Source organism: Odocoileus virginianus, chromosome 23 (genome assembly GCF_023699985.2).
Source record: "Odocoileus virginianus isolate 20LAN1187 ecotype Illinois chromosome 23, Ovbor_1.2, whole genome shotgun sequence".
Taxonomy (NCBI): domain Eukaryota; kingdom Metazoa; phylum Chordata; class Mammalia; order Artiodactyla; family Cervidae; genus Odocoileus; species Odocoileus virginianus.
The window spans coordinates 32,909,412-32,981,500 of record NC_069696.1 but is presented as its reverse complement, the minus strand read 5'-3'; positions in this window follow the sequence as shown (position 1 = coordinate 32,981,500).

The following is a 72,089-nucleotide window of genomic DNA, read 5'->3' as shown; positions in this document are numbered from 1 at the left end:
CAGATGTGTATCTGATGCAGGGGCATTGCGGCAGAGGAAAGAGTAAGTGCAAAGGCCCTGAGGCAGACACATACTTCGTGTGACTGAGGCAATTCCAAGAGGAACTCATGGCTTATATGAAATGAGTAAGTGTAGGATATAGGAGATATAGGCAAAAATGTAGAAAAGAATCTGACAAACATGGGGACTTGGCTCTTGTTTTGAACGAGATGACAAACATTGGTGTCATTCAAAATATTTAACAGCAAAAACAGCACAAATACTAAATACTAAACCGTCAGCATGGATGTCTACTCACAGCATAGCAGCAGCATCCTAGAAGCCTCCCTAAAGTGCTAAGCATTACCCTCCCCAAGCCACTGCATTCTGGAGACACCTCCTGGTCAATTTCAGGGGGATTTCAGAGGAAAGGGGTCAGGGGGAGGGGCCATCTACCAAAACGAAAAGAACTGGTAGCCCAGTTCCAGTGTGAGCCAGTTGGAGATCATCGCTAACAAGAAAGGACAGCTGAGTGCTAGGATTGGATTCACTTTTTAAAGGATTGCTCTGGCAGAAGTGTTGAGAACTGAACCTAGAGAGGCAGGGATGAATATAGGGAGACCCACTAGGTGGCTGTTGTGGTAATCTGGTGAGAGATGACAGTGGCTTGGACAGTGGTGTTAGTTGGAGATGTAGTGCAAGGTAGCAGGTTGAGAATATATTTTTAAAGCAGAATCAAGAGGATTTGCTGATGTAATGAATCTGAAGTGAGAGAGAGTGTCAAACATGACATGAGGAACTAGAAGACTAGGGTTGCTGTCAACTGAGATGGGAAAAACTGAAAAAGGAGCAGGGTTGTAGAAGATCAGAATTTTTATTTTCGACACAGTCAGCTTGAGATGAGTCAAGTGCATTGAGCTCCCATTATGCACCAGCAACACAGCTCTGTGAGCTAAGTCCTCTGATAAAATCCTCATTTTTCTGTTGAGATGACTTTGTGGGACAGAGATTCGAGGTAACCTACTCACAGTCACCAGGGCTTGCCTGATGGCTCAGATGGCAAACAATCCACCAGCAATGCAGGAGACCTGGGTGTGATCCCCGGACCAGGAAGATCCCCTGGAAAAGGGAATGGCAGCCCACTCCAGGATTCTTGCCTGGGAAATCCCATGGACAGAGGCGCCTGGTGGGATGACAGTCCCTGGGGTTGCAAAGAGTCCGACACAACCGAGCGACTAACATGGTCACACAGCAGATAAACAGCACATCAAGGATTCCAGCAAGGCTTTTCCATTCCGAGTTCAATGCTTTTCCCAGGACTTCACAGCTAAGAATCAAATAGTGCTACAAAGTGAATCACTAAGAATTTGCCTCTCTCTGACCCACTCACTGAAAGGCAAGATTTAAATAAAAAAAAAAAAACTTTCAACGTCTAAGACTCAGGGAATTTGCTGTAAAAGGGGAGAAGAGTTTAATTTTAAATTCAATTGAAAAACCAAAAGGTTTTTCTGCCTTAAAAAATAAAACAAAACCGAGGTGAGCCGAAGGCCAGCATGCTGATTGCATCAGAGAGACAAAGATGAAAAGAGGAGAGAGGAAAACGGGCATGAGCCCTAAGTCAGCACGTTAAAGGGGCTGGCCTGCGAGGCTCGTATTATCAGACGTTAGTCAAAGAGGGACATTCTTTTGCTGGCCTAGAAGAAATCTGAAATAACACATTAATTTTAGGTCCTTTGATATTTTTTTTCCTGGAGATGTTGTTTTGATACATCAGACAACAGCCAAAGAGAAAGCCTCAGAACACAGACATAATAAAAACAGTTGATGATCCATAGTCCCTAAGCATACGTTCCACTGTCTTAGTTTTGCCCAGTTCAAATCAGCAGCCCGCTAAGAAGCTACAAGACATCCTGGAGGATTTAAAGAGCAAGCCTACCGATTTCAAAGCTCTAGTGGCAGGACTTCCACCTTCAGCTAACGGCTTTGAAAGGAAAATGTGTAAGTGCTAACCGCTTAGTTGTGCCCAACTGTTTGCACCCCATGGATTGTAGCCCACCAGGCTCCTCTGTCCGTGGAATTCTCCAGGCAAGAATACTGGAGAGGATAGCCATTCCCTTCTCCAGGGGATCTTCCCAACAGAGGGATCTCACCCAGGTCTCCTGCATTGCAGGCAGATTCTTTACCATCTGAGCTTCCAGGGAAGCCCAGTCTTTGGGACCTGTTAAAACTCAGATGCTTCTGAGTAGGGTAATGTTTTACAATTAACCCAGAGATCCGTTAGCATGATAGCACTTACCAACAAATAGCCAAATGGGCCAGCATGGGAAGCTCTTTCACTGTTTGGCAGAAGGTTGGCTTCCAGTAGTTTAGAAATGAGGGTACCGTTGTTTGGGTAAATAAATGAAGAAGGATAATGAATTGCATTCACCCTACAACTAGCATTTGTTGTCCAAAAATAGTAACATAACTAAAAACTGAGACCTGATGGGGAGAGTTGGGTGATTGTATAAGTTAGAGAAATTCCTCATCATTTCTAATGCAGAGCCAAAGATATTACATGCAATTGATAAAACAGTCAATAAAACAGCAATCACTAGAAGTAAAACCAGGAATCATTTGCTGGTTTGGGGGACTGGGGGATGGGAATGAGAGGTTAAGAAAGTGAGGAAAATACCTTGTATTTTATACTTTTCTGTACTGCTTGCCTTTAAAAAATGCATGTACATATGTTTTATTTAAAATTTTAAATCAAATAAATATGCTAAAATTTGGTTTCTATGAACAAGTTTCTGGGGATTAATGGTGAATAAGATGGGGCTTCCTCGGTGGCTCAGACAATTAAGAATTTGTCTACAATGCGGGAGACCCAGGTTTGATCCCTGGGTTGGTAAGATCCTCTGGGGAAGGGAATGGCGACCCACTCCAGCATGCTTGCCTGGAGAATTCCATGGATAGAGGATCCTAGCAGACTACAGTCCATGGGATCGCAAAGAGTCAGACATGACTGAGCAACTAACACTTTCACTTTCAAGATAGGCATATTCCCAGCTGTCATGGCAGCTTTGGATTGAACACCCTGAAACAGAGGAAGAGTGAAAAATCTGAGAAACAGTATAGAGAAATTGCAATAGAACTTTATTTTCCCTTTTTCAGGGGAATCTCGATATCTTTCCTTCTAGTGTCTCATTCCTCTGCCTTGGATGAAATTCAAATGAAGAAAGAATGTAATTTTCTCAATTGTAGACTTTTTATAACTATACAAGGCAAGTCCTGGCTCCACCATATTCCCTACACATTCCTCCCATATTGCTTCTCTCTTTCCTAAAAGGGACAACTTTGGAGTTCCTTTCCTTAGTAGGAATTGAACCACCCACAGAAGTTGTGTAGGATAAGTGGGAAATAGACACAGAAGAGGAAGTCATTTTCCTTTGATCCTAGAACTCTCACCCTGCTGTATACTTGTGTACCAGACTCCCCAACTGGATCATAAGGAAGAGGTTTCCAAAAATAAATTGCCAGAAGCAATGAATTAATACATTTAAATACGCTAAGGGTGAATCATTCATAGAACTTCAGACTTCAAACATAGAATCATTAAATCTATTAGTGCTTCTTTGAGTTCTGTCCTCTGAAAGCTGGGGGGGGGGGGGGGGCAAAGGACTACCTTTGTTTTAATAACTCTGGTAACTCTTTCTTCATATAATTGGTTTCCGTGTATCAAGACTTTCTTGGGCTATGGTGAAGGATTCTTGATTTGATTAATTTCCTAGAAAAAACTTCTCAATGAAGTGGCCCACAGTCACAACAAACCCAGGATAATCATCTTAATTTTACAATTGAGCTTTTTGCTGATGATAACACTAGCTTACATTTGTGCTCAAGCATTCATGCTCTGTATTCAACAAAATTTAATTAGAGCCTATCATATGCCAAAATTATAGTAGGTATAAGGATACTAGGACAAAATAAGGAATCTTTCCTTCTGAGTATATATTCTAGTTTAAATCAAAAGTGCAGTGAAAGCTTTAGTAAAATTGTAATAGGAATAATACTATGCATCTTTCCTGATATGTAAGTCCAACCACATTCTCTTTCATCAACCTTTATGGATTAGACAGAGGAGAAGGATTAGATGCCAATTAGAAAAGGATATGCTAGAGGAAAAGAAAGCAAAAAGCCTTCATCAGCTAGTATGGAAGATTTGGAGATGAAGAAATGATGATGTATGTAGGTGAAGCGATCAGACTCACATAATTGCATTTTACCACCATCTCCCACCTTGAAAAAGGAGCTTGGTTGGGGTAGAACACATAGAAATATCAATACAAGCATGAAGACACGAGGGATGAAGGTATCCTGGGGACACTGTGCTTCCAGGAGAAGCCAACTCTCAGCTGGAGGAAGGACCCTGATATGCTGCCAACATTTATACTGTAATTCTTTTTCCTGGCATTCCCCAAGTCCCCACAGCCATTTATCACGGTAACTGTACACTAAGGAAGGAAAAATGGCCAGTTGGGGGGATGGAAATTATTGAGCACTGACTCTGAACTGACACTAATTCCTGTGACCTAAAGATACAGACTCAGCATTTAGGGTTAATGGAGGTCAAGTTGTTACCCGGTCAAACTTGTGTCCACTCACCAAAATGCAATGAAGTCTATCTAGTGACACTGGGTTGTTGTGAAGGAAAGTGCATTTCTTGCAGGCAGCCAGACATCTCATGCTCAAAAAACCAAACTTCTTGATCGGCTTCAGGGAAGCATTTTTAAAGGCCAGATGATGGACAGGATTGCAGGGTGTGTAATCAGCTCAAACACAATTCTCTGATTGGTTGATGGCGAGATAACAGGTGGTGTCAACTGTTCCTATTGTTGATAATGGCAACAATCATCCGACTCTACTAGGTCTCAGGGCTACGTGCTCATGGCCTTAGAGCAGTTAACTTCTTCCATTTGGAGGTGATTTTAGCATCTGTAAAATGACTCGGGAAATGTACGTCAGATACTGTCGTCTAGGTACTACAGAGAGGAGCTAAAGCAGAGAACATGGAGGGAGGGGTGTGTCCCCAGAAGGCCCCATAGGGTCCTCAGTTCAGTTCAGTCACTCAGTCGTGTCCGACTCTCTGCGACCCCGTGAATCGCAGCACGCCTGGCGTCCCTGTCCATCACCAACTCCCAGAGTTATACTCAGCCGCAGTGATCAGTGTGACTTTAACTCAGGTGTGTCTTACAAATGGGCCAGTGGTCCCCAAATGCTTCATGCTGCCACTGCTGTCACTTCAGTCATGTCCAACTCTTTGTGACCCAATGGACTGTAGCCCACCAGGCTCCACTGTCCAAGGGATTCTCCAGGCAAGAATACTGAAGTGGGTTGCCATGCCCTCTCCCAGGGGATTTTCCTGACCCAGCGATCCAATCCACCTCTTTTAAGTCTCCTGCATTGACAGGTGGGTTCTTCACTACTAGTGCCACCTGGGAAACCCCAAAATTCTCCATGGTTATTTTCAAATTTTCAGTAGGCATAGTTGGAACTTGCAGAACCCTCATATTGATTCTTTGATTGGCAAAGTGGGAGACTTTATGGTAAGAAAGCTCAGGTGGAAATCCCTAGAACTTGTCTTCTACCTACCAAACTATGAAACCAAAAGCAATACCACATACCTGGAAGAACTATAGAGATTAGTGCCATTCTCAAGGACTTGAATGATGCAAAGGTGGTGATTCTTAACACAACCTTATTCAGATAACCTAAGCCTGTGCATAAGACAGACAAATTCTGGAGAATGACTATATGATCAGAAACTTAATCAAGTGGTGACTCAAACTGTACTTTGCTGTTATAAATGTAGTTTCTTTCCTGGAGCTATGTTTGTTTGTTGTTTTGTTTGTTTTTAACTTGTTAGTAAAGATCATCAGACGCTTTTTGGTTTCAATTTGAAAAGTCACCAACGTACATTCAATGTTTTTTAATTGTTCAGAGCTACATTAATTCTCTTGACTCAGTCATAAGTTAGTCCATAGGACTGGTCACCTCTCCACTCCACAGAACAAATGTTTTCTGAATATACTGAAGAGAGCAAGCTGATTGGATGTGGTGATTAAGAAGTAACAATTACTCTGGAAACCTTGGAAAGAACTATGTATGCTAGAAGATGGGATATAAAACCCAGAAAATTTAAGGGCCTAGGACAAAGTAATTTGTATAAGATTTACTCTTCTGCCACCATAATCAGTTCAACAGCATTCAGACATTGTGACAACAGGCAGAACAAACAAGGGAAGACCCAGCATGGCTCTGGGTTTCTGCCTGGAAGCAGCTTGCAGCCTGCAGCACTGAACATCTCAGTCTAGTCTTGCTGCTTGAGCAGACAGAAATTTAAATTTGAGGAGGATGAAGCATCTGGAGTTTGCGATGCTAAGTGCCAGAGAGAAGGGAGCTATGCAGAGAGAGGGAAGAGCTCTAGAAACCTGACTAGAGTTCTTTTGTTAATTAATAAGCTATAAATGCATAGAGTGAATTTGTGAGACCAGGCAAAGAGGAGCTATTAGAGAGAGAGAGGATGAAACAACCCTGGTGCTCACAGAGTAGGAAGCCATTCATGCTCTGACTAAAGGAGAGAGACTTCACTGAATACAGGGAGCGTTCAGTAGAGACTCCGGAAGAGCCGCATGTTAATAGGAGGGTTAAACTAGCTCTTGACTCATGGCTATCTTGGCCCACCCAGGACATCTTCCTGATATTCAATCAGGAAGAAGGAGGAAAACATGATCTATTGCCAAGGGGGAAAAAAATCAAGTGGAAATGTTAGAGCTGATGGAATTAGCAGACAATGAATGACTTTAAAATAGCTATTGTAAATATGAGGACAGAAATTGAAAATCTATACTTTTGTAAAAAGGATCAGGAACTTCTAGAGATGAAAAACCTAAATGAAAACTTGACTGATTGATTTGTACTTCCCCAAAAGATACATGGAAGTTCTAAATCCCAGTAGCTAGGAATGTGACTTAATTTGGAAATAGGGTTATTGCACATGTAAATACTTAATGTGAGATCATACTGGAATAGAATGGGTCCTTAATCCAGTGTGACTAGTGTTTTTAAAAGAAGAGGCAAGAGACACACAGGGAGCAATTTCCCATGTGCCAGTGCAGGCAGAGATTGAAGGAATCCATTTATAAGACAAAGAATGCCAAGAACTGCCGGCAAATATCAGAAGCTAAAAAGACAACAAGAGATTCTTCCCTACAGATTTTAGCAGGAGCATAGCCCTGTTGACATCTTGATTTCTTGATTTCATTCCTCCAGAACCCTGAGACAATACATGTCTATGGTTTTAAGCCATCCAGCTTGTGATACTTTGTTAGGTCAGCCATAAGAAAATAATCTAACTGGATAAGCAGATTGTAACTGTATAATTACAATCTTAACTATATCAGATTATCAGCCAGAGAATGGAAACTATCTACATGTAAACACAGTGGAGAAAAAAGACTGAAAAAATTAACAAAGCCTCAGTTTGTGAAACAGTATCAAGTGATTAAAAAGTCAATTTTATATCCTATGAAACCAGCTCTCCAAAAGGAAAGAAACAAAGTTCTTTGACAAAGTTGAGAGAATTTATCATCCGTGGACATGTATCATAAGAAAATTAAAAGATTTCATAAAGCTAAGGATAAAAAAATTCACATGGAAACAATTTACATAGAGGGGAAAAAAAGAAACAGAAATTGATAATATATAAGTAAAATAAAACACATATTTTCTCATTTTTTACTTCCTAGAGATTAATTGAAATCTTATTTCAATTAATTGAAGTAAAAAATATTAGCAATGTATTGGGGGATGATAACATACATCAATGTTGTGATAACATTACATACATAATATTTCAACAGTGGTCATGTATGGATGTGAGAGTTGGACTATAAATAAAGCTGAGCACCAAAGAATTGATGCTTTTGAACTATGGTGTTGGAGAAGACTCTTGAGAGTCCCTCGGACTGCAAGGATATCCAACCAGTCCATCCTAAAAGAGATCAGTCCTGGGTGTTCATTGGAAGGACTGACGCTGAAGCTGAAACTCCAATACTTTGACTGCATGATGCAAAGAGCTGACTCACTTGAAAAGACCCTGATGCTGGGAAAGATTGAGGGCAGGAGGAGAAGGGGACGACAGAGGATAAGATGGTTGGATGGCATCACTGACTCAATGGACATGGGTTTGGGTGAACTCCGGGAGTTGGTGATGGACAGGGAGGCCTGGCATGCTGCGGTTCATGGTGTCGCAGAGTCAGACACGACTGAGCGACTGAACGGAACTGAACATTAAAAAATGGGGGAACTGGAAGCATACTTTCTTAAGGTTCTTAATTATACATGAAGTGGTATAATATTCTTTAACGGTAGACTGTAATAAATTAAAGATGTATATTTTAAAGCCTTGAGCACACACAAAAAATATTACTAAAGCAAAGAGGAATAGCTGACACATCCGTAAAAGAGATAAAAAAGAATTCTAAAAAATTCATTTAATCCAAAGAAAGGTAGGAAAAGATGGGAGAGATAAAGCTAACAAAATAGAAAATAGCAAGACAAGAGATTTAAACTTAACTACAACCATATTTTTAATTATGATAAATTTAAATGCACTAAAGTACCGACTGAAAGTTCATAGTTTTTAAACTAAAAAGAAAAATCCAGCCATATGCTGTCCATAGGAAACTCGCTTGAAATATAAAGACATAAATGAATTTAAATCAAAAGGATGTTAAATGATATGCCATGAAAACACTAATCATAAAAAAGCTGTAGTGATTATACCTGATAAAATTAGATAAGAAATATTACCAGAAATAAAGAAGGATATTTCATGATGATAAATGAGTCAATTCATAAAGAAAACTCAATAGTCCTAATATGTGTGTAACTGGTTTCAGAACTTTAAAATATATGAAGCAAAAACTGCCATCAGCAATAGACAAATCAACAATTTAGCTGGATTCTTCAATACACCTCGCTCAGCAACTGATTGAACAGGTGGACAGAAAAATCAGTGAAGACAGAAAACTTGAACACTGTCCATCAAATTTGACTTAATTAACATGTAAATAACACTACATGGAACAGAGTACATACTCAAAACAAATGGATGTGGAATAATGACCAAAATAGACTATATTCTGGGTCACTAATTGAGGCTCACTATAATTAAAATTATTAAAATCATATGTGAATTTTGACTGCAGTGAAATAAATTAGAAATCAATAATAGGAAGAATAGTCATGTATCTACCAGAGAAATTGAACTTGAAGTAAAAAATCTTTCAACAAAGAAAATTCCAAGCCCAGTTGGTTTCAGTGGTGAATTCTATCAAATATTTAAGGGTGAAATAATAATCCTACACAAACTCTTTTAGAAAATAGAGGAGAGATCATCTTCCTACATGTTGTATGAAGCCAGAATTCTCTGATACCCAAACCAAAGTCTTTAAAAGAAAAAAAAATTCCAGTCCAATATCGCTTATGAACATAAAGTTTCTTTTTTTTTTTGAGTTTGAGCATCAAGAACTTCTACCTCATTTGAACATAAAGTTTCTTAACCATTGTTAATGAATATAATCCAGCAACATTACAAGAAGGACTATACATCATGACCAACTGGAATATATCTCAGGAATACATGGTTAGTTTAACTTTTAAAAATCACCATATTAACCGAAAAAAAAGGAGATATAAAAGAGCATTTGAAAAATGTCAACATCCATTTATGATAATAACTCTCAGCAAGTTAGGAGTAGAAGTCAAGTTCTTCCATATGATAAAAGGCATCTACAAAAACCTACTGCTAGGATCATAACAATGGGAAGAGAAAAAATGCTTTCCCCCATTAGAAACTAGCAAGGATGTATAGTCTCACCATTTATATTCAGCACTGTGTTGGAAGCCCTTATCAGGCAATAAGACAAGAAAAATGAGTAAAAGTCATAAATGTGGAAAGGAAGCTTTAAAAAAGTCTTCATTTGAATGACTATATATGTAAAAATTGTAAGAAAAAAATTTAAATGTTGCAAATTATTTTAACAAAGTTTCAGTATACAAGGTCAATATATCAAAACCATTTATATTTCTATATTCTGGTAGTAAAAAATTAAATGCACAAAATAATATTACTTTAATACTCAGGACATTAAATACTAAGGAAATATTTAACAACATGTATTGTACCCTGAAAACCACAGAACAATGTTGAGAGAAATTAAAGAAGACCTAAAGAATTGGAGAGATACATTAATGAATTCAGAGACTCAGTATTGTTAAGCAATCATTCTCCCCAAGTAAAGTTTTCAGATATCGCATCAGTTTAGTTCAGTTCAGTCACTCAGTCATGTCTGACTCCTTGTGATACCATGAATCGCAGCATGCCAGGCCTCCCTGTCTGTCCATCACCAACTCCCAGAGTTTACTCAAACTCATGTCCATTGAGTCAGTGATGCCATCCAATCACCTCATCCTCTGCTGTCCCCTTCTCCTCCCACCTTCAATCTTTCCCAACATCAGGGTCTTTTCAAATAAGTCAGTTCTTCATATCAGGTGGCCAAAGTACTGGAGGGACCCACATATACATGGTCAATTGATGTTTGACAAACTTATCAAAGTAATTTACAAGGAAAAGATAGTTTCTTCACCTCTTGCTTTCACCATGTATGTGTGTGTTAGTTGCTCAATTGTGTTCAAGTCTTTGTGACCCTATGGAATTCTCCAGGCCAGAATACTGGAGTGGGTATCCGTCCCCTTCTCCAGGGGATCCTCCCAACCCAGGGATCAAACCCAGGTCTCCCGAATTGCAGGCGGATTCTTTACCAGCTGAGTCATTCACCATATATGAAATTAACTCAAAAATAGATCACAGACCAATTATAGAGGCTAAAGCTAAGTTCTCAAAGAAATCGTAAAAAATCTTTGCAACCTTAGAATAGGCAAAGATTTCTTAGATACAGTTCACAAAATACTAATCATATTTAAATCACAGAAAAATTATACTTCATCAAATATAAAAACATGTCTTTGAAAGACACTATCAAGAACTTGAAAAGCAAAGCCACACACCAAAATAAAATCCTTGCAGTACAAAGTACTTAGTTTCAAAATATACAGAAACTTCTCACAACCCAAAATAAGACAATCTAATTTTTCAAACAAGGAAACAATTTGGGGGAAAAAATGCATTGCATAAGAAGTTACATAAATGGCCAGTAAGTACATTAAAAGATACCTGATATCCCTAGTTACTATGGAAATAAAGATGAAAACAATGAGATGCTATCTTATGTTTACTGAGACTAATATTACAAAGACTGACAATAGCAAATTTTGGCTAGGAAATAGAGCAACTGGAACTCTCATATTTTGCTGATGAAAATGTAAATTTGTATAATCACTTTGAAAAGATGTTTGGCAATTTCTTCAAAATTAAACACACTTTTCATAGTACCCAGTCATTCCAACCAAATATTTACTTACAAAAAATGTGCATAAAAATTCATAGAAGCTCTATCATAATATTAAAAAACTTGAAACCCAAATGTTCATCAAATGTTGAATGAATAAACTGACTGTGGTATGTTTGTATGATGGAATATTACTTAAAAATAAAAAGAACCATCTTGACACAAGCAACAATAAGGAAGAATCAAAAAACAAACAGACAACACCTCATGGATGAATAAAAGAAGTCAGTTATAAAATAGGGCCTACGGTTTGATTGCATATATGTGAAATTCTAAAACAGGGAAAACTAACTGATAGTGACAAAAAGAAGATTATAGTTGCCGAGCCCCAGGGGTGGGAAATTATCAACTACAAAGGAAATTTTAAGGTAGTAGAAATGTTCCATATATATCTTGATTGTGACACTTGGTTACTCAAGTATATGCATGCATGCATGCATGCTAAGTTGTTTTAGTTATGTCTGACCCTGTGGACTGTACCTGCCAGGCTCCTCTGTCCATGTGATTCTCCAGCCAAGGATACAGGAGTGGATTCCCATGCCTTCCAGGGGATCTTCCTGACCCAAGGATCAAGCCTGCATCTCATGTCTCCTGCATTGGCAAGAAGGTTCTTTATCTCTAGTGCCACCTGGGAAATCCACTCAAGTATATACATTCATCAAAACTCACCAAACTGTACACCAACATGGTTATAATTTATTGTAGTCAGTTGCACTTCAATGAAGTTGTTTAAAAAAAAAAATCTGAGTCTACCATCTCAGCAAAAATTTTAGAGTTCCAAAGTGAACAAGTTGTTCTCTTCGGCTCTTTTGATCACTAAAAAAGAAGTCTACCCTGGCCAGTTCTTCAGGACTAGTTACTTATTCTTTTAACTCTCCAAGTCTCCCTTCTGGACCTTAATTTCCCCAGTTCTTCTCACATGAAGTATGATTCCTATAATAAATTCTTTATTTCATAGTGCTTATAGTTGCACTGTTATTCCAAATGGTTTCCTACACCAAAACAATGCCCGTGTTATACATGGTAAAATATACACAAAAGTCAATGAGCTAGTTATTTGTGCTTCCAGCAACTAAACATCAAAACTCACAAACATGAGACTTCCCTGGTGATCCAGTGGTTAAGATTCTGTGTTTTCAATGCAGAGGGCTTGGGTTCAATACCTGGTAAGAAAATAAGATCCAACATGCTGAGAGGTGATTCAAAAAGCTCACAGATGTGATCGAGGAAACCTTCAGTCACCCACTGTGTTGGTTTTCTACTCAGTTCAGTCACTCAATCATGTCTGACTCTTTGTGACCCTATGGATTGCAGCATACCAGGCCTCCCTGTCCATCGTCAACTCCTGGAGCTTCCTTAAACTCATGTCCATCAAGTTGGTGATGTCATCCAACTATCTCAACCTCTGTTGTCCCCTTCTTCTCCTACTTTCCATCTTTCCCAGCATTGGGGTCTTTTCAATGAGTCAGCTCTTCACATCAGGTGGCCAAAATTTTGGAGCTTCAACATCAGTCCTTCCAATGAATATTCAGGACTGATTTCCTTTACAATTGCCTGGTTTGATCTCCTTGCAGTCCAAGGGACTCTCAAGGATCTTCTCCAGCACCACAGTTCAAAAGCATCAATTCTTCGGCACTCAGTTTTCTTTATAGTCCAACTCTCACATCCATACATGACTACTGGGGGAAAAAAAATGTAGCTTTGATTTTATGGAACATTTTTGACAAAGTAATGTTTCTGTCTTTTAATATGCTTTCTAGGTTTGTCATAGCTTTTCTTCCAAGGAGCAGGCATCTTTTAATTTCATGGCTATAGTCACCATCTGCAGTGATTTTGGAGCCCCCCAAAATAAAACTTTCTCACTGTTTCCATTGTTTCCCCATGTATTTACCATGAAGTAATGGGACCAGATGCTATGATCTTTGTTTTTTGAATGTTGAGTCTTAAGCCAGCTTTTTCACTCTCCTCTTTCACGTTCATCAAGAGGTTCTTTAGTTCCTCTTTGTTTTCTGCCCTAAGAGTGGTAACATCTGCATATCTGAGGTTATTGATATTTTGGGGGGCAATCTGTATTCCAACTTGTGCTTCATCCAGCCCCGCATTTCCCATGATGTACTATGCATAGAAGTTAAATAAGCAAGGCGACAACATACAGCCTTGATGTACTCCTTTCCCGATTTGCAAACAGTCTGTTGTTCCATGTCTGGTTCTAAATGTTGCCTCTTGACCTGCATACAGGTTTCTCAGGATGCAGGTAAGGTGGTCTGGTATTCCCATCTCTTGAAGAATTTTCCACAGTTTGTTGTGATCCACATAGTCAAAGGTTTTGGCCTAGTCAATGAAGCAGAAGTAGATGGTTTTCTAGATTTCTCGTGCTTTTTCTGTGATCCAACAGATGTGGGCAATTTGATCTCTGGTTCCTTTGCCTTTTCTAAATCCAACTTGTACATCAGAAAGTGTCAGTTCATGTACTGCTGAAGCCTAGCTGGGAGAATTTTGAGCTTTACTTGGCTAGCCTGTGAAATGAGTGCAATTGTGCGGTAGTTTGAACATTCTTTGGCATTGCCTTATTTGGGGATTGGAATGAAAACTGACTTTTTACAGTCCTGTGGCTACTGCCAAGTTTTCCAAATTTGCTGGCATAAGTGTAGCACTTTGACAGTGTCATCTTTTAACATTTGAAACAGTTCAGCTGGAATTCTATCACCTCCACTAGCATTGTTTGCAGTGATGCTTCCTAAGTCCCACCTGACCTCGCACTCCAGGATATTTGGCTCTAGGTGAGTGATCACACCACTGTGGTTATCTGGGTCATTAAGATGTGTGTGTGTGTGTGTGTGTGTGTGTGTGTGTGTGTGTGTGTGTGTGTGTGTGTTCTGTGTATTTTTGCCACTTCTTTTAAATATTTTCTGCTTCTGTTTGGTCTATATGGTTTCTGTCCTTTATTTTGCCCATCTTTGCATGAAATGTTCCCTTTGTACCTCTAATATTCTTGAAGAGATATCTAATCTTTTCCTTTCTATTGTTTTCCTCTATTTCTTTGTATTGATAACTTAGGAAGACTTTCTTATCTCTCCTTGCTATTCCTTGGAAATCTGCCTTCAGATGGGTATACCTTTCCTTTTATCCTTTGCCTTTCACTTCTCTTCTTTTCTCAGCTATTTGTAAGGCCTCCTCAGACAACCATTTTGCCTTTTTGCATTTTTTTTTCTTGGGGATGGTTTTTATCACCACCTCCTATAAAATGTTATGACCCTTCATCCATAGTTCTTCAAGCTGTCTGTCTATCAGATCTAATCCCTTGAGTCTATTTGTCACAGCAGTTTTCTACTGCTGTGTACCAAATTGCCATAGACCAGTGACTTAAACTAGCATAATTTATTAACTCATAGCTTCTGCGGGGCAGGAGTCTGGCATGTTTTAGCTGGGTCTTCTGCTCAGAGTCTCATAAGGCTGAAATCAAAGTGTCTTCTGGGATCCTGATCTCTTCTGATGAATCAATAGGACAGATGAAAAAGCCTAGAAATGGGTCCTCTTTCAAGCTTACTGGTGGTTGGCAGAATTCATTTCCTTATAATTGTAGGACTGAGGTCCCCTCATCTTTACTGGCTATCAGCTGGGCACTGCTCGTGGATTCTAGAGGCCACCCTCACTTTCTTGTCACCCATTCCCCTCTACAACATGGCACTTTGCTTCTGCAAGGACACCAAGTAGGCATTTCTCTCGCTTTAAATCTCTCAAGTCAGTCTATTAAGGAGTCATCACTAATGTAAGGCTATCACAGAAATGACTATTCCATTACTTTTGCTTATAATATAATCTTGTCAAGGAAGTGACTGTCCCATGCTATTCACACCTCCTGCCCACACTCACTCCACTATCTCAGCAATTAGGGAATAACACAAAAGATATGTACCTTGAAAGATGGATAGAATTTGGGTAGACAAAGAGGAAAAGGGAAAGAACTTCAAGGACTAATGTATGGTTGTAGATATACCCTGTGGGACTGAGAGGATGAAGTTGACCTAGTTCAGCTATAAACTAAGTGAACCTGGGGTTTTATGCTCGAGAGCATGGGATCCAGAATAATTGGAGCCTAGAGTCAATTTTTACCACTCTACTGAGAAATGTGTGCTTCTGACACAACAAAAGGTACATTTTATGATGATGAGAAAAGTGAATAAAATTTTGAAATTATTGGTATACTCAGACATCATCTGATTCAGTCATAAGGTGGTAAGCATTCAGTTAACCATGGGAGCAGAAAGGAAAGAAGAAATCTGAAAGACTTCTGAGGAAATTCTATGATGTATTTGTCCCTTCTGTATGTAGTCCTTCCCAAAACCCATTTCTTTGATTTAATAACCTTGCTTACATTCATTTTTAGCTTTGTAGTCTAAGAATCAGTATCTGCTTATGCCATTGAATTGGAGAATCAGTGATAAAGATGCCTACTACTTATTGGGTGTCATTTAATTTTCACAACAACCCCATGAGGTACTGGGGTATTTTTACCCCCATTGAACTAATGAGAAACAGAAGGGTAGAGAGGCTGAATAACTCACACAGCCCATTGGTATCAAAGTTGTAAATTGAATTCAGGCCTTTCTCCCTGTTACACACCATGATATACTGCCTCCATAAACTATTAAGTTTGCTAAGTTTGTGTGTGCAAAGTAATTTCAAAACTGGTTTTACTTCTGGTCAGTACAGTTCAGTTCAGTATAGTCGCTCAGTCGTGTCTGACTCTTTGCAAACCCATGGAGTGCAGCACGCCAGGCTTCCCTGTCCATCACCAGCTCCTGCAGCTTGCTCAAACTCATGTCCATCGAGTCGGTGATGCCATCCAACCATCTTATCCTCTGTCGTCCCCTTCTCCTCCCACCTTCAATCTTTCCCAGAATCAGGGTCTTTTCCAGAGAGTCAGTTCTTTGCATCAGGTGGCCAAAATATTTGGAGCTTCAGCATCAGTCCTTCTAATGAATATTCAGGACTGATTTCCTTTAGGATTGACTGATTTGATCTCCTTGCAGTCCAGGGGACTCTCAAGAGTCTTCTCCAACACTGCAGTTCAAAAGCATCAATTCTTCAGCACTCAGTTTTCTTTATAGTCCACCTCTCATATCCATACATGACTACTGGAAAAACCACAGCTTTGACCAGACAGACCTCTGTCAGCAAAGTAATATCTCTGCTTTTTAATAAGCTCTCTAGGTTGGTCATAACTTTTCTTCCAAGAAGCAAATGTCTTTTAATTTCGTGGCTGCAGTTACCATCTGCAGTGGTATTGGATCCCCCCAAAATGAAGTCTCTCACTGTTTTCATTGTTTCCCCATCTATTTGCCATAAAGTGAAGGAACCAGATGCCTTGTTCTTCACTTTTTGAATATTTAATTTTAAGCCAGCTTTTTTACTCTCCTCTTTCACTCTTATCAAGAGGCTCTTTAGTTCTTCACTTCTGTCATAAGGGTGGTGTCATCTGCATATCTGAAGTTATTGATATTTCTCCTGGCAATCTAGCTTGTGCTTCATCCAGCCTGGAATTTAGCATGATGTATTCTGCATTAAGTTAAATAAGCAGGGTGAAAATATATAGTCTTGATGTACTCCTTTCCCAATTTGGAACCAGTCTGCCGTTCCATGTCTGGTTTTAACTGTTGCTTCTTGACCTGCATACAGGTTTCTCAGGAGGCAAGTAAGGGTGCCTGGTATTCCCATCTCTTGAAGAATTTTCCACAGTTCGTTGTGATCTACACAGTCAAAGGCTTTGGCATAATCAATATAGCAGAAGTAAATGTTTTTCTGGTATTCTTTTGCTTTTTCAATGATCCAACTTCTGATCTTACTTCTAATAGTTACAATTTAATATTTGTTTGTCTTGAGGGGTCTAATCCATAGGATGCCATCCAGAGGAGGATTAAAAGCATAAAGCTGTATCTACTTACTAAATTGAGATAGAGAAAGGAGATAATTATCCTCATGATTTAAACCTACAATATCTTAATTATGTTACAGAAGTTTATGAGATGCTGTCCACAAAATACCTGATTCATGGCAATCACACAAGAAATATCAGTTCTCCTTTCTCTTTTTTCCCCCTCTTTTTTTCTCTTCTACTAGTTACCCCACTTCAATGTTAGTACATTAAAATATAGGGCTCAGTTAGTTTCCTATTGTTTTAAAGAAAACTACAGGTCTTTTGTGGAGAAAGGTGAAGCAGCAAGTCCCCCAAACTCACAAGTCCCCAGGAGGCTGTGGGTTAGGAATCGCAAGGAGATTGTGCATTTTTTTTAGAAAAGAGTAGGGAATTTTAAAAGATGAGGTTTGGGGCAACAGAAAGCTCATGGCAAGAAAAGGAAGTGCATGGGTTCACCATCAATAACCTTTCATGGTGACCTTGAAGTATGAAACACTCTGTGGTTCAATTTACCCAGATAATTCCATCAGTTCTGCAGTGGGGTACCAGAAAGTTGTGGTTGCGCTACAGACTGAACTGACCTTTAGAAACTGACTTTTCTCCCTGCATGAACTTCACAGCGGCAGTTCAGCTGTCATCCCAGCTGAGGGAGACCCTTCTGTTCTCCTGCTAGCTAACATGTACAGACTCAGCCTTGGGGCCACACAAATCTAAGCATGTATCGGTTCATCTCCAAATACCCCAAACCTATGCTCCATCAATTAGAAAGCACTAGGCAAGTGAGCTATTAGAAAGTTCAGCATAATTAGTAGCTACCATAAATTTTCATATCCACTTTTAACATCTCTATTATTGCAGCTAAGACCTCTGGTTATTAGTTTTATTAAAAGAAAGGGGTGGGGCAGGGGGAATAAAGAAGAAAAAGACACAAATTTGCTTCCCAGGCAGGTTAATACAAGCTCTTCCTCAGCTCTCTATTCTTGATTTAAGGAACATTCTCAGAGAGAGAGAGAGAGCAAAGGAGTTTGGGGTTGTATGGAAAATTTGACTCAAACCAAAAACCCAGCCAACACCACAAAACGGATTGGAGTCAAATCAGATAAACAGAAAAAGAAAAGAATACAAAATATTTTTGAATGACAGTATCAAAAAGGTTAAAAACTTAACAAGAATCAGATTCAAAACATATAGACTGCAGGTTAGCTTTATCCTAACAAGGTGCTTTAAGTATTGATCCAATGATGTTTCCTTCTCAACGCCACTGAAATGTAATTAAATGTTCACAAACATATACACTCTTCTTGGGTTTGGTTTCTGTAACTACCAACAATAATGTTTGAGAAATCACCCAAACCTCCCAGTGTATTATTCATGTAACCTAGATATCTCATGAAAACAAAATCTACAAGACTCTAGTGCCAGTTAGCATGTGAAAATACCTGGCAAGAGTATGTTTTTACTTCTTTGATAAACTGTATTGTCCTTTTGGTATATTGGAAAAGGATTAGTAAGGCTTACCATTTGTTTATTTAAACAGCAGCTTCCTTAGAGAAACTGACCTTTGTATTTTATAAAACCAAGAAATCAATCTTGAATAGAATATGGGGGTCTTTGACAGACTAATGGAGGGTAACCTTCAAGGTCTATAGCCATGAAAAGATGTGGTTCAGATGAGGATTTGGGCTAGTGATACATTTTGATACTTTCTATTTTAAGTACCCCCAAATTTAGATACTTATACACAGTTTATCCAATTTTTCCTGAAAATCTTTAGTCTGCAAAATTGTGTTCTTCCAGGACTTTTTGCCTGTGTTTGCCCTGGAAATGATAATATTTATAATAATATATCTTGAAATGCAGAGGTGTGCCCAAAGGAAAAATAATAATAAAAAAAGTGAACCAGACACTTTCAAACCTCAAAAAATGTTTGGTTTAGTGAGTGCTTCGAGTGAAGGCTTAGAGGTAAGGGCAAGATACATTTTGAAAAGTCCAAACAAGTTTTTCTTATCCTTTGCCGAAGCAAGTTTGGTGTTTTTTCAAGCAAAACTTTTACTATATATTGAATGAGTAAAGAAAAGGGAAAGAGATAAAAGCAAGCAGAGTTTAGAATTTAACTTTTGGCAGAGGGGAACTTAGAATTTAGACATTCACACAGCAGCTCTTGTACTGTCTGAGGTTACATCACCTGTTTGATTTAAGATTAAGACCTAAATTACCAAATCGTATTGCCCTTTTCTGCCAAGTCCACATTTGAATCAGCTTTTCTGTATCAATCTGTGAGTAAATCACTCCCTTGACCACTAAAGTCTGGTCTGAGCTCCTGAAATCAACATCCTGATAACATTAATCCGGAAAACCTGTAATTGGTGCCTACACAGGGTTATCATTAGGTGATAAGCCTTCAACTTTCTTTTCTTCTGTCATCCACAATGAGGAAGTGCTTACTTCCAAGTTAATTAAAGGTCAGCAGATTTATAAGTAGGCTTGGCCTTGCCACTTTTTTCTTCATATGTTTCCTTTTCAGCTTCTTGTCCCTTAATAACCAGCTTAACACCTTTATATAATAAAAAGGTGAAATAGGCTCCACACAGAGCACCCATAATAGCTAGCAGCCTATCCCCTGTTATTAGCTATCATTTAATCCAGTAAAAGTGTCAGAGCATGTAGGCACAAAGGAAAAGCAGGATTTCTAGGGGCACATCAGTGAGAGGCACATGCTTGGAAAAACAAGGTATGAAGGGAGACACACTGCCTGGAAACAGCGGCATGATTTCTTTTGAAGCAGGTAGAAGGCTTCCTTGCGATACCATGAGATTATCTTAAGAGATGAACGTTTTGATGGTGGTATATTCAGTGATACCAGTCTAGACACACATGAAGGACAGACCAGGACATGGCTTACCCATAGTCTTCCATTGTTCAGGACCACTCTCAATTCACTGCAGCCAAGTAGAACCTATAGTCCAATTAATTTTTTGAAAGGAAGCTATTTTACATATATATACATATAAAATGAATAACTGTATGAAATATATAACCACACACTAGAAAAAAATAAATAAAAACAATAAATACCATTGCTTTGCTTATTAATTTAACAAAAGAAACAATGACAATATGAATTAAATTTTAAGGAGACCAATATGAATGCAAAAAATAGTTATTTGAAAGGTATAGACATATTCTAGTCACCTATAGATCTTTATTACATAATATTAGTTCAAACTGTAAGACATGGCCAATACTTGACCAGTTTTGACCTACCGAAAAGGCAATTTCATATGGTTCTAGCTATGTTTATAAACAGAATGGTGTAAGGATTTTCTTTGGACTTGAAAATCAGCTTAATCCTGTGGATTTTTCAGATTCAGTGCATTTAAAAGCCAAACTCAAAGTTATTTGTGTTTCTTCTTTTCCTAGAGAATGTCTATCTCTTGCCCATTTTCATGGATATCAAGTGTTTCATAGATATCTGGCCCCACAGGCCAAGCTGTGGGAAAACTTAACTCTCAACTGAGTATGAAATCAAGGATGCAATTTCTGGTTAAGCCAGTGAACTCTGCATAGTAAATACTCCTTGTTCTATGGCCGTATCCTGTGTATCTTGTCCCAAGCAATTAGCTAGCAGATGTTAGTCCTCTTTTAAAGCAAGACTGAGGAGAAAAAAGTGCTCAGCTCTGAAAAAGCAATCACTAGTATCCTTCTGATGTCAGGACAATTTTATTTGTTCAGTATCATCTTCTTACCAGGCAACAGAGAGAAGAGTATGAGCCTCAAAGACCTCATGCAAGCTCTTTTGGCCTCAGCATCCTTAAAGACAGGTCAAGGCACATGAACAAGGAGCTCCCTTTTTGCTCTAAATTCTGCTTTTCAGTCTTGCATTTAGAATTGTTAATACTCATGAAATTGTTAGGGTGACCTAATGAGTCAACATTAAGACTTGCTATAATCTGACTGAATTTGTCCCAAATCTTTAAAAGCATACAAATATGAACCAATGAACTTAAATTATAGTATACATCAATATTTGCTGTAGTAAACTTCCTATTATCACTACCTATATATACACGATTGCTCACCATGTAAGTAGGAGACAAACCAGTTAATGATTTCCAGGCCAGTGAACTTTTGCCCAACTTCAAATAAAGTTGTTATTCTCCTTTCAACAAAAGTTGAAGATGTATCAGGCCCAGTGGAACTGAGTTGCCAGAAATAAAAAAGTTCATGTCATCAATATGCTAACAGTGTCAGATCAAATTGTTCCAAGTGTTTTGGTTCCTACCGCATGCCTTCATACGAATTCATCTCAATGAATACTAGACTTGAGTGGCCAGATAGCCACCATAAATGTGCTTCTCTTCTGAGACTGCATGGAGATGTTTTTTTAAAGAATAAGGAAGTTCATTGTAACTTTAAGGTAACATTCTCAGGGAAAAAGAAATTCCAAATTTCTGTATTGCAAATTGCCAGGGACTGAGATCAAGTCCTGATGCCTCCACTGATATGCTCTGGAGCTGAAAAACAAGTCATTTTCTCCCACCCTCAAGGTCTTGAAACTAATGTTTTATCTGGATCCCCTATGCCATAACAATCAAAGTTTCCCAAGAACCAAGTGGAATTATATGGCATCTTAGATTCCTTCCAAAGGTGGTGTCACTGTTTCTTCCTTCTTAATTAGTTGATGATATTGCCAACCTTTCCCCAAGGCATCATATTTATTCCAGAAAATTCTTATTTAGAAAGTTCACATTACAATGATCCTGTACACTTTATCTGGATTGGCAAATTTAAACCCCATCCACTAATTTATGTTTTATTAAAACTGATTCAGTTGAGGGAACATATCTAAAAGCACTACAATGAAACTGCTTGAAGGCAAACTGCAAATTAAAGGCAAACTGCAAATCTAATCCCATTTATAAAAGTATATGTTTGCATGATAAATCCCATTTTTAAGTATGTGTGTGTGGGGGTGTGGATAAGTCTGGACATGCTTGTACAAAGGTAGCAAGGTAACCATGGTGTGACTCAGCAATGCCCTTCATGGCCAGCATGTTGATCAGGGCAACTTTATTTTAGAAGGACATACTCATGCCAATATAGATTGTGCTATTTCCTATCTGAGGGAAAACCTGTTATAATGAGGCAGAGAAGAGTGCACCCCACCCTCTGTGGGTCTGGATGATGCATTTAAATTAGATGGAAGAAACACCTGCAAGAACTGGGGTATCAGCTATAAAGGTGGCAAGCATTCTGTAAAAGGAAAAAGGATAACTGTGGAAAAAGAAGAAAGGAATTCAGGGAGCAAAGGATGGAGGAGTGATACAAGGGAAATACATGTAAGCAAAATGAGAAGGGAAAGTGCAGTATTTATTAAGGAAAGAAGGTGATGATACGGGGAAAATAATTGAATGAAGAAAATGAATCCACTTTCTAAGCCTGAAAATCGAAGACAGTCACTATATAGAGAAATTCTAAAACACTCAACAGCTCAAATTAGCAATTTCACTTTGTCATTTTTTTCATAGTTATCGAAAAAGTAACTCACTCTGACCCAACAGAGGATTTACTGACACTGCTGTGAGTGTCTGGCTTAGTAGTTACTTTTACTCTTGTAAGATGTGAACATTATAATCCTTGATGAGCAATAGAACATCTAGAAACATCCAGATCTGGGAGCTCTGGAACAAGTGCATCATGGTCACTTTCTATCATTTTGGACTTGAATTCCAAGTTGTCCTTTGCCAAGAATGGTAGAGCCTGTCTTATTTCAGAAATTGTCTTAAATCAGATTGCTTCCTTCAATAGGAACCAAGTGCAGTGGGACTGATGGCCAGCTCCTTGTGAGCCACCATCCTAAGCAGTGTGATTGAAAAGCCAAAAGGAAGTTCCACCTGCCTAAAGTATTCCTGACTCATTTTGCTATGATGCTTTAAAGGCACTGACAGAAAGAAAATGTTGTTGAAATAAGGCAAGGGGAAACACATAATATTGTTCATTATTTCATTAGAGCTAATTGGTTTAGAGTTTTCTGGAAGAAGACTCCACAGGGTTAAGACCAGAGCTGGCTATGTTTAACCGGAGAGAGAAGGTGGGGAAGCTCACACATGCTTGTTTCTAGACAGCTTAAAGGAGGAGCAGTGCCAAGAGAGGCGGACTGGGTGGTGGGCTCTATAGGGCAGAGCAATTGGAAAGAGGCGCAAATGAGACTGAAAGAAAGGCCGCATTTGGTACATAGTGAATGGAGGGTATGTGTGTGTGTGCACAAGTGTGATGTGCACACACGTGTGTGCCTTCCCACCGTGTGCAGTGCAACCCAGAATCACATTTGAGGGCTGCAGGGAGGAGGAGACAGCATTTAACAGCCCAGCCAGGGCTCCACTCTGTGCTGAGTGCTCATTAGTCTCATTCTTTAATCAACTAAAACAGAGGCCAGTTTCATCACAATGTCATCTGAATACTGCTGCTTAATCCAGGATGTTTGACAGCAAAAACATTAGTTGCTCAGTTATATCTGAGTCCTTTGTAACCCCGTCGACTGTATAGCCTGTCAGGCTCCTCTGTCCAAGGAATTCTCCAGGCAAGCACACTGGAGTGGGTTGCCAAAGCTAGAGGTTTATCGTCCATTATCATCTCTTTAAGAGGTTGCTATAAATAAACAGAGGTGAACCGTAAGCTACTCTTGGTGAAACAGTGCCAGTTGTTCGCAGTAAAACTCATAAATGGTCACAGCCCTGGTTGGATATTTATGATTGCTGTGCTTGTCACTTTTCTAGCTGTTTCATAGATAATCTCTGTGATACAATCATTCCCATTTTACAGAGGAAGAAAGTAACGGGGCAAAGTATTACTCAAACTACTCAGGAAGTTTTCGTCTTGAGCAGAAATCAGGGCTCCCCATGCAAAAGACTGAGTCCCACTTCTCACAGAGACCATAGGGAAAGCTGAAGAGCTTTCTTTTCATTTGACTCTGAACATCTTGATCACACTCAAATTTCATACAAACAAGGGTAATTTTTAAGCCTTTATCTCTGTGTGTGGTTCTTCTGTTTACTGACTCTGGAATGGTGAATTGAATCTTGCATATGGTTATCATTGCTCTCAAGAAAATGTGGAATGAGGATGAGACAGGCCAAGTGCCCATCATTTCCACCTGATAGAGTTGGCCCTTCTCTCAAGTGTTTCTAAGAAGAGAAATAATTTGCTTAAGGAGAATACTCCAGGGAACTAAGTCAGGTGGCTTGGCTCATTTATTCAGTGTGAAGAAGTGAAGATCCAGAATGTTCCAGTGGTTGCATTTACCTGATATTTATAAATTTATCCCAATTGAATTCAGATCCCAATTAATTTTTGGAATACACATCTCTAACATGTATAATTGTTGAAATCTTTACAAATGGGCATAATCTTAGAGAGAAAGTCAGGCTGCTGTGCAAACCAAGATTCTCCTGGTAGATCAACTTCTGTACTTTAAAGGACTGCTCTACCTGAAATCATTCGATCTATTAAAGGAAGAGTGTAAGACAATTAGGTCCATGTAAGGACATGGACAGCTTTACAGCTTTCTATTGTATTTTAGTACCCTTATAGGAACAACTTCCTCTCTGTCTGTTAGGAGTGCAGAAAATCTAATTACAGGTTGGAAAGAGGGAAGAAATAGGAAATCAGAAAGATTAATAGAGATAAGGGAGCCTAAAGGGGCAATGGTTGAATTAGCAGGAACTTAGGAATGAGAAGTAGAGAGGTTAAGAGGACGGAAGTAAGGGCACCTACTTTTAAGGGTAATGCAGAGATTCTTCAAATATATCAAGGCTGAGAAAGGTAAAGAAAACCTTAAAAATAGTTACAGATTAAAGGAAACTAAAGACAAAGGAAAAGTACACATGTGCTATACATAATGCTGGAGTGGATGCTATGGTGGACAAAAAATACTGTAAAGGATACCACTGGGACAGTTAAAAATTGGAATATGGATTATATATTAGAATTTAATATTAATGTCAATGTTCTTAACCTGATAACTGTATTATGGTTATATAGTATATATTCTTCTTACATGCTGAAATAATTAGGCTTAAAGAGACATATGCCTCCAACTTGATTTCAAATAGTTTAGGAAATAAATTGGGATAGGTGTAAGTAAATAAAGTTATTGTATCTCTCTCTTTCTCTCCACGTGCATGTGTGTATTTATTTTTCTCTCCATATATACTTGTATAAATACATACATATATGTAGAGAGAGAAATATATACACAAAGACAATGATAAGCCAAATAGAACAAAATGTAAACAGAGAATTTTGATACAGGGTCTATCTGAATTCCCTATACTATTTTTTACAACTTCTGATACTTTTGAAATTATAACAAAGTAAGTTTAGAGAAACTTAACATAGAGTAGAGGAACTAACCACCGTCTTAAACACACACCTATTGTATGCTTAAACACTCCTGAATACCTTGACATCAAAGCTTTCATCCATCCATAAATGGATACATAGCGAGAGAAATGGGAAAGCAAAGACTCTAGTGTATGCTGTTTCCTGTTGACTTTCAACAGCAATGGCGTGCCCTGTCATCACTTGAAGTTGCCATTTCTATATCTCAAAAATCTTAAGATTCAAACAAAAATCCCTTGTTCCCAGTCCTAGGCAACTTGACTCAAGGTATTGACAGCTGCCAAGGACCACAGAACAAACACCAAGGAGGAAGTAAGCCTCGTGCTCTCCAGACGGTTCTATGTAACCCCCCTCCCCCCTCCCCCCTCCCCCAACTGCGGAAGAGGCAGGAGGGGCCAAGGTTTAGCTACCTACGGAAATCGTCATTCCTAAGTCCTGATACTTTATGATTTCTCCTAGCAGTTTTGAGGGATTCTCCCAAACCCTTAGGGACATGATTTTTAATTGCCTTTCAGAAAGCAAGTAATAATATTTTGCGGTCATAGACAGATGACACACCCAGACTCAGGCACAGGTACACATCCTCTCACGAGAGTGAGTTTCTGAGGCCGCATGACTCACTGTCTTCTATTCAGATAGGTAGTGTATTATGTTTGGCTGGGACACAAAGCAGGGAGCTTAACTAGTCGCACGAGCATGTGGCCTTTGTCCATAGCCCAAAGGAGATCACCTGTTGGGCCCTCAGTGGAATTTTCACTCCCTGCCTAATTCAAAAGCATAATTGAAAAAAGATGTTGTTGGTCTCCAGGTGTTTCTTTGAGTTAGCCAACTTCTGCCTTCTATTGTGTTTCCCAGAGATGCGTGGTTTGAAACCGAGTGGTAGCTGGTGAAGCTATTGCTAAGAGAGCTGAATAGGAAATGGCACCCAACCAGTCAGACTGGAGATCTCTCTCTGAGGTCACGCAGCAGCTCTCATTCTCTTTAAAAGAGTTGCTTCTTTTAAAGACGACCTATGTCCTCAAGAGTTAGAATCAGGCTGGCTACAACTGCTATGCCTACCACCTGCCCTGCCTTCCCTCCCTCTCCAGGCTAATCCACACCTACTAGTGCCTTCCAAACCCTTTTACTGGGTATATCTGGTAAGTTTCTGCAGGTGAACTTCACTTCATCCTGTCCACTCTCTTTATATTCCCTTAAAAGTTAAACATAAGTGGATTTTTTCCTCACAAAACACATATTCTTGAAAAGTTGAATGTAAATATAATGTTTAAAACCTCATAATATTTATTGGTCAGGTCTTGGTTTCAAGCAATAAAAATATATTTTGACTTAAGCAAGAAAGGAAATTACTAGAAATAGGCTTCCCTGGTTGGTAACCCACTCCAGTATTCTTGCCTGGAGAATCCCAGGGACGGAGGAGCCTGGTGTGCTGCTGTCTATGGGGTCGTACAGAGTCGGACACAACTGAAGCGACTTAGCGGCGAGTGGCTCAGACAGTAAAGAATCTGCCTGCAATGTGGGAGATCTAGGTTCCATACCTGGATTGGGAAGATGCCCTGGAGGAGGGCATGGAAACCCACTCCAGTATTCTTCCCTGGGAAATCCCATGGACTGAGGAGCCTGGAGGACTATAGTCCATAGGGTCGCAGAGTCAGGCATGACTGAAGTGACTTAGCACATGTCCATAATTTAGGGGCCCCAGTCAATAGGAAGGCTGGAGAACAAAAGTTTGGGGTGGGGAAAGCCAGAACCAAGGCAGTTAGAATCATGGAAACCCATGAAGCAATCCAGGTGAAGAAACTGTGTAAAGCATCCCAACAGATATCTCCACCATGGCCACAGTTGGATACCATACACTAAACAATAGCAACTGCAGCTCATGGGAATAATTCCTAAACTGTGTCTTTGCACCACCCCCTCAAAATTCAGGGTCCCCTGTGGAGGATCCAAGTGACTAGGCATCAATCACATGTTTCAACCCTAGTCATCTGCACCCAGACCAGAAGGGGTCCAGATTCTGAGGAACAAAAACAAACGCCAACATATTTAAAAACTTAAAGGGAATTAAAATTGAGAAACTCTATTTCTGATTCATTTGCAAATTGAAAAAATATTATTTTTAAACAATTTCCACTTTGAACTTTCTCACAAACTCATATTTTTGACACCCAGATTTATTCGCCCAATTCCTCCCCCATTTTTAAAATATCCTTTATTCTGTCCAAGTTCACCTGAAAATAGAAATAGTTTTGGTCTTAGCTGACTAAAATATTTGTGAATGATTATAATTTTGAATAAATGGATTGTGAATCCGTTTATTATCATGTCAACTGGCTAAAGAGCAAGAATAAGCATATCTACTCAGAAACTAGGGCTTGCCTGGTGGCTCAGACAGTGAAGACTTTGCCTGCAATGTGAGAGACTCAGGTTTGATCCCTGGGTCAGGAAGATCCCTTGAAGAAGGGAATGGCTACCCACTCCAGTATTCTTGCCTGGAGAATTCCATGGACAGAGGAGCCCGCGGAGCTGTTACAGTCCATGGGTCACAAAGAGTCAGACTTGACTGAGTGACCAACACACACTCACACAATCAGAAACTAATTGACCTCTTCCTCACATTTCCCTCCAGAGGGTGCAGGATCATCAGGTTTTCTAATGCATGTCCTCTTCAGCCTAGTAGAGGTGGAAACGGAAACTGTGGGCTGGTCCTTCTCCTGTAATTAAAGGTTTATAGTATATTTTGAGGAGAAAAGAGAAACTAATGTATTCCATTTGAACCATGACTGACTGTCTCTCTCACATACACACAGATGAAGCTTCAAAATACCTTAGTCGGCTTTTAGGTACTAGTTTTCAAGCTACTAAATGAAGGCAAAGATTTTAAGATATATCTTTCCCAATTATCTGTCCTCCTTAGAGAGGCATCATAGACACAGTATGCCTCCCCTGGGATCCGCAACATGCTCATGGAGTGCTCCGTGTGACCTAGAGGGGTTGTATGGGGGGGTGGAGGGAGGTTCAAGAGGAAGGGGATATATGTATACATGTGGCTGATTCACTTCATTGTACAATAGAAAGTAACACAATGTTGTAAAGTAATTATACTCCAATAAAAAATAGTATTTGAAAAGAAGAATGAACGTATATCAAGTGTCTACAGTAGTCCAAGTTTTGTCAGAGATACTTCCTATATACTATTGCATCTCATCCTTACAATAATGCCCTATCTTCAGATGAGTACCCATGTGCTAAGTCGCTTCAGTCTCATCCCACTCTGCGACCTTATGGACCATAGCCTGCCAGGCTCGTCTGTCCATGAGATTCTCTAGGCAAGAATATTGCAGTGGGTTGTCATGCCCTCTCCCAGGGGATCTTCCCCACCCAGTAATAGAACCTGTGACTCTTGGGTCTCCTGCATTGGCAGATGGGCTCTTTACCACTAGTGATACCCGGGAAACCCTCAGGTGAGTACACTTAAGCTAATACTGTTACCAAAATCACAGAGCAATAAATACGAAAGTTAGGATTCAAACACACAACCCCAAAATCCATACTCTCTTCACTCATATCTTGTAATGCTTGGAAACGTACTTTATGTAGTTGTACTTTATCTGGTCTCAGGTGTTCTCTATGTAACTTGGAATTTCCATAAAATATAGCATTTTTCCCTTTATCAAAATGGCTAGTGTGACCATAGACCCTGACAGAACAACTGTCACAAATGCTAATGTCACAAGTTGCTAACGTGATCCCATTTCTTGCTGGGCCCCCTGTGTTATGCAGCAAACTCCCACCAGCTATCTGTTTTACACATGATAGTGTATATACGTCAGTGCTATTTTCTCCATTCACCCCCCTCTCTCCTTCCCTCACTGTGTCCACAAGTTCATTCTCTACATCTGCATCTCCATTCCTTCCCTGCCCATAGATTCATCAATACCATTTTCTAGATTCCATGTATATGCATTAATATGTAATATTTCTTTTTCTGACTTACATCACTCTATATAACAGGCTCTAGTTTCATCACCTCACTACCACTGACTCAAATTCATTCCTTTTTATGGTTGAGTGATATTTCATTATATATATATATATATATAACACATCTTCTTTATCCATTCATCTGTCAATGGACATCTAGTTGCTTCCATGTCCTGGCCATTGTAAATAGTGCTGCAATGAACACTGGGGTACATGTGTCTTTTAGAATTGTGGTTTTCTCAGTGTATATCCCTAGAGTGGGATTTCTAGATCATATGGTAGATTTATTCCTAGTTTTTTTAAGGAATTTCCATACTGTTCTCCATAATGGCTATATCTATATTACAAAGCTATAGTCATAAGGACAGTATGGTACTGGCTCAAAAACAGAAATATAGACCAATGGAACAAGATAGAAAGGCCAGAGATAAACCCACACACCTATGGGCACCTTATCTTTGACAAAGGAGGCAAGAATATACAAAAGAGAAAAGACAGCCTCTTCAATAAGTGGTACTGGGAAAACTGGACAGCTACATACAAAAGAATGAAACCAGAACACTTCCAAACACCATACACAAAAATAAAGTGGTTTAAAGACTTAAATGTAAGGCCAGAAACTATAAATCTCTTAGAGGAAAACATAGGCAGTACACTCTTTGACATAAGTCATAGCAAGATCCTCTTTGACCCATCTCCTAGAGTAATGGAAATAAAAATGAAAATAAACAAATGGAACCTAATTAAACTTAAAAGTTTTTGCACAGCAAAGAACACAATAAACAAGATTAAAACCCTCAGAATGGGAGAAAAAAATTGCAAATGAAGCAACTGACAAAGGATTAGTCTCCAAAATATACAGCTCAATATCAGAAAAACAAACAGTCCAAATAAAAAATGTTTAGGCAGAAGACCTAAACAGACATTTCTTAAAGAAGACATACTGATGGCAAATAAACACATGAACAATGCTCAATATCACTTATTAGAAAAATGCAAATCAAAACTACAAGGAGGTATCACCTCACACCAGTCAGAATGCTATCATCAAAGGATCTACAAACAATAAATGCTGGAGAGAATGTAGCGAAAAGGGAATCCTCCTGCACTGTTGGCAGGAAGGCATGTTGTTTTCCTTCTCTGCTGTATCACCAGCTGTCTTCTAAATGCCACATCTTCTATGAAGTCCTAGGTGCTTCACTTTTTTAGGTGATATTTTCACTTTTTTTCTAATTAGAAAATTATACCCATGATATAACTAATTTCGAAAAGATAAAGAAATATCAGGACAAATTAAGTTATCCATAATGGATGAGATGGTTTTGATTTGGTAAATATATCTAAATACAAGAAAATCATGACTTTAGTTCTACAAAAATGTTTCCAGTACAGAATCAAACTCAGATTCTTCTCGGCTGTCTCTTCAAGCCCACCAAGGCAAGAGACTGGACATGAGAATTCATGAGCGCCCAATATCAGACACCTAATATTCACTTCACAGCTTTTTGATTAATTCATCACACCTAATTTGATCCCTGGCAGAAGAGGCAAGATGGCAGTCTCCATGATGAAAGGCTGGATGAATCAGCTTTGTTGGCAATGAGTTATCCTTTCTGCAGCTGAAGAGGATGCCAGCGGAAACCAGCCCAGTCTCACAATGGTTGCCAGGCCTCCCCTGCATTTTTCATCTCATAAGCATGAGAGATGTGTGACTGAGATGGATTCGTTCATCCACTCAACAAATATTTGTTGAGTGCCTAGTATATGCCAGGGCCTGGCAAGTCTTCTAGGTGCTGGGGATTAAGCAGTGAGCAAGGCTGACATAACCCTGCTCTTAAAAGAGAACAAACAGGAAATGCTCTTAAAAGACCAAAGTCCTTGTATCTGAAATTCCCATGAACTCCAAGTCTTTTTGCACTTTCTTATATTTGTGCCAGGAATCGAGGAATAAGCCACACCACCGTCATTTGCCGAAAGGCAGAGTACAGTGAAATGTTATGTTGAAATAAGGAAGCAAGTTCAAATTAGACTGACATTTCAGGTAAAAAGAGGCTCCAGAATGGATGGTAGTTTAAACCCCCGATGCAAGGTAATGAATTGGTTGGTTATTTTTTCCCTCTCAGCCACTTATGGACTTGGATTTAGAAAATGCTGTATTCAACAGAAGAGGAACATCAGAAAGTGCAGCTATTTCTTTCAGCAGTCTTGGAGAACACCGTCTCTTTTCCATGGAGTCTTTCTTGATGACTTTTATATGTGTGGGTGTCCTCAGGCATGTTTGAAGCTAATTTCTGGGTGTAACAGGTTTCTCCCATCTTTGTCCAATACAGCACACCCAAATTGCCACAGAGAGTTCCTGACTTCAAAACCCTGGATATTTTTTTGAAGAAAGATCTTTCTGGCTTTCCAATACTTTGAAGTTAAGGAACTCTTAATGCCTTTTTAAAAATTGACTGCCCAACATGGACACGTTACAAAATTTTAATTTGGGAAAACAGCCTCACAAAGTCACTTAGGCTCATGTGCATCAATTATTTGTGTCTGCATCTATTATGTTTTTATTTACTTGTTTGTTTTAGGAATTGCTTCCATCTCGGCCTGCCTTCAATTTCCTGTCTGTGATCAGAGGTTGCAGGGTGGGACTTGATGCTCAGGTATGAAGACACTTGGTGATGGAGAATGTTGAAAGACCCTGTGAGTTTTTATCTGGTGTACTTTCCCAGCAGATGTTTCCAGTTGCTAACAAGGGACGGGGAGAATCTTCTCTTTTATCGTCTGTTTCCTAGTTCCTCTCCCAGGCTTGTGGAATGACTGATTCATCATTGTTCATTGGGGGGAATTTGTACAAAAGGAGGATAAAAGAAATGCAGCCTCCTCCTTGCAACATATCTGAGCAACAAAGAGAAAGGAAAAGAGGCAACAAAATAACCTAGATTCCAATTCTAACACTGCTACCCTATATCAGTGATTCTCAATGTTTTTCATATAAAGACCATTTCATAATTTAAAAATCAGTCATGAACACATAGGCCCTCCCCCATGCACAATTGCCGCTGTACTTTTGGTGTGTGTTATTTAGGAAAATATATAATCAGATGCTACTACTAGGTATGAATAAATATTTAAATGAATTTCTATTTTAATTAGTCATAAGAACATCTATAGGGATCCCCAGGCAGCTCAGTGGTGAAAGAATCTGCCTGCCAGTGCAGGAGATGCAGGAGACTTGAGTTTGACTGCTGGATGGGGAAGATCCCCTGAAGTAGGAAATAGCAACCTACTCCAGCATTCTTGCCTGGAAAATTCCATGAACAGAGGAGCCTGGCAGGCTACAATCTATGGGGTCATAAAGAGTTGGACATGACAGAGCAACTGAACAGGTTAGCAAGAACATCTATATATATTTGAAAAATACCAATTCATATATAAGGAAGAGATTTTCAAGCCACAGGCATCTTTGGTACACCAATGAATTCACAGATTCCTGATAATAGCACAAGAGTTTTCATAAATTTGGATCAACCTAAAAGTTGAAAAGTTGAGAGTTGGGGAGGAAACAGAACACTCCGCTTGATTTGGACTAGAACCAAGGTAGGCATCTGGAAAACTTGGGTTTGACTGTGTCTGTGTCATGTAGCTACGTGAAGCAGGGCACATTGCTTAACCTCTTTGGAGTGCGTTTTCTTCATCTCTAAATGATGATGTTAAGATATAACAATGTTAATGTGATTCTCAAATCAGATAAAAGGGTGAAGGGAAGATGGCTAGATTCCTAGGACCAAAGTTAGGCTTTCCCTTCTTGTTTCTTGTAACCCTAGAACCACAGCACATCGTAGCCAGTGTGCACTTGCGTGATGAGGCCAGAACTGGGAGACATTTCCAAACGACTCAAGCCATATGGGTAGTAACATTTATCAAGCACTGGCTGTGCTGAATTTACACTGATGACCTATTCATGAAAGCCTTGGTGTCTGTTTTCCAAACTACCAAGTCATTCCCCAAACAGAAGCTCTGCTAATCCCTCAAGTCTCTTGACAGGACATGCAATGTTGCTCTCTTCAGAACTGCCCTTTCTATTTATTGTAATTCATATGAAGATTTGCAAGCAATACGAATTCACAACCGAAATGAACTAAAGAAGTACCATATTTGCAGCTAAAAGTTTAGCAGTTCGGAGTCTGTAAATAGCTCCCCTTATGTAATCCATTATTCTCAGCAAGGATCCATGGGCTCAAGCCTATTTATTTTGACTTAGTTGTTCTCCTGTCATCTGGTAAGATTTAGCCTAACTGTAGCAGCTGCTGTCCAAATCACCATGCTGCTCGGAATAGGCTGTATGTACTGTGTCTTTTTTCTCATGGTGAGCTTGGGTGTGTGGGTCCCACGTGAAGAGTGCATTCACATCCCAGGAAAAGTGAGCGAGGCAGCGAGGGCACAGGTAGCATCCCCCAGAGCCTTGCTCAGAGGGCTTCAGCTGCTCAGTTCTTATCCCAAGGGCAGCCAAAACATCCAGATCAAAGGAGCCCAGAAAGAACGAAGGCACAGACCTAATTCAATTCAGGGAAATTGCCATGACTGTAGTGCTTAGTTTATTCTTCCAAGAAAACAACAACAAAAGAACAAGAAGAAAAAAAGACCAAGAAAAAAAAAACCCTAAGATCAGACTCTGGCATCAGGAATAAGTCTGCCAAGGCAGAAGGCATACCAAATGGGAAGGAGGCTCGTTTTCCTAGATTAATCAGAGTGTTTTGAGTCTGCTTTTATTTCCAAATGTACTACTGCCAAGGTACAACATAAGCCCCTTAATTCCTTCCCACAAACTAGAATTATTAGCTGTCATATGAGCTAAACAATTTTAATAAAACCCCAGGGAAACTGAAATCCATTTAGGTGGAAGAGTTACACTAGGAGATAGGTAATCAGAGGGTGGGGATTTTTAACCTCATTAAGAGCCTAATATAAATTCATCTCAGGCTGTTTAGTTAGTCCAGTGGTTACATGTTGACACCTGTCCAACAGTTTGGTTGCTAAATCCTTTTTGTGATGGACAGAAGGGCAAGGTATAGCCGCCACCACCAGAGCTGAGGATGACGATGGCGAAGTTCTTCTACAGAATGACATAGAAACAAAAAATCATTCCACTGTGGAAATTTCCTTTTCAGTCTGGTTTTGGGAAGTAATGGGTCTAAAACCAAGCAAAGAATGGCAGAAACATTTCATCTGGAGGCTTTTGATGCAGAATAACTTTCCATGGTGGCTGATATTGAGCACCTTCTCCCCACCATCATTAAGTCACTCCCCAGAGTTAAATTTCCAGGAAAAGTGAGTGTTAGTTGTTCAGCCGTGTCTGACTCTTCGCAACCCCATGGACAGTAGCCTGCCAGTCTCCTCTGTCCATGGACTTCTCCAGGCAAGAATACTGGAGTGGGCTGCCACTCCCTTCTCCAGGGGATCTTCTTGGCCCAGGGATCAAACCCAGGTCTCCTGCACTGCAGGCAGATTCTTTACCAACGGAGTCTCTAGGGAAGTAAGGCACATGTTAAAATGTCAGTATGGTTACCTGAGAGGATAACACATGAACACCTGTGATCACATCAGTTTACCAGGTTCAAGGTTTTCAGCCTAAAGTAGGAGGAGTGGAGCCAGCAGGTTTCAGAAGAACAAGGCCATTTCCAAGGTGGAAAGCACTGCTCCCCAGGATGGGAATTCCTGCAAGGAGTGGTCTGGGAGGAGCCCCTCCCACCCACAGGAAGCAGGGCGGGGCGGGGGCGGGGATGCCGCGGAGGGCAGTAACAGCATCAAGGCATAGGCCACAAAGAGGACGCTAGGCAGGCTCTGGGGTGAACTATATTGGACTTCTCTTTTTTTACCCTGGAATGAGCAGGCGACAAGCAAGGCTGCAGGCTTGTTCAAAACTAGGACTTCTGTAAGTCTTGAGTTGCTACCTGTCAAGGTTTTCATCATGACATTAATCATTATGATTGGAAGCACCACCAATGCAAACCCAAATAGCTCCTTTAAAAATAACAATCTTTAAAATACATAACTAATGAGAACCTACTGTATAGCTCAGGGAACCCTACCCAGTGTTCTGTGCGTGTGTGCGTGCTACGTCACTTCAGTCGTGTCTGGTTCTTTGTAACCCTGTGGACTGTAGCCCACCGGGCTTCTCTGTCCATGGGATTCGCCAGGCAAGAATACTAGGGTGGGCTGCCATGTCCTCCTCCAGGGGATCTTCCTAATCCAGGGAACGAACCCACATCTCTTTTATCTCCTGCTCTGGCAGGCAGGTTCTTTACCACCAGCGCCACCTGGGAAGCCCCACTCCGTGCTCTACGGTGATCTAAATGGGAAGGAAATCTGAAAAATGTGTATAATGTATACATATATACATATTTGTATTTACATACATACATATTTGCTGTGCAGAAGAACCTAACGCAACATTGTAAAGCCACTATACTTCAATAAAAGTTAATTAAAAAACTTTAATCAAAAAGATAATGGGCATGAATTAAACCTTCCTTTAACATGGCGTTTTTGACCAAAAGAAATGTCTTCATAAACACACAATAAAGCTCTGAATTTACCTGGATTCAGACATTTCTAAAGCTGCATTTTCTATCTATTGTGTATCTGCATACTACGCACACTGATAAAATTGAAGGATATAACTTGGGGAGAAAATGTGAGGGTGTTTTTTAGTTTTAAACTGGAAAGCTCCACAATTTCTAGTTTCACATTTGTCTACCTCTTTTTCATTGTCGTAAAGTAAAATTAAATTAGGGAAATTTGTTATGTTTTTGAAGGCTTTTTTTTTTCTGTCTGCATTTAATTTGTTTTCATTGCCATTTACCTTTCCTACTCCACTGGTATAAATGTGCTTCCTTTATACAATTTCTAGAGGAAAGTTGAAATGGGGAGTTGAAGTTCATTTTCACAATTCCCATGGGAACAAATTCATTAGTATTAGATGAGATGTCTTTCTTGGCTAGTAAGCATGCCCTGTCAGAGTTGTGTTCATCTTTCACTTTGAATGGACTGTGTGGTCCCTGTCAGTTCCTCTTCTTGAGAGAGATGATAGGCATTGTGTGTCTTGAGTGAAAAGCTGATATCTACAATGACATCTCATTGTGAATTCCTAGTCTAACTGGGCACAAAAAGGGTATATGGATATGACCATTTCTATCCTTCTATCCATGTTTTATTGTTAATTGAAAGTTGGGACAGAGAGAAAGAAAAAGGGAACCTGGAGAATCTGTGGCCACTGCTGACACCTCATGCTCAGAATTTCTGGCCTAGGCCCTGTACTGGTGAGGCACTATAAGACTTAAAACTGAGGCTCTGTAAAGCTCATTGCTCAGCCCTTCTACCTGGCCAAGCCTCGCCCAAGGCTCTTGATGCGAAAGCATCATCCTTAGAGCCAAAATCATCCCATTTCCTGGTAACCTGAAAAATGAACCAATTTCACTGCCCAAATACAGCATTCAATTGTTACGGGTCTTTCTAGTACTTTGCATAAAACTGTACCAAGGGAGGTGCTACTGTCCAAACTTATCCCTGAGTTCATTACTCATGTTATTTTTAAAGGACTCTGCCCCTTTAAAAAGGTTATTGCCTTTTGATTGCATCAGAAACTAGGAAGGTGCAAACAGGTACAGAACAATGAGATTGTTTCCAGTGAGTCTAAGAAAAGAGTTAGTTCTTCAGAAGCCAACTGAACTTTTTAGTGTGAGGTATAGAAATGCCATCTGATTCAAACTCCCACTCAATGGAGCGAGCATCTTCTATACCATGTCCCCAACAGATGGCTCATCTCCTCTTTAACATTTTCAGTGTACAACACACACAACCCATGTTTTGGAAGATGGCTCATTTCTGTTTTTCAACATACAGTTGTCTCTCTATTTTCATCTGAGACTTTCACTCTCCTACTCAAGACTCTGATCCCCTAACAGTGGCTTCAGAATAAATCCAACTGCCTGAGCATAGTATTCTCAGAAACTTGTGATCTACCTCTCATTTTCTTTTCACTCATATCTTCTGTTTTCCTACTTAACCATTTATCCAACAAATATATTGAATCTCCATATATACTGAGCACTATAATGCCACCACCACGGGAGGAAGAAACATAGTCTCTCGAACTGTAGAAACCGCATAGGCGCTCTTTTCAAGCGTCCTGAGTGCTGGCAACACCAACTTTTAACCAATTCTCAAAGATGTCATCGATTCTCACAGCACTGTGGACTGTTCTTCCTTCCTGCAGTGCTCTTTCCTCCTTTCCACAGCCGACAGAAACTTGACTTCTCTACACAATCTCCTTTGGGTAGCTTGCTCTGACATCAAAGTCAGAACAGAGGGCTCTCTTATCTGTACTCCCATAGCACTTAGCTTCTAGAAAGTAAAGACCAGGACCTCATCCCTCTGTTCACTATTTCCTTTCCAAGCACAGGGCCTGGTATCAGGTCAGCACCACATGATCATTTGCTGAACGATTGATCGTGATGAAGGAGTGAGTAAACACATTTGTATGGTGGCACTTGCCGGAATCTAATTTGTGTGACCATTCAGTATGTGTGTCTTCCCCACCAGAATGTAAGCTCCTTGTTCGCAGGGACCTGCTCTGCTCTTAGGGTCCTCCATTCCTCACACAATGTCTAGTGCATGGTGAGCACCCAAGTGAAGGATTTAAACTCATTCATTCAGTAAATATCATCAAATGACTAAAACAGTTGCTTGCTGAGAGACTCAAGTTCAATCCCTGGGTCAAGAAGATCCCTTGGAGAAAGAAATGGCAACCCACTCCAGTATTCTTGCCTAGAGAATCCCATGGACAGAGGATCCTGGTGGGATATAGTCCATAAGGTCACAAAGAGTCGGACACGACTGAAGTGACTTAGCAAGCAAGCATAATACAGGTGCAAGACACTTTAGGCATGCAGGTGTCTTCTACAACACTGAGGACTTACTCTAAGGGAGTTTATAATCAAATAAGAATAAGATACAAAAATAATCATTACTATGCCAAGCAAACTTTTATTATCTTGCACATTAATTTCCTGATGAGTCATTCTCTAATGACTCTTCTGAGTATCTAAACCACACAGGTTTTATAAAATTCCAAGTTAAAGGAACTTTTATTTAAATTACACCAGCTGATATTTTCTTGCCTGATTATACTTGCTATGTGCCCAGCCCTGTTCTTAACACTTTACATGTCTTCTTTTATACTCCTGAAAACAGCCTTTGTAGTACGTGCTATTATCAACCTCACAGAAGCAAAGAGAAATTTGAGAACTTTCCCAAGGTTACACATGTATTAAGTTGCAGAAGCTGGGCTTGAACTCAGTTCATATGCCTTGCCAGGTAGACTGTCTTTTTGGCAAAAAAAAAAAAACAAAACACACCACACTTCAGCTTAGGTAAGAGATAGCCCCTTGATATTTAAAGCTGAAGTCACTGCTTCAAAGATTTGGAGCAATGTCTACTTGCTAATTTTTCCAACTATATTAGGACACTTATGTTAGTATCTTTCTCATGAATAGCCTTGAGGATACTGAAACAGATTCTTAGAAAAGGGGACATCTTAATGTACCAGTGGAGGAAGTCTAGCTAACATAAACAAAGATGGAAATTTATTAGAAGGATATTAAATAACTCAGAATTAAAAGGGAAGTTGAAAAACCAGATCTCTGAATCAACAGGAACCAGGATAGCTCTTTGACTCCAGGGAGCAGACACTAAAGGTATTTCTCTCTTGACCAGGGAGAATTAAAACATTTTGATTATGCCAGCAAGGCTGAATCTCATGAAAGTAAGGCTGTTCTCTGAACCACAATGGATATGCTATTACCAAGGAAACAACAACCGAAAGATGACATAGGGCAGGAATGCGACATATACCCATTCTAGTAAGTGTAGACACATGAACCTAAAGCTCTAGGAGTTATCAAATTTGTAAAATAAAATTTCTAAGAAATTCCTAGAATCCTGGTTTTCATGTTGACAAATGAATGCACGTAGATCCATAGTGGGCTTCCCTGGTGGCTCCGAAGGTAAAGAATCTGCCTGCAGTGTAGGAGACCTGGGTTTGATCCCTGGGTCAGGAAGATACTCTGGAGAAGTGAATGGCATCCCACTTCAGCATTCTTGCCTGGAGAACTCCGCAGACAGGGACGCCTGTCTGGCTACTGTCCATGAGCTCGCAAAGTCAGACACTACTGAGTGACTAACACAACAACAACAGAAACAAAGATTCATAGCAGGATGTTGGCCCTATACAAGTTAAGGAGGATCCAGTAGTGTGTCTAGCTAATAGCAACCCTACATGCTAAGTCACTTCAGTCGTGTCCAACTCTTTGCGACCTTGTGGACTGTAGCCCACCAGGCTCCTCTGTCCATGGGATTCTCCAGGCAAGGATACTGGAGTGAGTTGCCTTTCCCTTCTCCAGGAGCTCTCACCCAGGGATTGAACCCAAGTCTCCTGCACTGGCAGGTGGATTTGTTACCACCGAGGCACCAGGGAATCCCTCTTTTGTGTATACAAAGTCCTAAGTTTAGCCTTTTGTCACAAGCCTTTTGAAGCAAACCAGGTTTTGGGAGGGTAGAGGAGAAAAGATGGGCTCTAGGACCAGAGGGATCAGGGGAACAGGGTCTTCACTGGCAGTTCTGCAATTGATGTGAGAACAAAACTTCCTCAAATGAGCAGTTCGATTTATAATGTGGCTCACAGATGGGTTTTAATAACAAGGCTGGGCCATCTGGTAACTTCCTGTGTTGGCTAATTATTTCTGTTTTAGCTAATTTAAAAACTTGGTACTAAGCTTTTAAAATTATTGCTTAATTTTTTTTGTCACCCTCCCTCTACATTTTGGTTTCTTGGGGTAAATCCCTGCCCTAGTTATTCTTCTGGGACAAGCCTGGCTTCATACTAGTGTTAGCAGAGAAGTCTCTAAGAAAAATTCAAAATGCTTCCATTAACACTCTGATTCTCTAAGATTTTTTTTTAATCAAAATACACTAGTGCAACCAGCAGAGTTAATTAAGTGTATACCCCAGGGGTCTAGAGCAGTAGGCCAAAACATCTCTCACTAGCAATCTTGTCTATACCTCAAAATTTCACACCAAACTTGCTTTCCCCCTCATTATTTTGGTGCCTGATTGGAATATTTTTTAAAATGTCAATTATCACTGAGTAAACTTGAATCTCCAGAAAGATATATCAAATGTCCTATGAATTATGCCCCCTTTGGAATACTGCCACATGGCAAAAGCAGATTAAGTGAAATGAGTTTAGGAATAACAGAAGAAAGAGGCCCTGGTCAGGTGATGGCAGTGAAAACAAAAAGCAAATAAGTGAATCCCTGAAGAAATAAGAGAGCAGCCTAGAATCTAAGACATCATTAGGAGATTATATCATATGTAAGGTGTAGTTGGTCTTGCTCTTCACTCTATATGCACCTTGTTGTTCAGTCACTCAGTCATGTCCAACTTTTTGTGACCCCAGGGACTACAGCACACCAGACTTTCCTGTCCTTCACTGGCTCCTGGACTTTGCTCAAACTCATGTCCATTGAGTCAGCGATGCCATCCAACCATTTCATTCTGTGTGGCCCTCTTCTCTTCCTGCCCTCAATCTTTCTCAGCATCAAGGTCTTTTCCAAGGAGTCAGCTCTTCAAATCAGGTGGCAGAAGTATTGGTGCTTCAGCATCAGTCCTTCCAGTGAATATTTAGGATTGATTTCCTTTAGGATGGACTGGTTTGATCTCCTTGATGTCCAAGGGACTCTCAAGAGTCTTCTCTAGCACCACAGTTCAAAAGCATCAACTCTTTAGCACTCAGCCTTCTTTATGGGCCAACTCTCACATCCATGGATGACTACTGAAAAAACCATAGTTTTGACTATCTGGACTTTTATTGGCAAAGTGACATCACTGCTTTTTAATACACTGTCTAGGTTTGTCATAGCTTTCCTTCCAAGGAGCAAATGTCTTTAAATTTCATGGATGCAGGCCCTGTCTACAGTGATTCTGGAGCCCAAGAAAATAAAATCTGCCACTGTTTCCATTTTCTTCCCATCTATTTGCCATGAAGTGATGGGACCAGATGCCATGATCTTAGACTTTTGAATGTTGAGTTTTAAGCCAGGTTTTTCACTTCTTCTTTCACCTTCATCAAGAGGCTCTGATTTTTATTTGTTCTCAGCCCCAGGTCCTGAGACCTGCCATTTCCAGCCGCTCTTTCCCCAACCGAGGGAAAAAAAAAAAAAGAGATAAAGGGAATATGTGATCCAGACACTCCAAACTATAATTGAATTATTTGGGAAAGAGTGACTTTCCAGAGCTTGACTCAACTTGATTCACACCCTAGCTGTTCCATTCAAAAGCTGTGTCATTTGGGACAAAATTACTTCAATTTCCTCAGTGGTAGAGGTATAATATTTATCTCATAGGACTCTTCTCACAATTAATTCAAGTTAAGCACACCTTTGCTTTTAAAATGATAAATGATTTAAAATATATAGAATGTACAGTGATATGCAAAGAAAATGAAGCTTCTTTATTTCTTTGGACTAGTCTAACATCCCAAATGAGTCCTCACCCTGCTGGAGGTGAGGTGGAATGAAGAAAAATGAATCGAACACATATGTCAAGGAACAGTAACTTTGTGCCTTATAGAGGTCTTAGATCTGTGTCCAGCACCTGGCTTTCATAGCTGTCTATTGCAAAATGTCTAGGCGAGACCCTGGAGCCAGCAGGCTGAATGGAGTCTGCTGAGCCTGAGGTCCGACCTCTCGGCTCAGTTGGTCCTGATGAAGGACCAGTGATGCTGCAAGATACACTGTATCATCATCTCTTTTCTGGAGTTCAAAATGGCAGGTGAAATGAAACTGTCTCCCTCTGGCTTTGCCTCCCATTCCTCTAAATCCCTCCTCAGTATTTCACATTCTAGGCTAACAGCTTGCCTTCCTCCTCCTGTCTTTCCTGCCCTGCCCCCTGCCCTTCATGTAGAGGGAAGGTATCTCCTGTTGTACTCTGAGCTCACTCCGGCCCTGGCTCATCCTGCCTTCAAGGTCTAACTCTTCAGAGATGTGTGGCTATGTAATGAGTGGCAAGAAATTTAAAAACTCTTTTTCTCTGGATAAATTCTGGATTTCATGACTCTAGTCTCAGATATTCTATGCCAGTTGTCCAAAGCTGAATACAGACTCTTTGTATTCCTGTGGCAACAATCCTAACTCCCCCTGATACAAATGGATGCTTCTGGCAAATCAGAGGGAAATAGAAACAAGAAAAGCACACTGATAGATTTTAAAATATATCTTATCCTCATGACACTATTTCTTTTTCCATCAAGGCAATGTTTTAGGTGGTTAGGAGTTTTCATAGCACTATACTGTCAATACCATACTTTGTGTGATGGGAGTTAAGCAAGGTTTTATGGACTGGCCTCAGAGTGTAATTATCATAAATAACATTATGTCTATGGGAAAATTTCTTGAAAGTCTCTAATAACTGACTTTCAAATGAACTTTTGGAACATATCTGGTTTATAAGTTGAGAATGGACAATATTCCATTTTAATACCGAAAACTTCCCTGAGTTACACAAAATGAAACCTAGGGGGGATGATGATCTTGGAATAGAAAAGTTAATATTTCTAGTTTCTCTGTTTTTATAACTTACTTTCTTAGCTTTTTAGCACAAATATAATAGATCAGAGAGGCCAAATTTGAACTGTAAACTCAAGGCTGTGGTGAATTAAATGTATTTGCTTTGTTCTGCAGATGTTAAGTACGATTCCCACAAAATTTGAAAGGTGGAGTTAATTCTGACTTAGATGAATCTAATGAGCATCTGTTTTGATTTTTCTAGCCATTGATCTGATTTTCTTTTAACTTGATACTGGTTGGTTTACACAAGTCTGTGTGATAATTGCAAATAGCCAAAGGAGAAATCATTCCAGAACCCCCAAAACAGCTTCTTTTTTCCCTTAAAATGTCAAATGATTCTTTAAAGACATTTAACAATTTTGTGTGAGTGCAAAGTAGTGGTGCATAAATACATTTACATTTTATTTCTATAAATGTGTCTACACACAAATACATGAGTAAATATTGGGAAGTTGTGTATTGCTTGTTGTGATGAGAAGAAGTTTCTTTAACAAGAGTGTAGAAAATCATGAAACTCCACATTATGAACTAAATTGTGTCCCTCACACAATTTATGTGATGAAGTCCTACTCCCTAGTGCCTGAGAATGTGGCTGTGATTAGAGACAGAGGCTATGAAAAGATGACTGAGTTCAAAAGAAATCACTAGAGTGGGCCCTAATCCAATATGACTGATGTCCTATGTGCAGAAGAATCGTGGACACGGACACACATACACACAGACCATGTGAAGATGCACAGGAAAGGAGGGTATCTACAAGCCAAGGACAGAGGCCTCAGGAGAAACCAACACCGTCAACATCTTACTTTTGGACTTCTAGTTCCAGAATTCTGAGAAAATAAATTTCTATTTTTTACCCAGTCTGTGGTACTTTGTTACAGCAGCTCTAACAAGTGAATTCACTCCATAATCTCAAGTGATGTCTAGAGATATAAATTATAATTTGGGTTACTTGATGTATTGGCCATTTTATACTGTATTGACAGATTATGGGTTTTTTTACTTAGGCTATATGGTGATATTTGGGTGTTCTGCAATTGCCTAACTTGAATTTGACTGTAAATTATATTTTAAATATTTCAATGCTATCATGACAATAATAAAATACATTAGGTATCAAAATATGACCCTTACAGACACTCATTCCATTAATTTGTATTAATGTCATCACTGTGTGCTTCTCACACAGTGAGAACAAAACTTCTCACATCACTGCACATCTATCTTAGTTATCTGCAAATATTATCAGAAATGCCGAAGCTTTTACTAGTCTTTTTTCCTTACTGCAGTCCTGAATAAAATGTCTAAGTTTAATAGCAATTCTTTACCTCTATCCCATTAAGCAAAGACTAATAAACTATCGTCAAAAATATTATATATTCTTGTGAAAAAAACTTGACAAGTAGTAGGAAGAAACATTCTTTCTTACCCCATTGTTATATTAATGATTTCTTTATAATTTCTTGTTCTATAGTTATTTTTACATTATTAGAGTACTGAAACAGCCATATCTTGATAACTAAAAATCAGAAATGTATACTTTCTGAGAGTAAAGTTGATATGTAATATGCTTATTGAAACATTCCAAAAATTCCAAAAATAATAGAATAAAAGTCATTTAGAACCCCTGACCACAAATACACACACAAGATGCAATTCTGCATGTATCTGCTTACATATAAGGAGTACATTACTCTACATTACTCTAGGAGAACATTACTCTTGTACAGAAAGGAGTTCACAGGTATGCAATACTCAAATGTCAGGCAAGGCTCCGGCACACCCATTCAGTGTACGCCCTTGTCAGGGTGTATATAATATGATTTGTATAAAAGGAAGTGACTACCATGATCTATTGAGTCATGGTGATATCATGTGAGAGAGAGTTTTGGCACATACTGTAAGCTTGCTATATGACTTATGTATGCATCATAAGAAAAGCAAGCTGATATATACTATTAGCTGTTAAATTTTGAAACAGAAGTGTCATCTTAATCCTCTTTCAAATATTTGCATCAATTTAATTAAAGAAAACCCTCAGATTACAAGGAGAACTGTTTTTAAAAACTAACACTATTTGCAATTCAGGAACTCCTCAACACTGATGCAAATTCGTAGCAATAATCTATAAGCCTCCATTTCAGTTTGGGGAGGGATGGTGTTTGGTTTTTTTGTTTTGTTTTGTTTTGTTTGTTTGTTTAAGATCACTGAAGATTTTATTTTTTAACTGAGGTTTAGTTGATTTACAAGGTTGTGTTATACAGCAAAATGACTCAGTTATACATATACAAATATATATATTCTTTTTTCAGATTCTTTTTCCTTATAGATATTATAAAACATTGAGTGTATTTTTCAGTTTTAAATGTTAAGTCCCATTTTTGTCTGGCTATTGATTGTGAAAACTGATAATATCTTTTCTACTGTGATTATGTAAATATAATTTGCTTAATACTATTGTATCTTGACCGGTCAACAGAAAACAATAGAGTTATATATCATTATAACTACCTTTTAATAGAAAACTCTGTAATCACATTTTAAAATCCAGATGCCTACAGCTGGGTATTTTTTTTTTAAATATACAAATGCTCAGGCATTACTTTTTTTCTCCAAAGCTCCAAATGTGTTTCTTTTTTCCCCCAGAGGTGCTTCTAGTGAGCAGCCATGTTTAAAAAGAAAAAAAACTGGATTATATGATGATCTTCTACTTTTATCTAGTTTGTTTTGCTTTTTCTATTTCATATTCAGTGCTGCCATTTCATTTAGCTTATGTTTTCCAATTTCTCTGTCCCGTTTTTTGTTGTTTGTTCTTTCTCAGGCCATTATCAAGTGTAGTAGAAAAGGTTTTATTTACATTTATTGTAAGTACAGTATGTACAATGTAATTTACATTAATATTTTAGAAAACTTTTGAATATTTGCCTAGCTAAAAATTTTATGATGTCTTGAGTCCACTTGTTTGACTTCATATGAATAAAATGCTAGATTTCTAATTTTTAAAAATGTATAGTCCCATTACTATCCTTAACTGACTTGATAGTAAGGAAACATAAATGTAAGTGTATAGAATAATTATACACTGATTAAACACATGAATGGTTTTATCCTTCATTTCAGCATAAGATTTCATTTGAAAAAATATGTGAAAATCATTGATGTGGAGGAATAATTGAAATCAAGATCTTTGGTCTGCAGAAGAAAGTTAGAAGGAGATATTCATGCTGCCTTCATACATCTGAACCAGAAGTAGTTTATGCTGGTTGCTTCAGAACGTAGGAGATAGGATTAATAACACTACAGATGGACAAATCTCAGCACAGTATAAGAAAAACTTGCCACAATTAGTTCTTCCTAAAAATAAACTAAAGGGTTGCCTCTAAAACTCCTGGAGACCTGGACATGGGTAATATATAGCAAAGGGTGTGTCTGTAAGGATCTCTGTATAGTGAACTCCTCCTTTGGAAAAGGGAAAATTAACTCCAATTTAGAGTTCAGAATCCAAGGAGGAACAGCACTTTGAGAAGAAAGCAAGCATTTTGGCGTTCTTCTTTTAGGGATTTGTGAGAAAACCCTGGAATTTTCTGCATGCTTAATCATGTAAGCCAGGAGATTAAAGTCACACAGAGCCAGAACACTTCACTATACCCATCAGAGCTCTATAGCACAGGGCAACTTTAGAAAAGCTCCCTCCTTATGCAGGGATAAAGTGGTGCTTGGAAGCACTAAGCTTTAGGAATTGGGGTTTGTAAGGTAGGAAAAACAAGAGAAAGGATTCAAAAAAATTACACCCTGAAAAGGGAAAATAATAGTTTTGAGTTGACTTGCATAAGAACATTTTACAGGTTCAAGTTTATGCAACTACAAAGAGAAGCAGGGAAGCCTCGTCACTGAGGATGCTCTCAAGTCTACCCTAGAATCAATGGCTTATTTAAGTTCTTGAATATTTACTTTGGGAAAAAGTTTAGGCATGCCTTTGCAAACTCTGACTTGCTATTGAACTTACCCAAGAGAGGTGGCATAAGGTGAGAGTTAGAAGTGTGCACTTTGAAGACGAGTTTCCTGAGTTCAGTTCTTGGCCATATCAACAGTGAGACCACTTAGGAGTCTTCTCTGGTTTTAGTACTGGAAATTCCATTTACCGAGAGCACCCTCAGCTCCATGAAAACTAGGACATTTGTTTACCCTAGCTTTACAACTTGTCAGCTGGGAAAACTCATGTAAGGTACTTATTTCTTTACGGTGGGACCATAAAGTACCTACCTCAATAATGGTATGAAGATCAAAAGCACAATATGCAGACCAGTGTCTACATGGTCACTCAGTAATCATGAGGGATTTTTGTTATCTGTGATCAAGCTCCACTCAGTCATCAATGTGACCTTAGACATATTAGATCTATGTGTGTACTTATTTGCAACCACTTAAAACAAGTCCCTCCCTATTACATCATGGTCCTACCCATAGCTGAATTATTAGCCCTACAAAAAATGGCTTTATCCATTTCGATATTAATCTAATTCCACCTATAAACTGCACATACATTCTTCAAACTCACAGTGCTTCTGGAATTTTGTGAAAATGATTCTCTTCAGAGAGTACGAGTCTTAAAATTACCTAAAACAGTCCTGAGTGGGTTGTTGAAAAGATGGGGGAAAGAGAACAAACACAGAATAGATCAATCAGCCAATGAATCAGAGTGATGATGCAGATCTATGTGAATGCTGACAGCAATGAAGCACTAAGGAAAGGACTTGCATGTGAGGCTCATTTGTCATCATTTATGTAACTTTCTGATGTTCAACATAAAAAGATTAAAAATGTAAAGCATATCCCCAAATTATCACATGAATGTGTAATTCACCAGAAAAGACCCCTTGTTCCTAAAAATATTTAAAGAAAATAAGTAGATAAAGCTATATAAAAAAAGAAGTAGAGTATAAATTGTTGAGTAATACTGAACAAGGTCTTCCCATTACTGAAAAGTACCTTAATCATAGTTAGGGTAAAAGATTGAGAGCGAGAGAGACTATATGCTTCAGAATCATCAAGGGCATCTCATCTGCTTTGAAGTGATAGCACCAGTCCCACTGCCGCCATGCGTTATTTCTACCTTAACATGGATGGTCTTTGAGCATCCTTCCAGAAAAACGGCGGATGGGGGAACTTGCTGATGTGGAGCTAAGGAAGTTGGTAATAATTACTGAAATAAAGCAGTGTGAGAAATGTCAATGAAGAGCCAAGTGTGTGTGGACAGGATCGTACAAAGCACATTTGCTGGAAGACTGGATCCTGCCTCCTGCGTTATAAGCAGCTGGTCTGGGCACAGGGTGCAGGGCTGACTTGCCCCTAAGGATCCCTCCCACCATCTGTCCTTCTCAGGACAGGAAGGTTGAAAGTTGCTGGATTTTTAAAGTACTTTTTCTTGAGATTTTCCAGAGGTCACAGATCACATGTATTTTGTTCACTCATGAAACAGTTAATGTTTATTCACCCTAGAGATTGTTTTAGACAAAATAAAGCATTAGTCAACTGGAGTCTAACTTACTAAAACCTTTAATTAACATTTTTTCCTTTGCATTGGCTTTGATGGGAAGTAAAGTGAATCACAAGTACTTTGACATGCGGGATTAATTTTTTTAGCCAACGGATCCCAAGGTATAACCAGGTATTAGTAAAGATCTCTTCTGGCTCATCTTGTTTATCTTTTATATTTATGATCAAATGAAAAGTATGAACATATGCCCAAATCCATGATCCTTAAGCAAAGAGTAGTATGAGATATTCAGGACAATTGCTACCAAAAGGTTTTTATTTACTTGCAATCAAACAGAATATTAGCCTTTCAGAATCAGAGGTATCTTAGGATAGGGTTTGCTTACCGTCCAATCTGTGAGCCTTTCACTCTCAAGGGTGTCCAGGTTGGATAACAAACCATTTATTCACCATACTACTTCGTCTATTACAGTGATTTTCAAACAATTTTAGCATAAGAATCCTTTTTTAAAACCAAATCTTACACTGAGTTCTGATACATAGACAGAATATGATCCCAGTTTGATCAGGATAAGGAAGAGTTTAGGATAAAGAACTTTCAATTCTAAAACTAAGGCAGTCCCAGGCAAATTGGGACTATGTAAAATAATAAAAGCTCTGTTTTGCCTCTGTAAATGCTCTTTACTAATACAAATTCATAACTCTGATTTATCACTAAGCCAAGCAATGAAAAAAATATAGCCCTTTCAGTGATCACATAAAAAGAAAAAAATAATATTGAGAGTGAGAGTTGCATGCTTAGATGAGCCTCAGAACCCAGTTTATGTTGAACTTGTTTTGGTTTCACAGTATTGAGGAAATTCTGATTCCAATCAGTAAAGAGTTGCAAATGATAGTTCATTGTTACTGGGATTGTAGTAGGTCTCCTTAGAAGATCAGGATTCTTTCTAACTGATGCAGAAGTTTATGAGAAGAAAAGCAGAGCGTTTGTTTTTCACATCAAATCACTAACCATATCTAACACCTTGTTTTATGACAAACATGAAAGTCGGAAGCATAAAGGGCATAAACTCTCCATCATACCATCTGGTTTACAATGTGACCTGTCAGAGGTCCACTTTCTTTTACTCAACCACCCTGAAGAGCCCAGACCTGACTGGCTTTCCTCTCATTTAACTGAGATTCTGGCATGCATGCTTTCACAGTGCAGTATTCTGGACAACGTTGCACAGGGGCCCATGTGCAGACCCAAATATTAAGAAACAGCAGGGTTCTTCATCGGTATTATTACAGTCATTAGTTCTTGCATGAGAATCTTTGTCCCCATGATTACACCTAGAAAAATTAAACAAGCAGCCCAAATTGAAAGATTGTCATCAGAGCTACATGTGAGCATGACGCTTATTTTTGTTCATATGTTATTTTTACTAATCAAAAATATACTTGAACATGACATTCAGATTTTGTGTTTGTAGAATTGGGTTCCTGAAAGCACAACAGTTACCATAATAGGGAATATCTCTTTATAAAGAATTGACTGTGTGCTTAACTCTCTACAGTAACTCATTTAGCCCTCATAGCTGCCGGGCTGACATAGCCTGCAGCCCTGCTTTACTCAAACTGATAAAAGGTATGTGGAAGGTCACAAAGTTGTGGGTGACAGCCAGGCTGGAGCTCCAGAGGGCAAATTCTGGAGTCTGTTTTCCTAGCCACCAAACTTTATATTACCAACCACCTCAGTTGTAAAAGGCTGCTCTAATATATTTTATAGACCCAGGAAATGTGCTCCTAAAAAAATGAAGCGATTAGGCCAAGCCGAGAAGTTTGTAAAGTGTGAAAGGTCTGGAGCCTGCCTTCTTGAGGCCGGCCTCTGAATTCTCTGGGCCATATCTTGACCTCCTGCATAGACCCTGCCTGACCCAGGACAATTTACTGTGATACCTGCCTCATGGCGCTGGATTGGGAAGACTTTGCTGATTAGAGGCTTATTGTTTTACTCCCATTTGCTCTGCAGAACCCAGGGCTGCACGGGCACGGCCTCAGTGGGCAGTTACAGAGTGAGCGGACGAGGTGCTGTTTCTACTATAAAGACTAAAGGCAGCCCCTTTCCTTGTACAGATTATCCCGGCTATAAAAGATCTAAGGATCTGTTTACAATTACGCAAATATTGCCTGTGTTGTTCCTGGCAGGCTGCTTTAAAGCATCATAAGCCAGCCGCAAAGGCCCAGAGGGTGGCCCCATTCCTCTCTGAGCATTAAACAACTCTGCTCATGTCTAGGGAGCTAGAGTGAGTACTCTTTTCATCAGTAGCTACAGAGGAAGAACAACTGTCAATCTGGTGCCATGTCACTGGATTACTTGTCACATATCCCAATAAAGCAGACTGGGGTTAAATCACAGCCATTTTAGCATAAGCATGCCATTCCTTCCTTAATGTGTTACTAAAATTTGATTATAAAGTGGTTACTTTAATTTCTAATATTTTCCAAGAAAACATTACAAATAGTGGTGATATTCCCAGACTATCTTCTTTCCCAAATGTATTTAATCTCCATGTAGCTGAAATACTGTCTATTAGCAATCAAAAAGATAAAATGATACTGTACCATAAATTGCCTTTAAAATGTTAGATGTGTATTTAAACCTCTACCTTACAGCTACACTTAAAAAAAAAAATAAGTATACATAGTCATTTCTGCAATGTGTCAGGATATTTGTAATGAAATAATATTGGTAATGTAGTCAAGTATTAATAACTGGTCCTCGTTATCTTAAATTTTGGTCCCTGAGGAAAAGCAGAGCTTAGAAGACAAGATGGTGGGCGGCAACAATAATGCTGAAAGGAACCCTTTCCAGGGCTTAAGACTAGGACGTGAAATTGTTAGTCGCTCAGTCCAGCTTTTGGCGACACCATGGACCTCAAGCCCACCACGCTTGTCTGTCGGTGGAATTCTCCAGGCAAGTATACTGGAATTGGGTAGCCATTCCCTCCTCCAGGGGATCTTCCCAACCCAGGAATCAAACCCAGGTCTCTTGCACGGCAGGCCGATTCTTTACCATCTGAGCCACCAGGGAAGCCCAGGTCTTTGTCAAATTTTACTTCAGAACATAGGCACTCCTGCTCCCTCTCAGAGGTACAACACTAATGGCCATCATTTACTGCTTTACTTTGCTTTCTTCTAGCACATTTCCTCCCTTGCTGTGTCCCCAAAGACACTCAGTGAGGTCACTTGCTGGCCCAAAGTTACCGGGTCAGCATGGCCTCACATGACTCAGCTGAAGGCTGGCCGACCAGGACGGCCGGGCCTCCCACTCAGGGTTCTGTTCCAGGCCCGGCCACAATGCAGCCTTGGCACCCTGTCGTGGCCCTGGGCATGCAGGTCCCTCCACTGACTTACTCCTTAGGTTGTATCCATAGCCAATGAGCGCAAACAGCCCAGCTTTAGATTCGCAACATAAGAAGAGGGGTAATGGGACTTCCCTGGCAGTCTGGTAGTTAAGACTTCACCTTCCAATGCAGGGGATATGGGTTCGATCCCTGGGTCAGGGAGCTAGGATCCCGCACGCTTCATGCCCTCAAAAACCAAAACATAAAACAAAAGCAGTGTTCTGTTCAATTCAATACTTTAAAAATGGTCCACATTAAAAAAAAAATCTTAAAAGAGGGGTAATAAAGAACGCAGGCTTGATGAAAACTTATTATCCTTGTTCCACAGAAGAAAATAATATGATAAAATGTGTGCTTTGAGTGAAAATTTTGTAGATAGGAGGATGAGGAACTGATTCTAATGTCCATGACTAGGGCCTGCAGCAAATCCTCTGATTGAGGAGTCAGTTTGACAATCCTTTGGTTGACGGGGCTTCTTCTGGGAACCCTCCTCATCTGCTGTGGCAGGAAAAGGACTTCTCTAGTTCCCACAAAACACCTGATCAGAGTTCCCATCACACTGCCTTGTACATAATTCCCAACTTGTTCACCTTCATTCCTCACTGGACACCAGAATATGCTGGTGAGAAGCAGAATCTTGGATCCAGAATTATCTAAATTCTGGTCTTCCCTTTCCTAGCTATGTGCCCTTGGGCTATCTCCTTCATTTATCTAAATCTTGGTTCCTCTATCTGGAGAATGAGGGTAGAATGAGGGGGCTTCTACCACTTACCTTAGAGATCCATTGTGTCTAGCACATATTATTGTAATTATTTAAGTTCCTGGAGGAAAGACGTCTAAAAGAAAGACCTCTCGTGTGGTCCAGCTGAGAGGGTGTTCAATAAATGTTAATTAATGAATCAATGAACAATGCTCAGCAACAGAATGACAGAAAGGGCCAGACACGGAACAATGGCCTGCTACCACCAGGCAGCTGGTTTTAAGAGTTAAGTTGCCCTGGAGGTTTTTTCAGAGTTTGATGCTCCTTCTGAGTTGAAGGATTAGAAGCAGGCTCAGCTATTTCAAGTGTTGAAGGGCATCCTTCCCCTATGAAGTGCTGCTTCACAAACAGGCCACCATCTGCCACAAAGATAAAAACGTTTGGCACTGAATTTGCTGTGGTTGTCAGTATCAACGTGCCTGATATTTAGAACACTTACTTTTTTATGGAGATGATTTGGGAGCAAAGAAAGCTTCTGGGAATACTGCCCTACATAGCTGCCCTTTACAACCAGAACAGCTGTGTCACAGTTTTGACTGTTATGGGGCTGAGAACAGGGAACTAAAGAATTCGAATAGCCAGACTCCATTTCAGAACCCTCCCAGGATGCTATTCCAGGGCCACGCATACTCCAGTATGCAGTGGCCTTTCCAGCTTTCTTTTCATTTTAGTTCTTAATGTGGCAGGTCAATTTAAAGTTTTTAAAGTTACTGTAATGGATATACTTCTCAATCCATAACCTCGAGGAGCAAGGAAAATACTCGGTTTTTCTTTTTCCTACAACAACTTAATTTCTATTTTGAGTTCCTATTTCCTGGGGGCTGCAGAAATTTAAGTATTGGTTCACTTGGAACTCACTTTTCTATGAGGTTTTATGGGAGATCTGAGAGTCCCCACATTATCAAGCTATTGTGGGGTCTGGGGATAAACCTGGTTCTCCATGTGCTCTGTATTTGCTGAGTAATCTGTGGACCTTCAAGCACTGATCTTCTGGCTCAGCCCTGAGACAGCTCTAGCTTCCATCTCCACGCCACTTCTGGAGCCATTCTGGAGCAGCACAGTCTACCCTAGAAAGAAAGCCAGAAAGCCATGGAACAATGGCTTTCTTACTAGGGTGCACTGTGGGATTCTCTGTGGGGCTCTGGCCCTGTTTGCCAGGGCTCACTGCAGAACCATTCCTTCTAAGGCCATATGGCCTCGGGGGGCTCTAACGTCCTCTTGGGCTTGACAGCTCACCAGTCAAGGAGGTGGTGCAGAGACCTGCTCCCTGTGACCCCGGGTCTCATTATCCCCAGCCTTTCTCTCCCAGGGGGGATGCAGGTGACAACATGAAGAATCCTAACATTCATCAGCTTCTCGGCAATTAGGATAACTCCATATTTTCCATCCCATTCCAGTCCTTTCCACTGCCCGCAGGCTGAAATGGGAAGGTGTTTCTTCGTTTTTGTTTTTTTTGCTTCTCTTTCTGATCTGCCACATTCTTGCCCCAAGGCGCAGAGCCAAGGGAGGGACATAGAAGGGAAAATTGTAATGGCAAGTGGGGGTGGACATAATCAATTAATAATCTTTTAATTATCTCGCCACAGTACGTTCATTGTCTACTTTTGATTCTCACACTTCTGTGAAGTAAACATCCTCACTTTTCAGGTGAAGAAACAGATTTGGAAAGATCAACTGATATGTTCAGCATCTGTCTCCCAGTTTGACACCAGTTTATATTCCTCATCCAGCAGGGCTGGGACCCAAAGCCAGCCTGCACACCTCAGACCCAGTGGTCTTTCCCCCACTCTCTGCTCCCAGGCAAACTGGACTCTTCCCCACCTTCCTCTCATGACTTACTCCCATCATCCACACTTCTCTTCATATTCTCCTCACCCTGTGGAATGACTCCCTCACCACTTCCAGCAGTCAGGATCCTCTCTACCACACAGTCTCCACAACATCTTTCTTGATCACTTTGGGTGTCGGTGACCTTCCCTTCCCAAACCCTAGGGCGTGGACTCTCCACACACTGCCTCTCCCCCCCTGCTCTGTGCCACCGTGATTCATGCCAGGTCTTATCACCCTCCTAGACTGCAAGCTCTTTGAACCCAGTATCTTTGTTGCTTTAAAATAAAAATTGGATCTACCAAGAAATGAATGAATAGATAGGCGTGTGAATGGCAAGAGGTGCTCCAAGACTCCAATAGGGAAGAAAGAGCTTTGCAGCCTCGCATCTGAAGTGACAATGTAAGAGCAATGAAAGCATCTGGAACTGTAGGGGGAGATGGATGGTAAGAAGCTGCATGAATTGCCAGGTGGCGAGTCCCTGCACAATGATGGGAGACTAGATTTGGAGAAGAACAGAAGGAAACAGAATTGTGCACAGTAAAAAAAGTCTGCACCACAGACAGGATAGCTGTTCAGAGAGGGGTTTTCATGTCTCCTGCTTATTACTCTGGGGTACTCTGGCCACACAAATGCAGAAATAATGGCATGATCTTTAACTGCATTGAGCAATCCTATAGGAAGATCATTTTGAGAAAAGCATGGTACTAATATTATTTCAGTAGCTTCCATTCATTGGAGATCTATTGTGTACCATTCCTATGCCTAAGATTGTAAAAGAATTCTACCTACCAATGGCAAAAGATTTAAAAACAGCAATCAGGAAATGCTTGAATAACTTCTAGCCATCAACATGAAAGATGTTCAAAAGAACATGGGGGAAAATGGAAATTTCTGAGACTGGAGGCCTATTTTCTTAGGGGTCTGCATAAGTGTTTTGGGTTACATATAAGAAGACTAAAATAAAAATTAAAAAAAAAATAAGTGGCCACTAACCACAATCTTTCTGGCAGCATCTGGCTATGCTCAGTGACATCAGAGGAAACAAGAGTCCTGCTTAGGAGCCTGGAACCCATGATTTCTCCAAAGGAGGTTCATCCCAGAAGCCTGGCATGTTAGGAATTTATTTAGCCAGCTAGTAGGATATTGATCAACACAAACCATGGTTACAATCAGATGTATACAACCAGGTGCTATATCATAAAAGATATTTGTCTTTCCTGGTTAATTATCATTTGATTTCTCTTTCCCTTAAATGCAGCAGCATCTAATAATTTTTAGAAAGAACACAAAGCTCATTCTCTTTTTTCCATAATCTAAAGATGGACTAGATTATGGGAGTGAAAAAAAATTTTAGATAAATAACTGGTATGTGTAAATTCCCCCCATTTTTTATCCTTCTTCGCATATACTATCTGGCATTCCATCCTTCCTACAACAACAGAATGGAACAAGCTGCTGCCAACATTCTTCCACCTTTCGTGGGTGTCATGTTTGCTAACAGCTTTTCCCCTAAGGAAGAACAACAAAAACAACACTGCATGAGCAGCTGATAAGTAAGAATCTCTCATACTTTCCAGAGCTAAGAAAAAGTTCTTAGCCATAGAGGTAAGGGTTTATGGAGACAGATTCCATTGAAAATGGAAAAGGAAATGGCAACGCATTCCAGTATTCCTGCCTGGGAAATCCCATGGACAGAGGAGCCTGGTGGGCTACATTCACGGGGTTGCAAGAGAGTGGGACATGACTTAGTGACTAAACAAAGACAACAACAATACCATTGCAAACACAAAAACCAGTAAGTAAGCTGTAACACCCCTGGTGCTAGGCAGCCCTTGAGATGGCTTCCAGTGATTTCCTCCAGCTGGTAGTCAGGCCTCTGTGGGATTATTTTTCACCTGGAGTATGGGCCAGATCTGGGCTTCCCTGGTGGCTCAGTGGTAAAGAATTCACCCAGAATGAGGGAAATGCAGGAGACAAGGGTTCAATCCCTGGGTCAGAAAGATCCCCTGGAGAAGGGCATGGCAACCACCTCCAGTATTCTTGCCTGGAGAATCCCATGGACAGAGGAGCCTGGCAGGCTACAGTCCATAGGGCTGAAAAGAGTCAGACACGACTGAGCGACTTAGCACCCATGCACACATGGGTCAGACCTAACGATGGGCTGCAACTCCCAAGATTAGTGACCAAAAAGCTATAGCTTCTGTCTTGGGCATCCCCTCTCATTCTCTCACTGGCTCTGAGCAAAGTTAACTGCCATAAGCAGCAAGGATCTAACTGTGTAACCTCCCCATTTAAAACTTCAGTGACTGTAGCCCCAGCTGATATCTTCTTTTCTAAATAGCTTTTAAAAAACTTTGTATTTTGTACTGCAGGTATAGCCAATTAATAAAGTTGTGATGGTTTCAGGTGGACAGCAAAGGGACTCAGCCATACACATACATGCATCCATTCACCCCCAAACTCCTCTCCCATCCAGGCTACCACATAACATTGAGCAGGGTTCCCTGTGCTACAGTAGGTCCTAGTTGGTTATCCATTCCCAGCTGGTATCTTAAGTGTGGTCTGTGGGAAACCCTGAGCCATAGACACCCAACTAAGCTGCACCCAGATTCCACCCACAGACACTGAAATAATAGATGTTCATTGCTTTATGCTGCCACAGTCTGGGGTAAACATGAAGCAAGAGATAACAGGGGTGAGGAAATAATTATCAAAACGTAAGAAAATGCATTATCTTTATTATGTGTCAGAAACTAGACTAAACGCTGACACAAGTTATTTCATTTGTTTCTCACAATAACTCTGTGAAATACTATTATTAACCCCATTTTACAGATGAGAAAACTAAGACATAGAGAGGACATAGAGAGGTCATCTGACTTGCTTATGACTACATTGCCAGGAAATGGAAGAGCTAAGACTAAAGCCCATGTCTGATTTAGAAGTCCTTCCTTTAAAGCCAATGAATAGTGCCTCCCAGGTGCAGGCCAGGAGTTTCATACAACAATAAAAATATATAAAAATTCCAGAGGGTATCAAGGCAGAGAGTTAGTAATGATGCTGAAGGTTTCAGAGAAGTCATTGTATTTATGTTGAATCTTCAAGGATAAGAACCTGATCAACTTTGAAAAATCAAAACTGTGATGAAGACAGAAAGACTAATGTGCAAAGGTATATAGAGTAGAAAAAGTTCCTCAAATTTGAGAACTTCTGGTATAAGTTTCTAAGCTGTGGGAGCAGAAGCTAGACAAATCAATAAGGCCAGACTACAAAAGGGTTTTTTTTCTGTTAAACAAAACACTCCCTTTATCTTTTATCTCTAAAATGTAAATAATAAGATTTCATTTCAAAATTATGTCAAAAATAGAATTTAAGTTTACAGAATACAGGAGTTAGACTTTGAAATTGCCCAGAAATTTTGTTTCAGGTTTTAAACTCAGACTATAATAGTGACCATTCCAAGAAATATTTACTCTTTTCTATAATGCTCTATGACAAGTAAATACACAATGAACAGAGCTAAGTGTTTGTCGACATGAATAATTCTGTAAATATTATCTCAGTCCTTATGATTTTATTGATCTCACATCAAGTATTCAGTTTCATCTTAAAAGGCAGTCTCAACAAACTGCAGGTCTATTGGGGAATCTGTGATTTTAGATAGTGAAAAGAAAATATTGGCAATGTATTTTCTCAACGAGCAATCTCATGCTTTGAGACAGATTTTATCATAGAAAAAACTGTATAAAAGTTCAATTGATATTTGCTATGTCAAATACTAAATTTCTATATGCTCAAATAGATCCTGGATGGTTTAGTGACTTACATGTAATCCTACAATAGAGTAACTATCAGAAACCCTGATATTTAACAGAACAATAACTTACCCAACTTTAATTTTAAAATATGAAATTCTTAAACTGTAAAGTGAAAATAGGAAGCTGAGTTATTTCCAACAAATAGGACACAAGGTTTACATGTGTAAAGAACTCCTGAATCTTAAAGGGAGCATCAACAGTCAAAAAAAAACAATAATAGTTATTCCTAAATGCCCTTGTAAAGCAAGAAGATCAAACTAGTCAATCCCAAAGGAAATCAACCTGGAATATTCATTGGAAGGACTGGTGCCAAAGCTGAAGCTCCAATAACTTGGTCACCTGATGCAAAGAAATGACTCATTTAAAAAGACCCTGATGTTGGGAAAGAGTGAAGGCAGGAGGAGAATGGGACAACAGAGGATGAGATGGTGGGATGGCATCACCAACTCAATGGACATGAGTTTGGGCAAACTCCAGGAACTGAGTGAAGGACAGGGAAGCCTGGTGTGCTGCAGTTCACGGGTTCTCAAAGAGTTGGACACAACTTAGCAACTGAAAAACAACAAAAATGCCTCCTATATTACAGACGCTTTATTCTTTCTCTGATTTAATCTTTTCAATGATCATACAAAGTTAAGTATTGTTACTCTAACTTTACTATTGGAAAAACTGTAGTTTAGCAAGATTAAGTAATTTACCTCACTAATTAGTTTACATCACTAATAAATGGCAAAGCCACCTTATAAATGTGAGTCCAAAGTCTAATTTTTTTCCTTCCTTTCCCTGACATATAAGTGAAAACTTGAAGACCATGAACAGAATCTATAGATAGATACTATATTATCTTCAACTATAATCTAAGTAAACAAAAACAAACTGAGAAAAAAAATTTTTTAATTTAATAATAACACAAATACTGGTATAGGTTTGAAAAATGTAGGAAAGAAGAAAACCTTTAACAATATCAACATTATGATTTGACAAAACCTATATGGAAATTTGACAAGCACTTTTTTTTTTATTCTTAAGGACTATCTGAATACTCACTTTCTCTGTGAAGACTATCCTGAGAAACATATGAGAAACCTGGCCAATAAAACTGAAGTGGTTAAGCAAAGGACTTTATAAAAATATGATTGACTATTTCATAGTCTAAAAAACAGTAATATGAAGTCATCAGTGAAACCTGAAAAATATTTAGCCATTATGGAAGTAAAAACTGAGTACAAAATACAGTATGACTGCCCTAATAGTGAAATATATTTGGGGGCTTCCCTGGTTGTCCAGTGGTTGGGACTCTATTATCTCACTGTGAATGGCTCAGGTTCAACCCTGGTTGCAGAACTAAGATCCTGCAAACTGTGTGTCATGGCAAAAAAAATAAAAGTTTGCATAAGCACAAAAACTAGCTATTAGTATGTTTTAAAAAGTAAAGTGAATAGTTCTGTGAGAGTGGTAAGAAGAGATTTTCTTTAATCTTTTCTCACAACTTTCTAATTGTACTTTATTATTGCTTATATTCATCTTAAAACATGACCTAAATTGCTCATAAGATTATATGGGGGATGAGAAAAATTTTTCCAAGTTACTAAAACTTTCTGTCTTGACCATTATGAAGCTCAGAGCTGTAACGACTTCTTTAGTCATTTGTTTCTAAAATTATTTCCCCCACCTCTACTATTATTGATACTTAATCCTTACCTTCTACTGTGCTGTTAATTATTTGAGGGGTTTATTTTATCTGTGTCTTTCATTATAAGTTGCTTCAAATCCTTGTTGGAAGTAGAAGACTTATAAATAAATAACAATAAAGACTGCCATAGAATAAGGAAGCCATGCATAATACTATGGAATTATTCAAGGAATTAGGTTGATGCCATTAGCCATCTAGAAAAACCATCTGAAAGCTAATTAAAGCTGCCTCTTTACTCTTTCAATCTTCTACTTCCCTCCCTCCCCCTACAAATACTAACACCCTTCCACTACACTCTACTGCATTACTTACCCATGATGTCTTTTTATTTTAAACTTATAACAGTAGTAACTACCTCAGCACAGGATGTACTGTAAGTATGAATGACCAGCTGAACCACATGGCATCATTTGCTTCCAGCTGGACATTACCCCCACCCATTCCCTTCCAGGCCACCACCCCCTTCCTCCCCCACAACCTTTTTTCTCTCAGGATATGACCTGTCCTTTAATCCTTCTTGCTTCAATTTGATGCTTTGTAATTTTAGCTGCTTTGTCATTCACTAAAATCAAGACTCACATAATTCAGTTGTTCAGTTTATAAGCCACTCCACTCAAAGATTTTGTTTGCGAGTATCCAGGAGTCTCCAGCAGAGGCGTGGGTCAGCAGTGGTCTACTACAGGGTCGGGGGCACTGACGGTGGCAGTGCCTCATTTTAGCACAGCTCTTAAACTAAACTAATAAAAAAAGTACCTATGAATACATCACACTTTTTTAAAGGTTTTTTTAACACTGCTATTCAAGTAGTTTTCTTTAAAAGAAACATAACCTAAATAAAGTCAGCCTGGAGAGTGACACAGAATGAAGTCAAAAAGAGAAAACCAAATATCATATATTCATGCATATACGTGGAATCTAGAAAAATGGTATAGATGATCTTATTTGCAAGGCACCAATAGAGATGCAAAAGTAGAGAACAAATGTTTGGATACCAAGGAGGGAAGGAGCAGGGGTGGGAGGAATTGGGAGACTGAGATTAACAAATATACACTATTGATACTATGTATAAAATAGATTATTAATAAGGATATCCAATTTTCTGGTGATGGGCGGGGCTGTGTTTCCTCCCTGTTGTTGACCTGAGACCAAACTATGGTGGAGGTAATGAAGATGATGGCAACCTCCTTCAAAAGGTCCATGCACACAATGGCACACTCATTGCCCCTGACCCTGTAGTAAACCACTGCCAACCCACGCCTCTGCTGGAGACTCCTGGACACTCACAGGCAAGTCTGGGTCAGTCTCCTGTGGGGTCACTGCTCCTTTCTCCTGGGTCCTGGAGTGCACAACGTTTTGTTTGTGCCCTCCAAGAGTCTGTTTACCCAGTCCCATGTAAGTTCTGGTGGCTCTCTGGTGGGGTGACCCCTCCAAGAGGGCTTATGCCACACCCAGGTCTTCTGTACTCAGAGCCCCTGCCCTTGCAGCAGGCCACTACTGACTGGTACCTCCTCATCAGACACTCAAACACTCAAAGGCAGGTCCGGCTTAGTCTCTGTGGGGTCTCCTGGTGCACACAAGGTTTTGTTTGAGCCCTCCAAGCATCTCTGGCGGGTATGGAGTTTGATTCTAAATGTGATTTCGCCCCTCATACCATCTTGCTGGAACTGGTTAGAACTTGCTAGAACAGAACTGGACTTGGAACAATGGACTGGTTCCAAATCAGAAAGGAGTACGTCAAGGCTGTGACAGACTTTATTTTTTGCGGTTCCAAAATCATTGTAGATAGTGACTACAGCCATGAACTTAAAAGACGCTTACTCCTTGGAAGAAAAGCTATGACCAACCTAAACAGTATACTGAAAAGCAAAGACATTACTTTGCCAACAAAGGTCCACCTAGTCAAAGCTATGGCTTTTCTGGTAGTCATGTATGGATGTGAGAGTTGGACTATGAAGAAAGCTGAGTGTTGAAGAATTGATGCTTTTGAACTGTGATTTTGAAGAAGACTCTTGAGAATCCCTTGAGCTGCAAGGAGATCCAACCAGTCAATCCTAAAGAAAATCAGTCCTGAATATTCATTCAAAGGATGGTGCTGAAGCTGAAATTCCAATACTTTGGCTACCTGATGCAAAGAACTGACTCACTGGAAAAGACCCTGATGCTGGGAAAGATTGAAGGTGGGAGAAGGGGACAACAGAGGATGAGATGGTTGGATGGCATCATCAATGTGATGGACATGAATCTAAGGTAAATTGGAAGTGGTCAAACAGGAGATAGCAAGAATGAACTTTGACATTTTAGGGATCAGTGAACTAAAATGGACTGGAGTGGGAGAATTTAACTCAGATGACCATTATATCTGTTACTGTAGGCAAGAATCCCTAAGAAGAAATGAAGTAGCCCTCATAGTCAACAAAAGTCTGAAATGCAGTATTTGGGTGCAATCTCAAAAATGACAGAATGATATCTGTTTGTTTCCAAGGCATTCAGTATCACAATAATCCAAGTCTATGCTCCAACCAATTCATGGGGTCACAAAGAGTCAGACACGACTGAGCGACTGAACTGAACTGAGCTGAGCTGATGCTCCAAGCAGTAAAGCTGAAGAAGTTGAAGTTGAACGGGTCTATGAAGACCTACAAGACCTTGTAGAACTAACACCCAAAACATATGTCCTTTTCATTATAGGGAACTGGAATGCAAAAGTAGGAAGTCAAGAGATAGCTGGAGTAGCAGGCAAATTTGCTTTGGAGTACAAAACGAAGCAGAACTAACAGAGTTTTGCCAAGAGAATGCACTGGTCATAGCAAACAACCTCTTCCAAAAACACAAGAGAAGACTCTACATATGGACATCACCAGATGGTAAACAGCAAAATCAGATTGATTATATTCTTTGCAGCTGAAGATGGAGAAGCTCTATACAGTCAGCAAAAACAAGACTGGGAGCTGACTGTGGCTCAGATCATGAACTCCTTATTGCCAAATTTAGGCTTAACTTGAAGAAAGTAGGGAAAGCCACTAGATCATTCAGGTTTGACTTAATCAAATCTTTTATGATAATATAGTGGAAGTGACAAATAGATTCAAGGGATTAGATCTGAGAGAGAGTACCTGAAGAACTATAGACAGAGGTTTGTGACATTGTAGAGGAGGAAGTGATCAAGACCATCCCCATGAAAAAGAAATAGAAAAAGGCAAAATGCTTGTCTGAGGAGGCCTTACAAATAGCTTTGAAAAGGAGGGATGCAAAAAGCAAAGGAGAAAAGGAAAGATATAAGCATCTGAATGCAGTTCCAAAGAATAGCAAGGAGAGATAAGAAATCCTTCCTCAGTGATCAATGCAAAGAAATAGAGGAAAACAATAGAATGGGAAAGACTAGAGATATCTTTAAGAAAATTAGAGATACCAAGGGAATATTTCATGCAAAGATGGGCACAACAAAGGACAGAAATGGTATGGACCTAACAGAAGAAGAAGATATTAAGAAGGGGTGGAAAGAATATACAGAAGAGCTATACAAAAAAGATCTTCATGACCCATATAATCATGATGCTGTGATCACTCACCTAGAGCCAGACATCCTGGAATGTGAAGTCAAGTGGGCCTTAGGAAGCATCACTATGAACAAAGCTAGTGGAAGTGATCAAATTCCAGTTGAGCTATTTCAAATCCTGAAAGATGATGCTGTGAAAGTGCTGCACTCAATATGCCAGCAAATTTGGAAAACTCAGCAGTGGCCACAGGACTGGAAAAGGTCGGTTTTCATTCCAATCCCAAAGAAAGGCAATGCCAAAGAATGCTCGAACTACCACACAACTGCACTCATCTCACACACTTGGTAAAATAATACTCAAAATTCTCCAAGTCAGGCTTCAACAGTATGTGAATGGTGAACTTCCAGATGTTCAAGCTGGATTTAGAAAAGGCAGAGGAACCAGAGATCAAATTGCCAACATCCACTGGATCATTGAGAAAGCAAGAGAGTTCCAGAAAAACATCTACTTCTGCTTTATTGACTACTCCAAAGCCTTCAACAATGTAGATCACAACAAACTGTGGAAACTTCTGAAAGAGATGGGTATACCAGACCACCTTACCTGCCTCCTGAGAAATCTGTATGCAGGCCAGGAAGCAACAGTTAGAATTGTACATGGAGCAGCAGACTGGTTCCAAATTGGGAAAGAAGTACATCAAGGCTGTATACTGTCACCCTGCTTATTTAACTTATAGAAAGTGAAAGTGAAAGTGAAGTCGTGTCCCCTACTCTTGCAACCCCATGGACTGTAGCCTACTAGGCTTCTCCACTTATGGGATTTTCCAGGCAAGAATACTGGAGTGGGTTGCCATTTCCTTCTCCAGGAGATCTTCCTAACCCAGGGATTGAACCTGGGTCTCCCGCATTGTAGGCAGACACTTTACCATCTGAGCCACCAGGGAAGTCTTATTTAACTTATACATCATATGAAATACCAGGCTGGATGAAACACAAGCTGGAATCAAGATTGCCAGGAGAAATCAATAACCTCAGATACACAGATGACACCACTCTTATGGCAGAAAGTGAAGAACTAAAGAGCTTCTTGATGAAAGTGAAAGAGGAGAGTGAAAATTTGGCTTAAAGCTCAACACTCAGAAAACAAAGATTATGGCATCCAGTCCCATTGCTTCATGGCAAATAGATGGAGAAACGGTGGAAACAGTGGCAGAATTTATTTTTGGGGGGCTCCAAAATCACTGCAGATGGTGACTGCAGCCATGAAATTAAAAGATGCTTACTCTTTGGAAGAAAAGTTATGACCAACCTAGACAGTATATTAAAAAGCAGAGATGTTACTTTGCCAGCAAAGGTCCGTCTAGACAAGGCTCTGGTTTTTCCAGTGGTCATGTATGGATATGAGTGTTGGACAATAAAGAAAGCTGAGCACCAAAGAATTGATGCTTTTGAACTATGTTGTTGGAGAAGACTCTTGAGTATCCTTGGACTGCAAGGAGATCCAACCAGCCCATCCTAAAAGATTAAGTCCTGGGTGTTCATTGGAAGGACTGGTGCTGAAGCTGAAACTCCAATACTTTGGCCACCTGTTGTGAAGAACTGACTCATTGGAAAAGACCCTGATGCTGGGAAAGATTGAGGGCAGGAGGAGAAGGGGATGACAGAGGATGAGCTGGTTGGATGTCATCACCGATTTGATGGACATGAGTTTGAGCAAGCTCCGGGAGTTGCTGATGGACAGGGAAGCTTGGCATGCTGCAGTCCCTGGGGTCACACAGAGTCGGACAGACTGAGCGGCTGAACTGACTGAATGAGAACATAATGTATAGCACAAGGAACTCTACTTAATCCTCTGTATATACCTGAATGGGAAGTCCAAAAGTGAGAGGATGTACATATATGTTAAGCTGATTCATTTTGCTGTACAGAGGAAACTAATACAACATTATAAAGCAACTAAACTCCCAATAAAAACTATCTTAAAATAAACAAATAAAACCAGCCTGAAAACATATAGGAAGAGACTAAGCCAAGTAAGATATCAAAAGATTAATTATCTGAATGGACTGAGACAGATACAATGAACTTGAACCCCTAGGATTTTTATCAGCAACTTCCCCATTCATCTTACCACCATTGGTGTGAATTGATATTGAACAGAAAATTGAAGAAATCAATAACATGTTATGCTGTTTCATATCAAATAGGAGCTGAAAAAGTAAAACTCAAACAATATTTATATAATTCAACTCTGTCCTAAAACATAATTTGAAGATCTTCCAGGGGCTTGAAAGATTAAATATTATTTTCAGTGTGCAAAGGAAATAACTTACTTGATACCTGGCAATTAAGCCTTTGCAAACTCATAAGTTGACATGTTTTATTTGATTTATACCAAACAGAGTCTAAGTTGAAAAGAGTTGAAAGAATATATTTTGCAAAGTAAGTACAATCCTAAGCAAACCTAATCTTTTCTAAGTATCCAACAATATTTTCCCAACTGCCTCCATTAAGGGGAATGAATGAAGAGGAAGCCCATACATTCGATACTGCATTTTAGGACAGGGATTACATTTTAATAATGTTAAATAGAAAGTCTTGATAGTCATTTCAAAGGAAGCGCTAACACAAAAAATAAATGAATAAAACTGAGAGAATGCTTATTACAGGCATGTTCTTGCTTCTAGCTGGCTGACTAACAATAGAAACACCTTTGGGATATTCCCATGAAATGAGAACCAACACGAGTTTTCCTTAGCCCAGTGCAGCACCCATGGATGAATCAAGTCCTTTGAAAAAGCAAATGGCAAGGAATTATTGCTACCTATGGCATAATAAAATGACTAATAGCTACAGAATCATAAATGTTATTTCAAGAAAGACCTTAGACTACATTTAGTCTCTTACCTTTATTTTATAGGTGAAGAAACATGGATATAAGAGAAATAAATATTGCCCAAATATTAGTAATAAGCAGCAGCAAAACTAAGATTCCTAATCCGATGTTCTAGCTGCCAGGTCATCCTGTCTTTCAACCACCCTCATCTGTCCATCCACCCAGCCATCCATTTGATTCATTCTACAGGCATTTGTGAAGCTTAGTTCTGTGCCGGAAGCAATGGGTGGTCCCAGTGAATCACTCCTACTCACGTGTCTGCTCCTGTGCAGCATGACTCTGCTGTTCTTCCCAGCAGGAGGTAGTTTATTTCTCCACCCATTGAATCTGGCCTGACCTTGCCATTGCTTTGACTTTACAAAAATGTGGCAGAGGTGACATGATACAATTTCAGAGTCCAGACCTCAAGAGGCCTTGCAGCTTCTTCTCCCTAACTCTGGCTTCTCTGAGACTACTGTACGAGGAAGCCTGAGTGATGAGAAGTCATCTTAGAGATGAGAAGTCATGTGGCAGAGAATCAAGATACCACAGCCAACAGCCTCGGTCAACTGCCAGAAGCATACATGAAGCCAAAGACCAGCCAGTCCCCAGCTGATGTGCCAACTGACTGCAAATGCATGAATGAGCTTGGTCAGCACCCCATAGCGCAGAGACCAGACATCGCAGATGATCCCTGCACTTGTTGCTGACCCACAGAATCATGAGCAAATAAAGAGCATCTCTTTGGAGCCTCCGCATTTTGGGGTGATTTGTAAGGTAGCAATAGATAAGTGATCCAGTTTGTTAAGAGCTAGAATCTAGAGAAAGAGATAAGCAAAGAAAAAGATAAGACAGTCTTTGTCATCCAGGAACTCACAGACTGGTGATGAATACAAACACAAAAGCTATCCTCTAAAAAGGGAGTCATAAGTTTCATGTAAGTTTTCTAACAGAGAAATTTTAAAAGGGTTCAATCAAGGCATTAAAGATAAATTCAGCAGCATTTTATGACTGAATAGGATGGTTGAAGAGGGAGTGTAGTGTGATATCTAGCTTGATGGGTCCTGGTAATAATAGGTTGCAGAAAGCCTGAGAAGCAGTAGATTTAGGACAAAGGGGAAGAAGATGGGGAGTTCAGATTTGAAGTGTTGACTTTGATGAAGACCTGGAAGTTTCAAGATGAAGTTCAGACCTGTAGAACATCCATGTAGAAAAGGGTACTTAACCCTGAATTTCTGGGAGCAGATTAGATTGGAAAACAACCTTGAGAAGCAGCTATTAATAGTAGCTTAAGCCACAGGCAGGGCTTACCTTGACCAGAAAAAGTGTATCAGGTATACTAGAGTTGAGGAAGCAGAGATAGGCAGTAGACCATTCTTTCTAGAAATGTCTGATGTTGAAAGAAGAGACATACAGAGACATTTTAGATCAAGGACAAATTTACTTTGTACCTCATATTAGACTTGAAGTAAGATGATGCACTTCTTCACCTTCTCCCTGCAAAGAAAAACTACTTCATGGAGCAACAGCTCAACATACAAAATATACTTAAGAATTTGGGATTGAGCATGGATAGATACATCACTCAGCACATAACATTTTTTCCCAAAGATCCTCATTTCTAAGTTTGTCATTAGGTCACCAGCTGCTGAGTCTTGTTGTCTCTTCCTGGAGACACTTTCATGTCCCTTACACCTACCCACCCCATTTTTTATCCAGTGCAATGGAACTCTGAGTCTGTTCTCTTGAAGCATCAATCTACCCCAAAAGGCCCGAACCTCTGAGTGGGCTTATCAGGGCATTCACCCTACAGAACACTCCATGAGGGTACCACTAAAAGAAAAAAATTAGATTTATTAATATTGGTACATTCTGAAATGGGTTTCCAGAAGTCATAGTGGGGGGAAAAAAAAGAATAGATCAAGGAGAAGCATCACAGTGCCATATCAGGCTATGCATTTAGGAGATAAATGATCAAAAGTTCTGTAGTTGGATCTTAGCCAAGAATGATAGGGATGAGAGGTACAATGGGATAAATTGGCCTCAAGCCTTTGAATTAGGTATTGTTGGTTCTTATTTAACTAACTTCACCTATTGTGTTTTCCTAGCTGAAATATGTTCCAGTTCCAAGAAGAGCTACAAATCAAAATAAGGAACTTCTTGTAATTGAAATTTAACCTATAAACCATGAAAAATTATTAAAGTTCTCCTCAATTTTTAATTAACATTGCATACCTATAAGAAAACTATATATATAATATATATAATTAGCATATAATTATATAAACTATATAATGAAATATAGTATGTGCTATATATAATATATAAATGAAAATAACTAAAATTTAAAGTTCTCCAATTATTTTTTTAATTTTCTTCCATTTATTTTTATTAGTTGGAGGCTAATTACTTTACAATATTGTAGTGGGTTTTGCCATACATTGACGTAAATCAGCCATGGATTTACATGTGTTCCCCATCCCGACCCCCGCTCCCACCTACCTCTTCACCCGATCCTTCTGGGTCTTCCCAGTGCACCAGCCCTGAGCACTTGTTTCATGCATCCAACCAGGGCTGGTGATCTGTTTCACCCTTGATAATATACATGTTTCGATGCTGTTCTCTTGAAACATCCCACCCTCGCCTTCTCCCACAGAATCCAAAAGTCTGCTCTGTACATCTGTGTCTCTTTTTCTGTTTTGCATATAGGGTAATCATTACCATCTTTCTAAATTCCATATATATGTGTTAGTATACTGTATTGGTCTTTATCTTTCTGGCTTACTTCACTCTGTATAATGGTCTCCAGTTTCATCCATCTCATTAGTACTGATTCAAATGAATTCTTTTTAATGGCTGAGTAATATTGCATGGTGTATATGTACTACAGCTTCCTTATCCACTCATCTGCTGATGGACATCTAGGTTGCTTCCATGTCCTGGCTATTATAAACAGTGCTGCGATGAACATTGGGGTGCACGTGTCTCTTTCAGATCTGGTTTCCTCGGTGTGTATGCCCAGAAGTGGGATTGCTGGGTCATATGGCAGTTCTATTTCCAGTTTTTTAAGAAATCTCCACACTGTTCTCCATAGCTGCTTTACTAGTTTGCATTCCCACCAACAGTGTAAGAGGGTTCCCTTTTCTCCACACCCTCTCCAGCATTTATTGCTTGTAGACTTTTGGATAGCAGCTATCCTGACTGGCGTGTAATGGTACCTCATTGTGGATTTGATTTGCATTTCTATGATAATGAGTGATGTTGAGCATCTTTTCGTGGGTTTGTTAGCCATTTGTATGTCTTCTTTGGAGAAATGTCTCTTTAGTTCTTTGGCCCTTTTTTTGATTGGGTCATTTTTTTTTCTGGAATTGAGGGGCAGGAGTTGCTTGTATATTTTTGAGATTAATCCTTTGTCTGTTGCTTCATTTGCTATTATTTTCTCCAATTCTGAAGGTTGTCTTTTCACCTTGCTTAAAGTTTCCTTTGTTGTGCAAAAGCTTTTACATTTCATTAGGTCCCATTTGTTTATTTTTGCTTTTATTTCCAATATTCTGGGAGGTGGGTCATAGAGGATCCTGCTGTGATTTATGTCAGAGAGTGTGTTGCCTATGTTCTCCTCTAAGAGTTTTATAGTTTCTGGTCTTACATTTAGATCTTTAATCCATTTTGAGTTTATTTTTGTGTATGGTGTTAGAAAGTGTTCTAGTTTCATTCTTTTACAAGTGGTTGACCAGTTTTCTCAGGACCACTTGTTAAAGAGGTTGTCTTTTTTCCATTGTATATCCTTGCCTCCTTTGTCGAAGATAAGGTGTCCACAGGTTCGTGGATTTATCTCTGGGCTTTCTATTCTGTTCCATTGATCTATATTTCTGTCTTTGTGCCAGTACCACACTGTCTTGATGACTGTGGCTTTGTAGTAGAGTCTGAAGTCAGGCAGGTTGATTCCTCCAGTTCCATTCTTCTTTCTCAAGATTACTTTGGCTATTCGAGGTTTTTTGTATTTCCATACAAATTGTGAAATTATTTGCTCTAGTTCTGTGAAGAATACCATTGGTAGCTTGATAGGGATTGCATTGAATCCTTAGATTGCTTTGGGTAGTATAGTCATTTTGACAATATTGATTCTTCCAATCCATGAACATGGTATATTTCTCCATCTGTTTGTGTCCTCTTTGATTTCTTTCATCAGTGTTTTATAGTTTTCTATGTATAGGTCTTTTGTTTCTTTAGGTAGATATACTCCTAAGTATTTTATTCTTTTTGTTGCAATGGGGAATGGTATTGTTTCCTTAATTTCTCTTTCTGTTTTCTCATTGTTAGTGTATGGGAATGCAAGGGATTTCCGTGTGTTAATTTTATATCCTGCAAATTTACTACATTCGTTCATTAGCTCTAGTAATTTTCTGGTAGAGTCTTTAGGGTTTTCTATGTAGAGGATCACGTCATCTGCAAACAGTGAGAGTTTCACTTCTTCTTTTCCTATCTGGATTCCTTTGACTTCTTTTTCTGCTCTGATTGCTGTGGCCAAAACTTCCAACACTATGTTGAATAGTAGTGGTGAGAGTGGGCACCCTTGTCTTGTTCCTGATGTTAGGGGAAATGCTTTCCATTTTTCACCATTGAGGGTAATGCTTGCTGTGAGTTTGTCATATATAGCTATTATTATGTTGAGGTATGTTCCTTCTATGCCTGCTTTCTGGAGAGTTTTCATCATAAATGGATGTTGAATTTTGTCAAAGGCTTTTTCTGCATCTATTGAGATAATCATATGGTTTTTATCTTTCAATTTGTTAATGTGGTGTATTACATTGATTGATTTGCAGATATTAAAGAAACCTTGCATTCCTGGGATAAAGCCCACTTGGTCATGATGTATGACTTTTTTTAATATGTTGTTGGATTCTGTTTGCTAGAATTTTTTTAAGGATTTTTACATCTATGTTCATGAGTGATATTGGCCTGTAGTTTTCTTTTTTTGTGGCATCTTTGTCTGGTTTTGGAATTAGGGTGATGGTGGCCTCATCAAATGAGTTTGGAAGTTAACCTTCTTCTGCAAATTTCTGGAAGACTTTGAGTAAGATAGGTGTTAGCTCTTCTCTAAATTTTTGATAGAATTCAGCTGTGAAGCCATCTGGTCCTGGGCTTTTGTTTGCTGGAAGATTTCTGATTCCTTTTGACTTCCGTGCTTGTGATGGGTCTGTTAAGATCTTCTATTTCTTCCTGGTTCAGTTTTGGAAAGTTATACTTTTCTAAGAATTTCTCC